A 72,089-nucleotide genomic window follows, 5' to 3' on the forward strand; every position below is an offset into this window, starting at 1 on the left:
TTAGAGAATTAATAATGAATGGACGTACTGCACTGTCATCTATCTACATTCACAATCTAGTATATGGTGCTCGCAAAGTAGTAGAGGGGTGGTTTAGCGTTGATATAGAAATTGGAAAGCATGTTGCCGTGTCATTGGTTGGCCTTGAAATTATGGAAGAAACTGGTAAAATTGCTGAAACTGATCGCATTATCAACTGTGGTGCTTATTACAGTACATCGAAGGTGTGTTTTCCATCCCATCCGTCCACTAGTATGCTGTTGATTGCCACATAATGGTTGACAGACATCACTTGTTTGACATGGAGAGTCTTGGTGGAAGCGACACCCTCCAGGGAGGGCCTGCACCGAAACAGTGACCGCATACGTGACTGAAGTATAGGGTATCAATCGAAATGGGACACCTAGGTATCTGCTACCACATAACTATGAAAGATAACTTTGAATGTTCAGGACATCAATGAGGGATCAATCAAAATGGGACACCTAGATATCTGCTACCATGTCACTGCGAAAGACGACTTTAAATGCAGAGGTCATCAATCACATTCGAGCAGCTGTTTGGAAATGCCCCACAATGCCGCAAAAGACTTACAGTTTCCCTACGTCGCGATGTCTTCCACATTTTTTTTTTTTTTTTTTTTTTTTTTTTTTTTTTTTGTGAATAAGAAACACAGCCCCTAGCTTTCTATTTCAATCATCCTGTGTATTGTGGAAGCAGCAGCAGCATAATTTACACCCAGCGAAGTTCAGTTTTCTGAGAGAGCCAATGGATCAAAATGTGTTAATGTTGGTTTAGCACCTGACACAGACCTTGAAGTCGTGGTGGAAAAACAAAATGATGGCGGTGTATGTAGCTGTAATCATACACTACTTGGATGTGGCACAGCAGAAAAAAGCAGTGTATCAAACAACAACACAGGGACTCTCTCTTGCGACTGATAGTCTGTGGGATATGGTCCTCCTACAGCACACGTGATGAAACTTTACACTGGTCCGTGGAATGGACTTTGATCACTGGCCACCTGCTCCAATCAACCAATACCTGAATATTTAATAGGATCGCCACATATGCTTGATGTCAGCAAGCAGACAGTATTTGTTTTCGAAATATGTATTGGAAGAGAGGTACATGGTAATATCTTATCGAGTTGTCTATTAGATGATGTTTGCAGAGTTTTTATAGTTCGTAGTTTATCTCTGTTGTACAGTACAAAATAACGATAATTGAAGGATGTTTGGGTGACAGACATGAATGCATCCAAAGGGATGCAGACCTCTTTTAGACTGCAGTACCTGTATGTAGTTTGGAGATGCATCACAATGCTGTAGCAAAATCCTGTTCTTTCTTCCAGTTCCTATGTGATGTGGGGTCTTTCTACTTTCCCAATAAGAAACGCCACTATAACTGCTCATACTGTCTTTTTCTACTACCTCGCGTTGCAGTAGAAAGCTTCATTTTGCGCTGGCCTTACACATCGTACACAGTTGGCTGATCTACGACAAGATGTTCCAATTTCCACTGAGTGGTCAAAACATGGTGTGGTCGCATTTACTCAGCGCGAACTGTTTCTGCATGGGCTGTAGAAGGTGGTAAATATAGCTCTTTCCCAGCATCTGTTCAGTTCCGACAAAAACTGGAGTGATCATATGCACAAAGCTGCAGGGAGGGTGGGGCAGAGACTGAGGAACAGTTACAAGATGCAGAGGGACTGTCTAAAAACCGCCATTCGTTTTGCTGTAGCAGATAGGTTTGAAAAAGGTGACTCTTTTTGGGATATGAGTGTATCACGAATATGATTACCAGTGGCTGTAATCATTAAAAGACATCTCCATAGGATCCAACGCAAGTATGAGGTTGAATGGATAGACTTGATTCCAAATCACAGACAGCATTTCTTCCAGTAAGCTTCAGCAGTATTTCAGGATCGCTCCCAATTAAATATTTGCTTTGGAAGGAAGGCATCTCTCGGGTGTGCTGCTATCCGACAGGTTGGTTCACGCATACAGACCACTTGAGATGGCAGCCGGCAGCCGACAGTGGTGCGGCGAGCCCACTGGCGTTTCCAAAATCCCTTCGGTGCGTCCCGACTCCATGCAGCCTGCACACATCGTGAGACACGAGAAAGTTTTCAGATATATTTAAGCTTTGTGTGACAGTGTAAATACATGTTTCCTTATGCGATCAGAATGAAAAAGCATCGCAGCTGTATAAATATTCCATACATCACCTCTTATTCTGTAAATTATATCAATAAACAATATTCCACACATTGTCTAAATTATTTAAACAATATTCCATACATTGCAATCTATTTCCTGCCAAATTCTTTACATAAATAAATAAATTATATTCTGTACACAGTCTCATATCCTATAAATTGTTTAAATAAACAATATTTCACACATTGTCTAAATTGTTTCAACAATATATTCCATAGAGTGCAATCGATTCCCCTACAAATGACCAATCATCTGAGTCTTTTTCCTTCAATTTGCAAGTGGGTGGGGGATGGGGAGGGCTGGGGCTGGGGGCGGTGGGGTTTCCCAGATGGGGAGGGCTTCATTAATTGATAAATTTAATTAACTAGCCAATCAAATTGATATCAAAAGCTTGTTTGTATGAGCGAGGGGGAGTTCCCTGAAGGACGGAGGGGGAGAGGAGAGGGAGGGAAAGGAGGAGGGGGTGGAGAATGGGTTGCGGGTTTCTTGGAAAAGCACCTAACCAAGCAATAGGTTAAGGACCTCTCAATCAAAAAGACAGATTATCCCCAGGGGGTCTAATACTTTTAGCAGACAATAGATTAAGGACCTGTAAATCCGAAGAAACAATAGGTTTGTCCTTGAATGTATACTTGCCCCTGATGTAGGTAACCCACAGCGTTTGCTGATGCCCTTGTTGTCCCACTTATTGTGTCCAGTACCATGGTGGCATTGTCCTTGTCTGCCTGTATCATTGCTAAATGAGGGTTGTTCTTCAGCTCCACGATAGCATGGCTTTCCTCCCTGCTGATGTTTTGTTTGGGTGGCTGTGCCTGAGTCAGGACTTGTACCGTTTCTTGTCGGATCTTCTCCACTTCAGCTTGTGGCAGATGAAGTACCGAGGTCTCATCAGATTCAATGATATCCTCTTTCGGGACTTGTTGTGGTGCAATTCCCAAATTCACCCCTTAGCCAGAATTTGAGTGGTTGCGTCACTTAAGGTGTGGCTGGGGAGGCTCAAAAATGGCTCTGAGCACTATGGGACTCAACTGCTGTGGTCATTAGTCCCCTAGAACTTAGAACTACTTAAACCTAACTAACCTAAGGACATCACACACATCCATGCCCGAGGCAGGATTCGAACCTGCGACCGTAGCAGTCGCACGGTTCCGGACTGCGCGCCTAGAACCGCGAGACCACCGCGGCCGGCAGGCTGGGGAGGTTTACCACTGCCCATCATGTGTCCAACATCGGTTCTTCTTCCATCGATTTCGGCTGTAGTTTGGGGAACTTCCTCATCTGACGGACAGTGATATTGTCTCTCGATCTTGTGGTTTGTTGAAAGGTTGACCTGTCGACCTTCTCCCAGTCTTCCATCTACAGCTTCCTTGTCAGGAAGAGGTACGATTCACCCAGTTTCCTGTTGTTGTTGTCGAGGCTAATACAAATGTACTGGCTCCTCTCATTTTTTTTAAAAAAAGAAAAGCACTTGCAAACAGATATTCTTACCTTCTTCTATTTTATATGGGCCGTCAGCTGTAAGAATTTGGCACTACATTAGAGAATCTATTTATAGGGTGATCGACACCCAAGATAATCAAATCGACACAAGCACTGCTGAAACAATCTAGAATGAACTGCAACAGGGCCAAAAGACTCATCCCACAAGTTCCACCGTTACGTAGGATGTATGGGGTACCAAAGATCCACAAAAAGGATATTCTTTTGAGACCCATTGCGGATAGTATTAATTCACCGTCCTACAGACTAGCAAAAGGACTTGCACCGAAGCTACGACGTCTGGTGAGCCACACAGATTCGTATGTCAAGGACTCCACACATTTTGTGACACTCTTAAAAGAAAAGTGCGTCTTAGCTACGGATATGATGCTCAGTTTTGAAGTGAAGTCTCTATTCACGAATGTACCAGTGTCAGACACGATCATCATCTTAGAGGAACGTGTGGCAACTGACATTTACAATCTAATGCGCCACTGTTTAACGACCACCTATATGAGGTGGAAAGGGAAATTTTATGAACAGACGGACGATGTAGCTATGGGTTCCCCTCTCTCGCCTGTTGCAGCAGACATCTTCATGGAGGCATTTGAAGAAACAGCTCTCCACTCCTCACCATTACGGCCTAATTGCTGGCTCCGATATGTTGATGATACCTTCGTCAGCTGGCCATATGGACAGAAAGAACTACTGAAGTTCCACCAATATCTCAATCAACAGCATAGCAAAATACAGTTTATTATGGAGAATAAAAAGAATGGGGTGCTGCCTTTCCTCGACGGTAAGTCTACGGGAGGCCTGATGGTAAACTTGGCCACAGAGTATACAGAAAACCTACCAGCACGGGCAGGTATCACCACGCCTCCTCCCGCTATCATCCTGTGCAAGAAAAGTCCGCCCTTCACATTTTAACCAGGAGGGCCCACAGGATCAGCTATGACGAACACCTGAAGGCGGAACTGCGAAACCTCAGATCCATTTTTGGAGCCAATGGTTATGGCAATAATATGACAGATAAAATTATGTCGACAAAGGGTGACGGCAACAAGGAAGAGCAGAAGGAAGCACAGAACATAGCTCAATTACCATATGTACAAGGGGTCACTGAACGTGTCGGCAATATTCTCTGCCGAGCCAGCATCAAGACAATCTTTCGGAGAAATAACAAAATAAAGGATGTTCTAGGCTCAACTAAAGGTGTGATGGACAAGTTAAAAATCGCAGAAGTCTACGAAATCGGTCACGAATGTGGACCGGTGTGTGTAGTCGAGGCTGATCATCAAACGAATTGCAGAGCACGCAAGATATATCCGTCTAGGACAACGCACCAGGTTAGCGGTGGCGGAACACCTAGATGAGTGCGATAAAGAAATAATATTCCGTGAAGCCCGAGTACTGGTGAAACAGCCATTCACATTGAGGAGGAGATTAGAGAGGTGACAGATATTGCCAAGCGACCCGCCACATGAATAGAGAGGACGAGTATAGGCTTCCGGCGTCCTGGCTGCCAGCAGTGATAACGCTACGGGAGGACAGCGCGCGCAAAATAAATCACACAGGTGCGCGGGAGACCGCGGTGGTCGTACGTACACAGAGCGCAGGCACGCCGCAGCCCGAATCTGGCAACGGCGCTACGTCACAGCTACCGCCCGTTTCTAATTCACCTGTTTCCACCAATGGTAAGAAATAATGTAAACATCAATCAAGCACGAATTTATCCGCCAATGACAAGGAATAATATAAAGACCAATAAAGAACGACCTCCTCCTACCCTCAAATACTCTATCAAAGTACGTAAACAGCTCCCTCCGTTACTATATAAGATCTAAAGTCTGTCACTCAGCCGTCAGCTCACCACGAAGTTCTGACGAAGGCCACTTGCAATAGTGGCCGAAACGTCGGACAGTTTTGTATATCGGCAATGCGGTCAATAGCATAGAAGAATTTTATTGACATTGATAACAACCGCAGAAGCCTACCCTCACATTTGCCTACACTACACTTGTCCGCCTCTTTTGGAGTGCTGTTGCGCGGTGTGGGATCCTTACCAGATACGTTTAACGGAATACATCTAGAAAGTTCAAAGAAGAGCAGCAGGTTTTGTATTAACGAGAAATAGGGGAGTGAGCGTCACAGACACGATACAGGATTTGGGGTGGACTTCATTAAAACAAAGGCGTTTTTCATTGTGGCGGAATGTTCTCATGAAATTTCAGTCGCCAGCATTCTCCCCCGAATGCGAAAATATTTTGTTGAAGCCGCTCTACAAAGGGAGAAGTGATCATCATAGTAAAATAATGGAAAACAAACCTCGCACGGATAGATATAGATGTTTGTTTTTTTTCCGCGAGCTGTTTGAGATTGGAATTATAGAGAATTATTGTGAAGGTGGTTCGATAAATCCTTTCCCAGACACTTAAGTGTGATTTGCAGAGTATCCATGTAGAGGTAGATGTAGATGATCCACATCCATATTTCCTGCGAAAATTGTCGACAACGTTATAAGTGATGTGTTGATATAAATAGTTTCATATATTCATTGGTGAATACAGATAATCTGCTACAGTTGTGTGACAACTTTCGTTTTTTAATCATAATGAAGTGTAAACTTTGCAAAAAGAAGCCTTATTTATTTTCCTGCCAAACCAATTACATGCATTTTTAATTCTACATGCGCTGTTTCTAGAGTAACTGTACTAATACTGCATTTCTTTACTGAGGTATAGAGGGTATTTGGTATTCTGTAATTGTAGCTGGAAGATATACATAGAATGGATATTGGACCATTAATGAATCAACAAAGACAGTACAATTAATTGGAATATGACAACAGAAGACTTCATGATTTATCCACCATTAACTACACGTTTCTCTTGCTGAACTGATGTCAAAAGAAACGCTGTAATTACTTTGGCAGAAAAAGAGACACGGCAATTTGTTGCAAAGTATACATTTCAGTCTGATTAAAAAACCAAAGATATGACGTATTCACTCGTATGTAGCTTATAAATGTGTTTCCATTTCTTTGCTAGAGTGTGGATTGTTGATGGTGGCGACGGAGTGATGCAAGGGGAGTCTACTACATGACTTTTACCACTATTATTTGAAACAGCAACCAGTCACATTGCTTCCATTCACGGCACAATGCAGCAAGTAAACCAGATGCAACATTAGTGTTACAGTACGGTGGAACTAAATACCGCTGACATTACAAAAGCTATCCTTAGGTACTGGCGTTGTATTAACACATTCACGGTGCCGCATCGTTGAAGTCATCACTACCGAGTAACAACCAACCTTCGAATGACTCCTCACTCACACACCTTACTCCCGTAAAATTATGTGCGACAACGAAACTCGACAATTATGCTAGACAAGTGCACGACATTTTGACGTCACTTCCCAGGAATCTTTGGGTGAAACTAACTTTTCTCCCTGAATCTACAGTATTCGTTGCGTCGTTTTAAACCACATATACACAAATGCCACAGAGGCTGATTGCAGAGAAGTGCATGCACATGTTGAATCTGTGGCTAAGCGATAGAGCTTATTAAAGAAAGCGCCAGATTGCATGATTTTTCTATATTTAAATCGCTATCTCTGTTAACTAAATTCTTCACCAAACGAAGTTTAGCCATTTATTTCACCACCGACTCCCAAAAATATGAAATCTACCCATAGAGTGACGAGAACTATCTGCAAGGTGAGCTTCTACTCTTAAGGGGAGTTTTCGAAGCAAATGGATGTTCTCCACAACAGATACGTATCATTAAAATGTGCCATAGTTAGCCATCTCCACAAGAAGGGTGACGCCATGAAAGTCAGTAATTATCGCTCACGTCACTCCTTACACCATTTCCTAACATTTTTAAGATTGTAATGTGCTCCAGGGTGATACAGGTTCACAGGTTTATGACGTGTACCTTGACTTCCGAAGGACATTCTCTACAGTTCCGCACTGTCGCCTAATGAACAAAATACGAGCGTACGGAATATCAGACCAACAGTGTGATTGGATTGAAAAGTTCCTGCAAACATAACACAGCATATCGTTAAGAATGGTGAGAAGTTTTCAGATGTAAAAGTAGCTTCGGGAGTGCCCCAGGGGAGTTTTATACGAACATTACTTTTCACGATATATATAAATGACGTAGTAGATGACGCCGGAACTTCCATGAGGGTTTTCGAGGATGATACAGCGAAATGCGGGAAGACCTGCAGAAGATCGACGCTTGATGCAGGGAGTGGCAATTAACCCTCAAAACAAGCAAATGTTAAGTATTGCGATTACATAGACAAAAAATTCTTTATTTTACGATTACATAATTGCAGAGCAATCACTGGAAGCAGTTATTTCCATAGAATACCTACGAGTATGCCTGCAGAGCGATTTGAAATGGAACGACCAAATAAAATTAATCGCTGGTAAGGCAGATGCCAGACTGTAACTCATTGGAAGACTCCTCAGGAAAATGCGGTCCCTCAGAAAAGGATGAGGCTTACAAAACATTAGTTCGATCAGTACTTGAATACTCCTCGTCAGTATGGGATCCGTAACAGATAGGACTGATAGAGGAAATAGGGAAGAGCCAAAGAAGAGCGGCATGTTTCGTTACAGGTTCATTTAGTAGGAACCAAAGCGTCACAGAGGTGATCAACCGACTCTATTGGCAGACACTGCAAGAGATGCGTTCTGAATTACGGCGTGGTTCAAAAAAATGGTTCAAATGGCTCTGAACACTATGGGACTTAACTTCTGAGGTCATCAGTCCCCTAGAACTTAGAACTACTTAAACCTAACTAACCTAAGGACATCAGACACATCCATGCTCGAAGCAGGATTCGAACCTGCGACCGTAGCGGTCGTGCGGTTCCAGACTGTAGAGCCTAGAACCGCTCGGACGGTGTGGTTCATTGTTAAAGTTCCGAGAGCGTAGGTCCCTAGAAGAGTCAACAAATATATTGCTTCCTCCCATGTATATCTCGCGAAGGGATCATAATTAGAGACATTCGAGCCCACACGGAGGCTTACTGGCAATAGGTCTTCCCCCTAGCGATTCGCAACTCGAATAGGAATGTGAGTAAGTGACTGTGGAACACAAAGTACTGCGCGCCAGCGCACTATAGATGTAGATGTAGGTGTCGTGAGGTTCTGGATGGTATCGACATGGATTTGGAGCCACGCCAGCTCCAGTGTTGTGGCCAGCTGCGCAAGATTTCCCGGTTGACGATCCATGGCGCGAACAGCCCATTGAGGTAGTCTCACAGATTCTCGACTGGCCTTAAATCCGGGAAATTTGGTGGTTAGGGGAGCATGAGATAATCATCCTGGTGCTCTTCGAACCATGCCTGTACGCTGCGAACTGTGTGACACTTTGCGCTGTCCTGCTGGTAGATGCCATCGTCCTGAGGAGAAACAATCTGCATGTAGTGGTGGATATGGTGCTCAAGGACAAATGCATTCTTCTCTTGATCCATTGTGCGTTCCAAAATGACGAGATCACCCAGGGAATACCACGAAAACATTCTCCAGACCATAAAGCTCTCTTCTCCAGCCTGGACCCTGTACTTTCAGACGCGTCACGCTGTGCACGCCAAGGGCCATCTGTCCGCTGGAGGATAAAACGTGATTCATCTGAAAAGGCCACCTGTCGCCACTCAGTGGACTTGTTGATGCGGTACTGGCATGCAAATTCCAGCCTCCGTCGCTGATGACGAGCAGTCAGCATGGATGCATGAACAAGGTGCCTGCTGTGGGAGTCCATGCGCAGCAACGTTCGCTGAACGGTCGTTGAGGGGTCACCGTTGACAGTCCCATGGTTCATCTGGGCGGTAAGCTGCTCAACAGTTGCACGTCTGTTCGTCCATACACATTTCCGCAGCCGTAGTTCACCCTGTCATATATGGCCCGTAGTGAACCACAGTGCCTCAGGGCCGGTTTTGGACACCGCCATTTTACCATGCACGGTATATTTTAACCACAGTGGCACGCAAGCAGTTCACAAACTTAGCCGTTTCGGAAATGCTTCCACTCTTGGCCCGAAAACAAATGCCGTTGGACATCAGATAAATCGCTCCGTTTCTGCATTACGACAACGACTGACAGTTTTCTGCATCCCCTGGACACGCTTTATGTGCCCTAGACTGCTAGTGCTGCTACCTGCCGTCTCTGAATGGTTACTGCACATTGATGTGACTGGACCGTGTAAAATCTTTAAACAGAATGCAGGAAGTTACCGTAGGCTGTTTGAGTAAAGCAAAAAGAGATACACATCAACTGCACGAGGGGAAACTACAATGGGAATCCCACAGGTTTCGATAGTTGAACTATTACTTGTCTTGCTGTTTCAGTGGTCTGCGACTTCTTTTTTAATGAGAACCGGCAAAATTAGTGCTGTTGGTAGGTACAATCTATATCTATACTCAGCAAACCACTGTGAAGTACACTGCATAGCTTACGTCTCATTGTACCATTTCTTATAGTTTTTCCCATTCCACTCACATATGGAACCGTTTAAATGCCTCCGTGCGTGCTGTAAGTAATCTAATCTTGTCCTTATGATCACTATGGGAGCGATACGTAGGGGTTTGCAGTATATTGCCAGAATCATCATTTAAAGCAGGTGCTTGCAACTTTGTAAGTAGGCTTTCTCGGGATACTTTATCGCTATCCTCAGGAGTCCGCCAGTTCAGTTTCTTCAGCATCTCTGTGACACTCTCCCACAATCAAACAAATCTGTGATTATTCGTTCTGCCCTTCTTTGCATACGCCCCTGCAAGTCTCTAGAGGAACGGAGGGTTCCAAATGATTGGAAAAGAGCACAGGTAGTCCCAGTCTTCAAGAAGGGTCGTCGAGCAGATGCGCAAAACTATAGACCTATATCTCTGACGCTGATCTGTTGTAGAATTTTAGAACATGTTTTTTGCTCGAGTATCATGTCGTTTTTGGAAACCCAGAATCTACTGTGTAGGAATCAACATGGATTCCGGAAACAGCGATCGTGTGAGACCCAACTCGATTTATTTGTTCATGAGACCCAGAAAATATTAGATACTGGCTCCCAGGTAGATGCTATTTTTCTTGACTTCCGGAAGGCGTTCGATACAGTTCCGCACTGTCGCCTGATAAACAAAGTAAGAGCCTACGGAATATCAGACCAGCTGTGTGGCTGGATTGAAGAGTTTTTAGCAAACAGAACACAGCATGTTGTTATCAATGGAGAGACGTCTACAGACGTTAAAGTAACCTCTGGCGTGCCACAGGGGACTGTTATGGGACCATTGCTTTTCACAATATATATAAATGACCTAGTAGATAGTGTCGGAAGTTCCATGCGGCTTTTCGCGGATGATGCTGTAGTATACAGAGAAGTTGCAGCATTAGAAAATTGTAGCGAAATGCAGGAAGATCTGCAGCGGATAGGCACTTGGTGCAGGGAGTGGCAACTGTCCCTTAACATAGACAAATGTAATGTATTGCGAATACATAGAAAGAAGGATCCTTTATTGTATGATTATATGATAGCAGAACAAACACTGGTAGCAGTTACTTCTGTAAAATATCTGGGAGTATGCGTGCGGAACGATTTGAAGTGGAATGATCATATAAAATTAATTGTTGGTAAGGCGGGTACCAGGTTGAGATTCATTGGGAGAGTGCTTAGAAAATGTAGTCCATCAACAAAGGAGGTGGCTTACAAAACACTCGTTCGACCTATACTTGAGTATTGCTCATCAGTGTGGGATCCGTACCAGATCGGGTTGACGGAGGAGATAGAGAAGATCCAAAGAAGAGCGGCGCGTTTCGTCACAGGGTTATTTGGTAACCGTGATAGCGTTACGGAGATGTTTAATAAACTCAAGTGGCAGACTCTGCAAGAGAGGCGCTCTGCATCGCGGTGTAGCTTGCTCGCCAGGTTTCGAGAGGGTGCGTTTCTGGATGAGGTATCGAATGTATTGCTTCCCCCTACTTATACCTCCCGAGGAGATCACGAATGTAAAACTTAGAGAGATTAGAGCGCGCACGGAGGCTTTCAGACAGTCGTTCTTCCCGCGAACCATACGCGACTGGAACAGAAAAGGGAGGTAATGACAGTGGCACGTAAAGTACCCTCCGCCACACACCGTTGGGTGGCTTGCGGAGTATCTCTTCTTCCAAGATAACTTGCTGTGTCCTCTCCATCAAAAAATTCTCAATCCAGTTATAAATTTCGCTTGATACCGTGTACGACAGTACTTTTGATAAGTACTGAGTAAAAATGATTTTCGGAAATCAAGAAATACTCCACGTAAGTAACTGACTTTGAAACGTCCCCTTTCAATAATAGTACACTACTGTGCTTAACCTGACACACAATATTTTTAGTGCAATGCAATCTGACTTTCAATAATCTCTACAAGAGAATGGCCCTGACTAACATTAACCTGTACTTTTCACAAATCACTTACCTCACAAAAATCTTGGTTACTCCCACTACTGCAATACAGTTAGCGCCACTACTGCTAGCTAAATAAAAGATTCAAACTATGGAAGGCACTAACTACTGATAGGGATAGTTAGCAAATGAAAGATATTAATAGAGAACAAACAATGTATTTACCTTGATATATATATATATATATATATATATATATATATATATATATATATATATATATATATATATATATATATAGCAGTACATGACAAATTTCAAAACTCCGCCATCTCTCTCCCCACATCCACCACTGTTGGCGGCTCACCTCCAACTGCGCAACGCTACGCGCTGTTCGCAGCCAGCTGCCTAACACTACAATGGCGAGTATTACAACAATGCAAAGCAGCCACAGACTGCACACAGCACAGCCAGTGATTTTCTATACAGAGGTGGCGTTACCAATAAAAAAACCTAAACAGCCTACTTACATAGCCCCCATGCTCCCCACAAAAAATTTTACAAATTGGTTTGGGCAGTGGCCAATACAGATTTGAAAAAATTTTTCATAATCGTAATTACAATAACAAAGAAATCAAATGCACACACTTATTGATACAATGTTGGTCAAAAGCTAAAATTTTCTTACAGTCCATAAAGACAGTCCTGATCATTCATCACATTGCAGTGTTTTTCTCAAAGTCTGAGCAGTAAAAGAAAATGCACACGGAAGTAGTGGATTTCCATGCAGTCTTGAAGAAGTATCGTTGTCCTTCAAACGGAAAGACAGTGCTGACTCTCGACATGCAGACAGGTAATGGGCCACAACAGAGCAAACCCACAGCGGAGTCAGCCGAAGTTTTGAAGAGTATTGGTGGGTAGGTCATCACAGAGCAGACCCACTGTAGTCCTGGTAGAGATTACGGTACTGGTGGGCCACCAGAGGTGCAGACCCACTGCAGTCCTTGTAGAAATAATGGTACTGGTGAGTCAGCAAAGACGCAGACCCACTGTAGTCCTTGTAGAGATAATGGTACTGGTGAGTCAGCAAAGACGCAGACCCACTGTAGTCCGTGTAGAGATAATGGTACTGGTGGGCCACCAGAGGTGCAGACCCACTGCAGTCCTTGTAGAGATGGCCAGCAGCCATCTGTTGTGACTGTGCAGGTGCACAATCACCATTGAAGAGTATTGCAGATAATGTAGCAAGTCCATAACCACCACTTGTGCACTCACAAAGTTTTTGGAATTGTCCTTAGAACCAGCAATGCTGTTAACCAGTCCCTTGCTGAATTATTAACACACGTGCAAACACTAACAGTCCCTACTTCTCACATATTGTCCATATACTATGACCAACAGAAATGTGTGCAGTGAAATGTAACTTACAAGTTACTTAATTTGATGACCTGGTGTCAATTACAATTTTATAACAGAAGAATACAATTACGAAGGTACAAAATACATCATTAAAGAACATAACAATACAGATAACATTTGTAGTACAGGTTTTACAATAGAATAGAAATAAACATATACATCAGTGTTACAAAAATAATGACATAAGTACATACATAAAGATCAGAATAAATTTTGAAACATCAACTTCACACATGAGAATTAAAACAAAACAGAATAAATTATGTCTAAGCATATTTACAAGTTAAATAACATATTATTAAAACCAATTATATTTGAGGATAACAGTATTCCTCATCGTAGTGAATAGTATTAGAAAAAAAATTCTATGAAACTACACAGAGACAGGAAGAAAACAAATACACAAGGGTACACAAACACATAGGGGGATAACACAATGGAAAGGACAGGGTTCGTTTTCAGTGTAACTTTTGGTACTGCAGTATTTTGCGAACAAAACCTATTTTGTTCTTGGAGATCTCCCTTCGTTCATCATTATTCCCAAAAAGTCCTATCTATACCTGCTTTCTGTATTCGATTCATATTTCTTTCAAAATAGTTATTTCTCAGTGCACAATACTCATTTTTGCCAAATCTGTTTCATATAACCTCCAAAGCATTCTTTCCCTATTCTCCATAGTTAGGTTCTTATATAGTCTACCCCCTCTTAAGCTAACTTAAATCTACTGAGCTCAGATATTAAACTAAGGGACGAGGCAATGCAGCAGCATAAAACGGTTAACACAAACAACAATGATAAAAAATAGAAAAGGCAAAGCAAGCAGCATAAATTAGCAAAGCAAATGCAATATTACAACTAATCTAAGGCAATGAGCAGCAAACAAGAAAAATAAATCTGGCTTAGCAGAGTAACACAAATTAAAATTCAGTAGCACTATGCCTGGCAAACATCATAACTTATACCTAAACATGACAAAGTTCAAGCAGAAAAAGTATTACACTAAAAATGGCCATGTCTAATACCTATGTCACATCTTAACACTAGAGTGATGCATCACAATTTATTCTACAAAAGAAATTAACAAGTACTTGAAAAGAAAACTATGATTGCAGTTCCTGTGAAGGTAAATGTCTTTTTGTGCTCCCTCATTTTTTTAAAAAAAATTATTACTTACTCGATCTGTAGACAGAAAATATTTATATTAGTACATCTATAAAATTTTATTTTAACCAATGCTGCAGTGCAGCTAGAAACTAGATATCAAATGAAATAAGCAATTACGCAAACCAAAGCATAAAAATATCATTCAATAGTCATGTGACATTTCATAAGTTAGTAGACATTCTCTCAACTCTCGTAGAAAGACGCTTGTCATAATCAGGTGTGCAGATGTAAAAATATTTCTCGTCATTTCATTAGGCATTTCTGTAAATATCATACATTAAGAGCTCCACAGTGTCAACATATGTTTTCAAGTTCGACCGTGTCGTTTTTGCGATGCTCTCTACAAAGGAACGTCAATAGCGAGGATAATGGCCTCTCTTTCTTTTTTTTTTTTTCTACCTGTGCCGCTGGAAGGCACACGCTAATGGCTTTTTTCTCTGGCGGCTGTCGCCCATCTGGGTGCCCACGACGTATTACGTGCAGGTGGTCACTTAACTTTCTTACGGAAATATTTACGACAGCAGTTTCCGCTACAGTGGCAGTCTTATATAAAAATATTTCACAGGTCAAAAATTAGCGTTGCAAATCTGTAGAAACAAAATCCTATAAATATAAGTGTCCAAAAAAATATTCGTCAGCATTGTGATACAGTCACACATTTACACACATTTCATAACCTTGAAGTACGATTCTTGGTTTCCAACAACCTTTTCCACAAGTCAGAGTCCCTAATCACTTTTCATTACTCCTTACCTTATTACACATATACATATTCGTCGACACGTCAATCTTGCGATGACACTTCACTGTTTCATCGTAATAAATACATAGCATAATCAAATTCCCCATATAGCATCAAATTGTTCATCATAAACATACCTCAACAGCATAATACACATCGTCGTCGTAAAAATAACATCATAATACCTCAGTCAACTCTCAAAATCGTCGTAGCTTCCTCCAATAATTTCAAAACCTAAAAAAATTCTCTGCTTATGTCCAAAAGTGTCATCCGCCTCAAACGCACTTCAAAAATCATGATCCCATACCAAATACATAATTCAAAGTTCTCATAGTATCACAATGGTTCCAAAAAAATATGAACAGTTCACAAAGTACTGACAAAATGCAATTTCATACGTGTGAAGTTATTCAACTGTGTAATTACGTAAACATCTGTCACTAATGTAGTAAAAAAAAAATGTTTATCTCTCAGTTACATGATCAGATAGCTGTGTAATTTGTGTGTTAGAGAAATATGGTACCGATGTGTAAAGTTGTATAAGCAAATACCATATTAGCTAGGGTTCCTTGTGGTTGCCACACACATGGTACACAAAGTAAGCGTGTACCCCCCTGAGGATTAATGTAATTATACCCTCAGGTGTTACAGATTACAGCAATGGAATGAAATATATCACGGAAAACTTTGTATCATTTTACTTCAAAAATCTTGAAAAATAAATGGTTTAAGTACAAAATTAATCACTCAAATGCGTGTCCTGTAGCGCTAAATGTGCGTCTTGCTGTAAGATAATTCTATGGAAGTCTCGTAGTTATCGTCCTCCGAAAGCTAATTTCTGCAGAAGTCAATGTACTTACCTCATGATACACAAAAGTGAAATGCTTTGCGTATAGATATCTTAGTTATTACGCTTATTGCCGTGATGAGGAAAGTACTGTGCTGTAACATATTGTTGTGCTACGGAAAAGACAGTCTCATTGTAGCTATACCACAAAAGTTACTACTAAAACCTAAGTTACTACTAAAACCTGTTTCACTTTTCAGAAGAATTCAGAAAAACTGTGCAGATATAAAACAGATACACCGCAAAAGCAACATTGTAAATTGTCACTCATTAGTAGCGTCGTGATAAAATCGTGTAGCTGTCACATAAACTAACCACTATGTCATCTGGTATCTCACTGAAAGTACTTTAAATCCAGAATGTATTTTCAACTAAACCAAAATGTTGCATTAAAATCTCATTAGCAGTACCAGTATGTGTCCTAAGTATGTAAGCCTGATAGTCGTTACGTAATCGTGCAGCTAACAAGCAAGAATGTACAAATACAACACTGTATCGTCTGTTCACTATAACAATACATTCGTAATTTCTGTTTAAAAATGTTCCCTAGGTTCTTGACTGGATATTTAACTTTAAATATTGTTGCATGGTAACAGTTTCTAAGTCTAACAAAGCATACTAGTAATGTAAAGTGAAAAATTTTATAGCAAAGACTAAGTTAAAAAGCAGATTATTTTTCAATAAACGGTTTTACATGTGAAATGTGGTGTAAACCTTTACTCTTCCAAGTACGCCGACTTTCAACTGAAAAGCAATTGTCATGTTTTATACGTCGGTAAGGAATGCTAAATCTTTTCTCAAGGTTAGCATCTGTGTTATTTTTCTCGGAGCCAGCGGGAGCACGCGGCTGCCTGGTGTACGAGTCATTGTCTGTCTCTTTGTTGCGCGCGCCGTTATTGGGATTAGGAGACCTAACTTCTACAAATTCGCCTTGCCGAGAGGGCCCAGCCGTGCGAGAATCCCGCCAGTTCTGATGAAATTGACGTCTGTCGTTACGAATATATCGTCTGTCGTCATGTCGGTAGATGCCATAGTTTCTTTCTTGTCGGTCATGTGGTGGAGAATTTCTCCCTGAATCGTAACTGCGCGCTGAACTGTTGCGTCTGAAGTTATTCTGTCTCCCCTGATAATAATAGTTCTGGTTACCATATTGTCTGTTTCTCTGATTGTCTCTGTGATAGTCATTACCGCGGGGAGGTGATCTTTCCCTGTAATTATTACTACTCTGCCAACGGTTGTTATACGGGTGGTGTCTGTTTCGGTCACGATTTGTGTTGTGAGAATAGCCTTGTCGCGTCCAGTTATTATTTCTTTCATCGCGGAATTGCGACGGATGTGATCTGTAATTGTTGTGCTCGTGCGTTCCGCGATTGTCAGTGTCAATTTCCAGTTCTTGTAAGAGTCCTTGAAATGCTTCAATGTCGTCTTTGCAACGTCCTGCCAAAATAATATGTCGTAAATGTTCAGGCAGTTTGATTAAGCAAATGCGGATGAGTTCTGAGGGGCTGTATGGGTTTGAAAGATACTGATTCTTGTGTAACATGTCTTCAAAATATTTCACAAGACTGGAAAATTCAGATTGTTCGAAATGTTTCATCATTATGATGCTATGTTTTACTCGGTCTTGTGTAGCTTGAGACCAATATGCTGAGAGGAAGGCATGATAAAATTCTCCTTCGCTGTGGCAATCGTGAATGACCGATCGCATTCTTACAGCTGGTTCATTCTCTAAATAGCCACACATAAACTCTAATCTGTGTTCTAATGACCAGTTGGGAGGAAAACAATGAGAGAATTGATGGAGCCACGCTTGTGGATGAATGTCGTTGCCAGAATTCTTAAATGTTTTAAATTTGCGTGTAGTAATAAACAGCTTATAGTCAAAATCATCGTGTCGGCGAGTAGCATATCGGTCATTGTTACGTCGTGTCGGCGGTTCCATCTCAAAATCCAATGCGCCTTGCCAATTTCTTTCATAATTTCCGAAATGTCCTGTGTTATTATTTTGTGGTTGTTCCGTATTTCTATGTCCCTCTTCCCGTACTGGAGCGCGAGTGTCCTCTGAAATATGTAATTCTTGTATTACCTGCGTCAACTGATCTTGTACTTCCCGGATTTCTCTTTTGTACTGTGTATTGATTTGATTTTGATTTTGTTTGAATTTTCTAATTTGTTCATACTCTTCTGTGTCAGTGAAGGCTACAGGTCTTGTGTCATTCAGATCATCATCTACCTTTGTAGATAAGTTAGTGACCTGATCCGAAAGTTCGGCTACTTTCTCCGATAGTGAACACATTTCCTCAGTGTGTTTTTCTGAACCAAGTTTCAAAGTGTCCATTTGTGTTGAAATCGAATCTACTGTGTCCTTCAAGTTTTCCTGAGTTTTTGCAAGTTGCGTAACCGAATCGGTAGATGCAACTGAGTCAAATTTAGCTTGCAAGGTCTCATGATTTTCATGCACAATAGTTTGCAGTTCTTTTATGGCTGCTTCGTGATTCTGTAATGCATTTTCATGCCGCGAAAAAATAGGTTGAAAATGCTCACAAATTTGAGTTTTTACGTCATTACAGACTTTTTGACATTTTAATTCGATGTTATGTAACTCAGTAGTTAAATCTTCACGTGTTTGTTCAAGCGTGGTGTCTAACTTTTGAAGATTTTGTCCCATTTGTTTCTGATTTTGTTCAAGCGTTGTGTCTAACTTTTGAAGATTTTGTCCCATTGCGTCTAACTGTTGCTGTGTTTGACTCTGATTTTGTTTCATTTGTTTCTGATTTTGTTCAATTATGTCTAATTTTTCAAGCTTTTGTTCCATTTGTTGCATTAATTGTAATAACAATGCACTGGTGTCTGAAACACGTTCCTCAGTGCTTTCCGGCAGTGAAGTTGCACCGGCAACATTCACATTTTGACAAGCAGAAAATGTGTCTTGACTTATTTGAGAAAATGGTGAGGACCCAAATCCTGAATCCACAGCATTTGCGAGATTGTTTCCTGTCATTTCGGATTCCTGAGGCGAGCTGTCGCCGACCGATCGATCGATAATGCTTCCCTGTTCTCTAATTGTTTCGCTGTCTACACCATTGTTTGCCGCCCGCTCCATTTCCCTATGCACAATTACCAAATTACTACTTTGAACATCAGTTAATTCATTACTCGGTGACGCTAACACACTGCTTTCGTTTTCACTGTCATTTCGCAGTTTACTTTGGAGCCTAGTATTACGTTTTTCACACGCCATTATTGTCACAGTAGTTCACACGACAACACAGAAAAACACAATTTGAAGAGCAAAAATAAGAGAACACATTAACATAACACTGAAAATAATATCTAGTTAATTGCAGCTGCGAAATACTTGGTGCAAATCTACATGCGTGCCACACCTGTTTTACTGTACAACAATGAAAGACTGCAACTACAAAGGAGATTCTCTCTACAATTACGCGCTAGCAATAAACAAAATCTACACTAATTACACAAACTACAAGAAAAAAAATCAGAAGATTCCAGTGAGGTATCCTAGGCTAAGGGTCGACATATGAAACGTCCCCTTTCATCAATTTTACACGACTGTGCTTAACCTGACACACAATATTTTTAGTGCAATGCAATCTGACTTTCAATAATCTCTACAAGAGAATGGCCCTGACTAACATTAACCTGTACTTTTCACAAATCACTTACCTCACAAAAATCTTGGTTACTCTCACTACTGCAATACAGTTAGCGCCACTACTGCTAGCTAAATAAAAGATTCAAACTATGGAAGGCACTAACTACTGATAGGGATAGTTAGCAAATGAAAGATATTAATAGAGAACAAACAATGTATTTACCTTGATATATATATATATATATATATATATATATATATATATATATATATATATATATATATATATATATATAGCAGTACATGACGAATTTCAAAACTCCGCCATCTCTCTCCCCACATCCACCACTGTTGGCGGCTCACCTCCAACTGCGCAACGCTACGCGCTGTTCGCAGCCAGCTGCCTAACACTACAATGGCGAGTATTACAACAATGCAAAGCAGCCACAGACTGCACACAGCACAGCCAGTGATTTTCTATACAGAGGTGGCGTTACCAATAAAAAAAACCTAAACAGCCTACTTACAACTTGATCTAAAGCTCTCAGTACGTCATCTGAGAAAAGTGCGAGTTGGGTTTCACATGACCTTTGTTTTCGGAATCCACGGTGGTTGGCATGTAGAAGCTCATTTTGTTCGAGATACGTCATTATGTTTGAGATCACAAGATGTTCTAAGATTCTACAACAAATCGTTGATGATACATCTCTTACATAAAGAGTAAATTGTTCTAGGCCATTCTGCTGCACGATTTCACCATGGTATTTATATTTACTGACTCTGTTATACTTGTTTGTGTTTCCAAATATTCTGGCGCATTTTTAAAAATTTTTCAAGAGTTACCTTTATCAGTTGTAATTCTGAGACCAGTTCTATTGTCTATTCTTTCCAGGAGATTTTTTAAAGTGACTGTTCCTGTTATATTTTTTGGAAGCATTGGAAGTTCGTCTGCAAAATGTGGGTAGTTCACTTTAATTCAATCTTATCTCCTTCGTAGACTTATTGGTTAAATTTTGTGACTTTTTTTGGCTCCAAATTCAAGGTCCTCTATTCTAAAACACAGTTGAAAAGTGAAGGTGATAAGCTGACCCGTTGTTTTAAATCATATTTCATTTCAGATGGCTAAGAGGTCCCGTAAATATCACGTTAGATATCGTCTTTGCTGTATTTAATGGAATATGTTTTCTAATTTTGCTTCAACAACTAATCGTCTAATGACTTCATCTATTGATTTTCTGTCTATGAATCAGTTTAGTTTTATTTCAAGTATTCTGTTTGACATACTGCGCTGAACTGTCCACAGTTTATGGTCTACTGGTTAGCACTGCTGTCCCAAGATCACGGGGTCCTGTGTTTGATTTCCGGCTGGGTCAGAGATTTTCTTTGGTCGGAGACTGGGTGTCTGTGTTGTGCTCATCGTTTCATCTCATCTTCATCAACGCTCAAGTCACCGAGGTGATATAAAATAGAAAGACTTGCACCAGGTGGCTGAACAACTCCAGATGGGATCTTCTCGACAATAATGTCATGTCATTTCATTTTATTCATTTTAAGTTAAAAATCTGTTCTTAAAAGCATCTTCCCTTTAAAAAACCAACATGATATTCTTTCAGTTTTTTTCTTTGTGTTTCTCAACTGTGTTCAAGATAATTTTTCATAATATTTTGTATTTCACTGGTAGAAGTGACAAAAATTTGTAACTGTCAACATTTGGTTTGTGTACCATTTTATACATTTTATACTGTTCTGTATTCTTTTCCAAATGTTCTCAAATACCAAGTGTAGATCATTTATAATTTTCAGTTATGGCGATTTCAATACTTCTGCTGTCACTGAATATTCACCATTTACTTTATTAGCTTCGATGGGTTCACAAGTTTCTAGCTCTGATGATGGAAAATCTTCGTCAAGGTTTTCTGGCATTGTTGATGATTCTAAACTAATCGTTGGAACTAGCCAGTTTACGAGTCTATCAAAAATTTTCATTTTCAAAAACTTCATAATTGTCCTTTTTATTTAATCCTATTTTTTCAACTTTCAAATTTGCAAAAGGTATGTGGCACCTAATACCTTTCACATATTTTGGTAAAAATTTGTAGTAACATTTCTTGTGCAGTTTTCTTGTATTTCTATAAGCTGAGACTGTTGAGAAGTTCTTTTGATTTTCCAGGTTATTTTTGATGCTTCTTTTCTTGGTTGTTTGAACTGATGTAGGTCTTTTTCAGGCATCCAGTTTCTCCATATTCAACTCTTTTTTCTAGTATTTCATCACACTCCTTGTTGCAACACGTCTTTTTTTTATTCGTGGCCAATCCTAATGTTTGCTCTGGTGCTTTATTAATTTATTCTACGAGTTTGTGCCAATCACTTTTTTAGTTGTTTCGACCCAGCCAGATAGTCATGTGTGTATTTCAAATGTTGGCTTACACATTATGAGCTAATCCTCATAGTAAGAACTTAGGTGCTCAATTGTCCATGGACAGACTAGTTCTTTAACAAAAATTACTAATTATTTGCCAAAACCTGTAAAATAAATATACATACTTAATCCGGTGCTGGTCTACCTCACAGTACAGAGGATAAGAGAGATCTCCCTCTCTCCCTGTCTGCAGCCATGGTTAATGCCTCTCACCGACAGGTTCCTCTCCTGCATTACCTCTTATTTTCCATTTTCCCATGTCTTTCTTGGGTTTCCTCATCATTTTTTCCCTTAAACCCTAACACTTATGTAACACATCCAAATTCGAAGCTATTCATGGCACGTTAGAGCTAGTTCAGATCCATTCATACACACATCGTGGGGCCAGAGAAGCTGTGGGGCTGTGTTTAACCAACACAGGCAGCCTTTGACGTGAGTCTTTATTTGCAAAATCGACTTCCTGTTACTAGGAAATGAAATGATGAAATGATCGTATGGCATTGTTGGCCGGGAGGCCCCTTGCGGGGAAGTTCGGCCGCCATATCGCAAGTCCTTTTTAGTTGACGCCACTTCGGCGACTTGCACGTCAATGATGATGAAATGATGATGATGAACACACAACACCCAGTCAACATGAGGTAGAGAAAATCTCTGACCCCGCCGGCAATCGAACCCGGGACCCCGTGCGCAGGAAGCGAGAACGCTACCGAAAGACCACGAGCTGCGGACTGTTACCAGGATATTATGGCTCTACAGCAGGGCTTAACAACTGGCCGGTTTTGAGCGCGAGTACTCACGCCTGCTCAGGCACGTGCTCGCGAGCAGGTGCAAGGTCGCCGAGTAGGGCGGGAGGGGAGGGAGGGGAAATGCGTGCGCACGTTTGAACAGGGCCGCAGCGTGCCTATTGAATTCGCGCCGACTGTGTAACGTTTAAAGTACTACGATCAGCTATAATAGTCACTTCGCAGGTTACGAATCATGTCAAGTCGCCGTTGTGTAACCCCAACCATGCTTTCGCAGTTCAACCCCCATTGGGAGGAATTGTATCTCTTTACAGTAAAAGATGGTGTTGCAAAATGTTTAGTACGTCACAAAACGCTGAATTCTTTTAGGAAATTTAATTATCAGCGATATTATATGTCGTACCACGCGAAAGACTACGGAAGTGGAAAATGTGATGGACCAGATCGTGCACAAGAAGTTATTAAACTTAAAAGGAAGCTATCCGAAGAAGATCTGGACGACGAAGAAAAATCAACTGAGGCAGCTCTCAGAGTGAGTTACAAAATCGCTTTGCTTTTAGCAAAATCCCTGCGCCCCTTCACTGATGGCGATTTAATAAAAGAATGTTTGGTAGTTGCAGCGGAACATTTGCGTCCATCTCAAGTTGAACAGTTTCGGATTGTGCCATTATCTAACATGACCATTATGCGTCGCATACAGGACATGGCAGACGACGTCCAGAGCCAGCTTGCAAATATCTGTAAAGATTTTATGGCGTATTCTCTAGCTCTGGACGAAAGTGTTGATATCACTGGAACAGCGCAGCTTGCCATATTTATTAGAGGTGTTAATAGAGATCTTCAGGTGAGGGAGGAGCTCCTCGATGTAGTAGCCATGAAGAACACTACAACCGGAGGTGATATTTTAAGTAGTGTTGAAGAAAGTGTTGAAAATATAGGATTGTCAAAATGGTTCAAATGGTTCAAATGGCTCTGAGCACTATGGGACTCAACTGCTGAGGTCATAAGTCCCCTAGAACTTAGAGCTACTTAAACCTAACTAACCTAAGGACAACACACACATCCATGCCCGAGGCAGGATTCGAACCTGCGACCGTAGCGGTCGCGCGGTTCCAGACTGTAGCGTCAGAACCGCTCATATAGGATTGTCGTGGAATTCTTTAGTTTCAGTGTCTACAGACGGTGCACCAGCGATGACAGGGAACAAATCAGGTTTCATTGCGCTGTTGAAGGAGAAAATGAAAAAAAACTGACCGTGCCGAATGAAATAAGGGGCGTTCACTGTGTGATCCACCAGGAAAACTTATGTGCAAAGAGTATCACTCTAAAAAATGTGATGAGTGTTGTTGTTCGTACAACCAATTATACAAGGAAGCATGGGCTACAACACAGGCAATTTAAAAGCTTTCTTGAGGATGTAGAAAGCCAGTATGGTAGCCTGCCTTATTACAGCGAGGTCCGCTGTCTTAGTCATGGCGAGTTATTAAATCGATTTTTCCCTATTACATGAGATAAATATGTTCATGGGAATAAATAATGTGTGTGTTCCTGAATTGAAAGAGCCTTCATGGAAATGTGATCTCGCGTTCTTAGCAGATTTAACTAGCCATCTGAATGCTTTGAACATTTCACTGCAAGGTAAAGATCTGCTAATTACTCATTTCATAGATCGAATACGAGCTTTTAAAATGAAATTGACACTTTGGGTGGGTCAGCTGGAAACAGGAAATCTAGCTCATTTTCCTAAATTATCATCCATGCAAGATGTTCACAAAGACTGTGAACGTTATTCACATAGTTTAGTTGCCGTTAAGGAAGAATTTGATCAACGCTTTCAAGATCTGACAGCACTAGACAGTGATTTTGATCTGTTCTCCTCTCCATATTCAGCGAATATTGAAGAGATTCGTCCTGAGCTGCAACTAGAACTTATTGACCTGCAGTGTGACAGAGAATACAGAGACAAATTTCAGAACAAGAAAAACATTTTGGAATTCTGCAGACACTACCCTCATGATAGATTTCCTCGTTTGCACAAACTGGCGGCTACAATAATATCAATGTTCGGTTCCACGTATGTTTGTGAACAACTGTTCTCTGGAATGAAATGTAACAGGACGCGCCTGAGAAACGCATTGTCTGATCGAAATTTAAAGTGCACGCTGCCCCTACAGTGCACAAGAACAATTACTCCGAACATAGACGCAATTGTAAAGGGCAGAAAGTACAAGATAACCGAGAACCCCACACTTCAGTGACACCTTTTATTGTGTAACAGTTCACAAATTAATACGAATGTAGAGGCATACACTAAGCTAATAAAATTATGTGGCACGTGTACATTCTCCGTTATTTGTTTCATTTGTCGCAGTAATAATTGGTGAGTGATATCCCTGCAGGTGGCCGCGGATTTACATTGCCTGGCGGCAGCTGTTGTGTGCCCCACGTGACTCTCCCCACTCTCCGCTCTGGTCCGGTAGTGGGGGTAGCGTGCTTGCGCTGCTCCGTGCTCGCGCCTGGCTGCTCGCAGCTTGCTCCGCGAGCATGTATGTTGTGAAGCCCTGCTCTACAGGCACGAATATCTTGTAATCTCACTTGCATAACACAATAAAACAAGCTTTGTCTTCACAGACAAACAATACACGCCAGTTCGTACAAGAAGGCTGTCACCTGACTGCTCATCGTCCAAGCATAAGACTCTTCCATTTCTAGTTTGCTACGGAGTAGCCTGCTTTTGCCACATTTCTTTTATACCACTTGCTACTATATCTTTTCAGGAGGCTGCTGCACGGTTCCTTGTTTGAACAGAAACTAAAATTCAGTGTTTCAACGCATTTCATAAGCAGAATTAGCACTATAATGTACGTGGTGTGCTTTTTAAGTAAACACAGTTTCGAAAAAAAAAATTAAGTAAGTAAACTCTCCTTAGCAATTTCATTTTTGCATGAAGGTCCGTAATTTAATCCACTTTTCTACAAAATTCTCACCAATATTCAGGCACTTACCTTATCGTACTAGTTTTGAATACCATCTTCGTAGATATCTACTGTCTGAACATAAATTTCGATCATTTAAACTTTATGTTACTATTGCATAAAGCACATTTCTTGACACTTGGGGAAACTCATCACATGAATTCGGAAACGTAAAGCTTCCGTTCTCTTTTTCTTTTTCATCAACTTTCTGCACCAGATCGGCAGTAATGACTAAAGGTCGTCCACTTCGTTCCTCATTATGCACATTAGTACTGGCATCTTCAAAAGCTCTCACCCATTTCCGAACCCCACTACTCATCGCTCATAAGTGTCGAGAAATGTGCTTTATGCAATTGTTACTGAACGTTTAAATTATCGAAAGCTATCCTCAGGCGACAGATTTCTACAAGGATGGTATTGAACTTTTGTTGTATGATACGATAGTTGCCTCAATATTGGTGGGAGTTAGGCGGAAAGTAATTAAAGTACAGGCTTTCATGTAAAAATGATATTGCCAAGAAAAATCTACATGCTTTATTTTTATTTCAAAATGATAATTACTTATAAAAACATGCCTCGTAGTTGTCTTTCGTAATGTTAAGTCATTTTATTGTGTCGCATGTATATTAAATAAGGCACAGCCCAGAGACCACGATCCACGGAATCCGTGGATCGCAATTAACCTACTTTAGTGTAATGCTGCATGCATTTGTTCTGGCTTTTCGCCATTTTCACTGTCGTGGTGGGTCATTCTGTTTTCAGAAGTCTTGGCCATCATTTGCGGTATTCTCTTTTTACATTGTGGATGAGGCCTTAGAAAAGGCCAGTCTCTTTTAGCTAGCACGTTGGGGGTACAAATGACTAATTCTTTTCATTTAAACCATACTATCCCAGAATATATCTGCGAAATATCCCATGATCCGTCAACAAACAAGTTATTGCATTTTCAGAAAATTTGGATAATTTATTCAAGAGGAAAAGCTTCACAAATTTAACAGGTACATACTGTGTTCGTTTACCTCTGGTTCTTATGCAAGCAGTTATTCGGATTGGCGTGGTTGACAGAGTTGTTGTTGGATGTGCTCCTGAGGGAAATCGTGATAGCCACTGCGAAGCGGAATAAGTACTCGAATAAGGACCAGAGCTGGACCAAAGTGTTAGTGACCTGCTCAATTTGTAAAGCTCTTTCTCTTGAACAAATTATTCTGTTTTTCTAAAGTTGTTATCATTTCTTTGTTTATACATGTACAACACATCTACCTCCTTCCTTCCTTTTATTTTTTTACTTTTAGAGTGTAAGTTGACGGGATTTCACTGTATTTTTTACTGTAACTAGTGTACATTAAAGAATTCGTTAACTTTTTATTTCCACATTCATTCCACGTGTGATAAGTACTTCTAAGCCTATAAAAGATGTTATGGAGAGTTTTGAGACGATGACACGAATAATGGCCCATAGTAGTATTCTTGTGAAGGCCTATGCACATAATATTGCAGTGAGCCATTCTACTTCACCGAGATGACATGTCAGTTTACAGTTTTTCATTGCATTAGCTTTCTATTTCTTTAATCCAACATTTAATGTGTTAATGTTACCAAAAAATTTAAGTGCTGTATTTGTAAGTTACGAAACAAACGTTCAGTCTGATAGCAACCCAGCAGTGTCGAACAAATACAATAACATTCACACCCCAGTTATGAACTATTAACATTTACCGTGTATCATCAACAGGTTCCCTGACTGTATGGCTAGAGAGAATCAGTTTAAATACCTGTTTCCTATTTCTGGAATCTGATTACATGTAAGTCTGATGAATTTTCTGTAAAAGTTACCTCTACAAATAGTATTCTTAGGATTCTTTCATAAGCTCGATGATTAAAAACACCACAGATGTGCACTAACTGGCATTTTGCCTACATCGTTAATAATTATCAATAGGACAGCCTCGAACTATGCACAGTTAATGCAATCATCTACTTCATAACATAATATAATATATGACATGACGTAAAACTGTCCTCCTCCTTTCTCTCCTCCACTACCCTTTATTTTATTATTTGTTAGATATGCACTTATGGTATCTTACTAGCATCTTCATATCAGTTTCATACTTTCATGTAATAACAGCATGAGTGTTTTCTAATCATCTCATTCTTTGAATTTGAGCCAGATGTTTCCTCAGTGGTATACTATAATGACCATTCAAATTGCATAAATTAGTAATTTCATATATCATTGTTACTTTTACAACAACAATATCAACAGTTTCATTAGAGAAACTGTCGACTTTTTAGATGTATATAGGACCCCCTCCCCACACTCTTTCTCTTTGTTTTACTTTCGAGTTATGACTTCTTCAGAATGCTATCCTTACACATATATAGGAATGAGTAGCTGAATGGGCACATTAATAGCTTAGCAATGTGAAAGTATTACAACTACAGTGAAACAGAATTAGTGTTCTTTTTCATAGCTTTTACGCATATCTTATTATCATTATCTTTATCTGATTGCAACTCCACGAATACCACTTCATATCATCCCACTAAAATAATATTTTATATATTCTGAGTACAAGGTAAGCAACTGGTATTACCTTCACAGGGTGTAAGTAGAATGTATCTCTTTCTTCTCTGGTTTTTCATTTTTTTCTACAGAAGTCACCAAACTATATAAATATATACTGGCAATATTATGATAGGGATAGATTGCTACTCACCAAATAGTAGAGACATTGAGTCGCAGATAGGCACAAGAAAAAGATGGTCAAACAAGTAAGCTTTTGGTCAGAGAGGCCTTAATCTGAATTAGAAACACACACACACACACACACACACACACACACACACACACACACACGACCACAGTCTCTGGCTTCTGAGGTCAGAGGATGTGGTCGTGTGAGTTGCGTTTGTGTGTTGTCTAACTAGGATCAAGGTCTTTCTGGCCGAAAGCTTGCTTATTTGACCATCTTTTCTTGTGCCTATCTGTGACTCAGCATCTCAGCTACTTGGTAAGGAGCAGTCTATCCTTTTCATGACATAAGATTGTTGACCTCTGTAGAAAAAAATGAAAAAACCAATGAAGTACATTCTGCTTACATATTTTGAAGGTAATACCTCTTCCTTACTCAGACACACACATACAGGCACATATATATTTGTCAGTGTATGTGTGTGTGTGTGTGTGTGTGTGTGTGTGTGTGTGTGTGTGTGTGTGTGTGTGTGTGTGTGCAGGTTGACTTTTCAGTATGTATGGAAATGTTTGCACGCAGAAAGTACAGGTAATTTGCTGATGAGAATTCCTAGTCCAATTTTGTTTAATCAATAATCAGTATGAAGGTAAGTTTCAGCATAAAGGTATTTTGTTTCTAGGAACAACCTTCAGAAAGTGACTGTAGCCCCAACAGGCAGCCATACTCAGTAATTATAAGGACAAACAATAGTATGGGTACATTGTTTAGTTATATTTTCTTACAAGTTGTTGTGTGTGAATTACAGTAAAATAATGAAAGCTCCATGAATATTTATACATGTGAAAGATGTTACGTAACTTTTCGATGCCTATTATCTGTCATTTTTTTCTATTTTCAGCATTCAACAAAAATCAACCTAAATATGTATTTTTTTTGTATCCCATATTTTTCAGTTTTCGTTATCTGCATCTGGATCATGTATGAGAGAGACAGAGCTCAACTGAATAAAAATAAAATTTAGATGTATTATACATTCCTTCCACAATCAGTCTATAAAACACTAAAGTTCATTTCACTGAGTCACATTATTTTGGCATTGTTGGTTTCAATATTTATTACCACTCTTCTTACATTAAACACACATAATTAAAAATATATCTGAAGCACACAGTAAAGCACAGACTACTTATCCATCATAAAACATGAAAGACTAGTAACATTTTGGGTAGATCAATTTAGTTAGACAAAATAAATTTCCAAAAATAGATTTGTTTTTAACAATATTTAAATGAACTAAAAGCAGGGCAGTCATATAGGTCCATCTGGCAAATCTGTCCTTTAATATCAAAGCCACTGCATTCAGTACCTGAAATTAAAAAGAAAGAACCTGCATAAGACATCATAAAAACTAAAACGCAAATCCACAACATAAAGAATGAACTCAGGAGTGTTCAGAAACAAACAGCATATAAAGGAAAAACACTCAAGTAGCCTTTTCTTAAAGTATTTTGTTTGTTTACTTATACAAAAATGGTTCAAATGGCTCTGAGCGCTATGGGACTCAACATCTTAGGTCATAAGTCCCCTAGAACTTAGAACTACTTAAACCTAACTAACCTAAGGACATCACACACACCCATGCCCGAGGCAGGATTCGAACCTGCGACCGTAGTAGTCCCGCGGTTCCGGACTGCAGCGCCAGAACCGCTAGACCACCGCGGCCGGCTTACTTATACAGAGCCAAGACTTAAACACAACTATAGAGTACTACAATTTTGTGGTAGCAATGCTGATTTTAATGAGGAAATACACATCCATGGCCAAAGCAGGATTCGAACCTGCGACCGTAGCAGCAGCGTGGTTCAGGACTGAAGCGCCTAGAACCGCTCGGCCACCGCGACCGGCTGTAAAAAAAAGATGTATGCATTTCTGGAACAAAATTAGGTTGTTGTTGTTTGTGCACTACCGCACTAGTGTTCTGTAAAATGTGACAAAATTGGTTATTTCATTATCTTTGGCTTCGATGAGGAAATTAAATGCACTTTGCTTCTGGAGAATGTCAAGGAAACCACGGGAGACCTAATATCAACAGAGAATTATTCGGGAATAAATGGTACAAGGGTAAGATTGATTGTCATTTCTGCTTGAGTCATCCTCTATTTACACCAAATATGGGCAACCTTTGGTTACCCGTGGGCTTGATTCACATACTGAAGCTCTCGGGCCGCCTTGTCACGTAACACAGTAGCAGAGCTCCTAGCGCATATTGTCAAAACTATAGCTCCCATGACGCTAATGTTTACGGGGTAATGCATCGATATGAATGCCACACTTTTCGCGACACGCCACATCACAGCTTATGTCTTGATAAAATTTTGGACACTTTACCTTCAAGACAAGAAGAAGATGACTTGCCTACAGAGTTTTCGTAATCTGTCTTGAAACATTTATCTGTGTAATATATAAAGGGGAAAGATTGTTATGTTCTTGGACGATTTACTTCCATTTTCTACATTCAGATGAAACAATTAAGAAAATTAATGAAAATTAATGGCCTAACAAACGAAATATATCGTGGTGAACAAACTATAATTTCTATCGTGAATAATTTACAGTGGCAATACCTGCCTTGGAGATAGTACCACCAGACGTCACTAGATCGCGGGACGAGCGAGAGCTCGAGAATTTGACAGAAACATGATTGCAGACTCTTATTTACTGACATCACTTAAAACTTCCGGGCTAACAGGCCGTGGTCGATGTATAAAACTTTCTCGTAACGTTTCCTCTCCGATTGCAGGAGACTTCTTCAAATACATCGACCACGGCGTATTAGCCGGGAAGTGTTAAGTGATGCCATTACCAACCATGAAAGTTTGCACTGTATGGTCTCATTTACTGATTAGATGCCATTGTCACATATTCAGCGGAACAATGCTAATCGTGAAGAACCTATTGTCGAACGTAATAAATGGTACCAACATCACTGGGTATGTGGCAGGCGAAGACGTAATCATTCCTTGCATTCCGTTGATACCCAGTGATTTAAATATGCCCTTCGATTTAAATCGACTGCAGTCTTGCATGCGGCTTGCATTCTTTATGCCTGTCAACAAGGCACAGTGCCATTCACCTTGTGTGGCAGATATTAAACATCCAGGGCAACGCCGGTTACTGCAACTAGTGTAATATGAAGTAGAGTAGTAGCTCCAATTTTAACTCAGTCAGTTGCTCTCTGAACTCAATAAACAGTTTTTGAACTGCTGATGTTTCAAGTTGAAAACAGGCTTCAGTAATCCCGTTTTACTGTATAATTAGGGAAACTCCGGAATTCGAATTATTCCTAAATTATTTCGTTCTGAAGTTACCATTTTTGAAAGACTATTTGTGCACATTATACTCCTTGGAATACGAAACAGAGGTAACAGCAATGGAACTACTTGTTTTCTAGCAAATACCAAGAAAAGTGATTTTGTTCTCAACTGTACTTCGGCAGCTGCAGAATATTTCCAAAATGATAAAAAGTCAGCCGTCAGCTGCACAAAAAAATCTTCATTTGGTTCACTTTACGGGTTTTGACAGTTTAAACTGTCATCTTCAGAAGTAAAATAAGCTCAGATCATTGGTAAGCCAGCGTCAAAATAAGAATTAGGCGGTAGTGTACTTTGCTACAGAGTCAATAAAACAGAGTGACATCTCTAAAAGTATATGATACCTGCGATGAGTAGCAAACAATTAAATGTCAAATTTCGCATCGTACATAGTATGTGCGAGAAAAGTCCGCCATCAAACTTTGAACATAAACCGAAGATGATAGTTTAAACTGTCGACACTGGAAAGTGAACCAAATAAAGGTTTCCTTCTGCCGCTGAAGACTGACTGTTTATCTTTGTTGACCCAAGAAAAGTTTTAGTATGAACACTTCCGACGGAATGTTAAGCTACATGAAAATTTTACACATTTTACGAAGCATATGCTCTGATGAGCTTTGAGTATTTCAAACGTCGTGTATGACGAAACGGAGAGTTGCGGCTGTTTGCTTAGCTGTAGCTTACATTTACATCCACGGCAGAGCTGCAGCAGGTCCACCTTCAGCTCCATCAACGGCTTGTGCTGCACCTACAATGACAAAAAATCATACATACTCTTATAATAGATAAGTCTGTCGATCTGCACTTAATACACAACCACAGTCAACAAATTTGAAGTAGTCTTTGCCGCAACAGATTTAGAACATAACAACACGAAAAAGTAACCTAACTCCATAGAAAGGAATTTTTCAGACTGCCATTCTGATTATCTTTTATCAGACTACTCTTAATTTCCATTGCACATATGAATCGGAAAACTGGAAAGTTTCTTAATCTGCGCCACAGCCATTGTAGCCGAGAACCATTTTAGCAAATATCTCCAACTGCATTTATAACAGATGATTTTCAGGACCTACAAACAACCATCGCTTGCATTTGGTAGATGTATAATGACCTACACAGAATGCAAGCTGTATTGGAATAGCTGTTACCAGTCACATGTCTTTGAATAGCTTAACTTTTTTTTCCAAACGTGAATGTTTTCGGCGCTGCCGTGCTCATTTTCTAGGGATTTACAATAATGTGGATCTTTTTATTGTGAATGGTGCTTAGAACGGTTCCGGTATGATCTGCTGTACTTTAATATCATTTGTGTATTAACAGGTTAATTGAGCACGTGCTATAAACACCTTTCGTGCGAAAGGAGCACTCTGTAATCCGTAGGTGATGAACTGATTAAAGAAATAAGGTCCTTCTAACACATGTAACTGGTTGCTGTCAGGCCAATACAAACTGTAACTCAGTAGAGTCCAGGAGTTTCTTCGTCAACGATGGACAAAGTGTAGTAACACATGAAATCATTTGGTGTGAAAAAATACTACGTGCTGACAGCTTGCCTGATTTGACAGAGACCACCACAGTCAACAGCTACAAACAGACAAAATTACACACTTCATTCTGCAGATGCAGAAACTGACTAACAAATGCACGTTTGCTAAAGGATAATGTAAGAGACTGCTTTCACATGTAGGGGAAAGAGTTGTACCTTAAGGAAAGTGTTTCTAGGAATACAGGATGTTCTTTGGTCGGTATTTCAGTTTAGCGACTGATTTTAGAATCACATGAAGGAATGCGCACTACAGACAGCCATAAGCGGTTTCTGCCATTTTCTACAGTTTTTGTTGTTGATAGACATGAGGTTGTGTTATGCCCTGCGTTTGTAAATATTTCGCGTTCAGCCTACGTTTGTAAATATTTCACGTTCGACACGTTTAAGTGTTCAGTAATAGATTAAAGCTACTTGAGATTTATTGCTAATTCTTCAGGCACAGAATTTTACGATGAGTAAAATGCTATATATCCTTATAAGTATTTATATAACATGTGAACGGTTAAGCCAGATTTCGTCGGTCGTGCACCGTCTTGTACCTTGAAACATGTGATAGTTGCAAATGAACTGAGTTTCTTTAATCTATTAACAATTTTTCTCGCCTAGAAAATAGAAATTTGTGTTAGTTTCCGATAACTTCTATTTCAAAATGTATTTAACTTGTAACTAGTTTTTAATGAAACTTCTGCTTAATTTGATTTCACTTGCTGATTAGTGATGTGTAGGAGAGTAGTAATGTAAATGTAGACTATTACATATAGTATTAACAGCTATGCTTTTATATTTCACTGGAATATTTGTTCCTCGGTTCATCACCTTAGAACATGTTTTCACGTTTGGGAAAACCTTAATTTTCCGGGGTAATTTTCTTAATTTCAGACAAAGACTGCGTACCTTCATTTAAACATGGAATAAGAAAAGATATTAAATTTCTCTTACAGGGCTCGCAGAGGCAAAAGTTGAAAAGTGTGCCAAGGTACAACACTCTCTCTTGCATGCTTCCGTGGTAAATTTCTATGGAAGTAAAAGTTTGGGCACTATACATATTATTAATTACAGACCCGAGCAGTCTATGACCTTAAACATAACGCTTAACGGAAATGACGTGAGAAGACAAATATTACCGGGAAGTTAGATGAATGAGGCTAAACTTTATAAAGGATCGGCCACGCAATGCAATTATTTGTATGAAAATAGTAGCTGTTCTCGAAAGAACAGATATCATTGATGACCGTGCAACTTCTCTAGGATAAATGATAATTAATTGAAATTTGTGGTACAGAATAAAACTGGCAATGCATCTCTGTGTCAAGCTGAGTCATCCAGTAGAAAGATGTTACGTGCTTGCCAATGAATATCTGTTAACTCTATATATACACCGACGGAAAAAATCGCAACACCAAGAAGTAGTTGTACAACATAACCGAAAGTTGGTAAACGTCTTTGTACAGACCAGGCTGCAGACGGCCACGTGGCACTACCGAGAGGGAAGACCATCGTGTTCGGCACATGGCTCTCGCGCATCGTACTGCACCTGCAGCAGCTATTTGAGCAGCACTTGGCACCACAGTGACACAATGAACTGTTACAAACCGATTATTTCAAGGACAGCTCAGAGCCAGACGCTCTGTAGTGTGCATTCCACTGAGCTCAAACAACCACCATTTGCAACTTCAGTGGTGTCAAGCGCGAGCTCATTGGAGGGCAGTGTGTAGGTCTGTTGTGTTTTCTGACGAAAGCCGTTTTGCCACAGTGACAATGATTGGTGTGTGTAGGTTAGAAGGACGCCAGTTGAGGGTCTGCAACCAACCTTTCTGCGTGTTAGACACACTGGACCTACACCTGGAGTTATGGTCTGCGGCGCGATTTAGCATGACAGCAGGAGCACTCTCGTGGTTATCCAATCGACTGCAAATCTGTAGGTCAATATGGTGATTCCACTTGTGCCGTCATTCATGAACAGCATTCCATGGGGTGTCTTCCAGCAGGATAACGCTCACCCACATAACCGCTGTTGTAGCCAACCTACCCTACAGAAAGTTGTCATGTTGTCTTGACCTTCGCGATCACCAGATCCAATCGACGACAACTCCAGCATCATCCACAAACAGCGTTACCTGTCCCTGTATTGACCGACCAAGTGCAACAGGCATGGAACTCCATCCCACAAACTGACATCCGGCACGTTTGCATGCTTGCATTCAGCATTCTGGAGGCTACACCAGTTATTAATGTACCAGCATTTCACATTTGCAATGGCTTATCTCGCGCGTATATTAACTTGTGATCTTACAATTTTAATCACTTTAATATGTTACCTACACGAACGTATTCCCGAAATGTCATTATTCTACTTTAATTATCTTTTGCTGTTGTAACTTTTTTGAGTGTATATATGCCGCTAACATACGAATCAATACTGTTTTGGGAACTGTTTCTCCTTTACATCGTAACATTTCTATTATTTCTATATAAAAAACCTATATAGCATATTTGCATCTTCACTGATGAACTATTATTAATGCTTTTGTGTGAAATACAAAACTTGGCTGTGGTGACAAATTGATACAAATTAGTCACGTCATATGGACGGGCGTTTCTTTTATTGATGCATACAGATCTCATGCACTATCTGTTTTGAAATATTATTAACTTTTCCGTATGAAATGTACAATCTGCGATGTGGTGACAGAGTGAATGACAAAGCCAACGAATGTGTACAGTATGTGAAATTTACATAATTGTGGCAGAATGATCTGTAGTGTAGCACGAGGTGTGGGTTAGGTTGGAAGGTGATAGTTTGGTTGTGAGTTGGTGAAGCTAAGAAATGTAGAAGTGAAATCAAGGTTGTGGTGACACTGATCTCTAACTTAATTGAGTTCTAGATTGATTGGAAGGTGAAAGTATAAATGTGTAATCTGTAGCGGACCCTAAGCACTAGATTAGACTGGAAGGAGAAAGTTCGGTTCTGAATTCTGGAACACAATGAATATGAAACTGGAATCTGGGTTGTGACAGACTGCCACGTAAAGTAGCCAGAGATATAGGTTAGTTTGGAGGACGATAGGGTGGTTATGAGTTGGCGAACACAACATTTAGGTTGTGGTGAAAGACTAATCTACAGATTAGCCCTTGTACAAGGGAGCTTTGAAAGGTGCTAGTTTGGCTATGATTTAGTGAAGTCAACGATTTTGAACGTGAAATCTAGATTGTGGTGACGGACTGGTCTGTAGTGTAGACAACGGTCTAAGTTAGTTTGGAAGGTGACAGTTTGGTTGTGAATTGGTGCAGTCAACATCTATGAAAATATTATCTCATTTGTGATAACAAACTGATTTGTAGCCTAGCCCAAGGTCTTGAGTAGGGCGGAAGGTGGCAGTTGGGTAGTGAGTCGGCGAAGGCAACGAATGTGAAAATTAAATCTAGGTTGTGGTGAATGACTGATCTGTAGAGTAGTTCGAGTTCTAGGTTAGGTTGGAAGGGGACTCTTTGCTTAAAAGATGAAGTCATTGTCGTACCAGACTGAGCTGTAGCGTAGTCTGGGGTTTATTTGAATTTGGAACATGGAAGTGCGTCCATAATTCTGCAGTATATACTCTGACGAACCAAAATTTTTGACCACTTTGCTTATCCCAGCACGCTTCCAGGCCAATCCAAACTTTCACATGTCTTGGTGTCAATAACCCTTAAACTCGCACATTTCGTGATTCCAGCACAGAGAAAGACAAATATTTTACCGTCAGTTTAGCCTGTTGAGGCGTGGATACATAATTGATGGTTAATTGGTTTTTCAGTGTTGTAGGGTTGCCTTAAGGGGCTAAAATGACAATAAGATATTCGTCTCTCCCTGAGCGGGAATCACGAAATGCGCGAGCAAAGAGTGGTGGACTCCAGGACGTATGGATGTTTGGGTCGGTCCTGGAAGCATGCTCGGATAGCTGTAGTGGTTAAGGCGACCGCTCGCGATGAGCGGGAAATCTAGTTTCATGACGTGGTCCAGCACGAACTTTCATTTGTCACAAACAGCTAATGTCAGTCTGGATTCGCAAAATGCGTTTCCATTTTGTAGTGTTTATCACAGCTATAAGCCTCAGAACGGTGTTCCGTCAGATATGCTTGCATGTATGACGGTATAATATTTCTCTCTTCCTGTACGGGAATCACACAGTGTGAAAGCGTAAGGGTTGAGGATTCCATGACATGTGGAAGCTTAGATCAGTGCTGAAAGCATGTTCGGGTAAGCGAAATGGTTAAGGTGACCTCTCACAATAAGTGGGAAAACAGGATTCGAGTCCCCGTCCGGCACAATTTTTTATTTATCACAAACAGCTGAATTCACAAAATGTGAATCCATTACGTAGTTTTTATGTTTGATTTAGAATGATCTGTGATTACTTTACTTTAATTTAGGTATTCGCTAATCATGCTGAAAACATACAACGAATTATAATGAATCAACAGCCTCCAAACAATAACTGGCTATGAAATTATATCATATTAAATTTCTGTCCCATCACTTCAGTACAATCTGGACTGATACTATGAAAATAACACCAGTAATAGATCCGAACAGTCCTACATGCTCTTATCTTTTATCATTTCCCCTTATACAGTGCGTGTATCGAACATTATTAAATTAGTGTGTTCTTACTGTTTCTTTACAATGCTGTTAATGTTTTACTTGCAGTGACAATTTCTAGATGTTATTTTATGATTAGAACTTTGACACTGCAGCACCAAAATGGAATGAACACTTTTGTTGGTTGGTTTATTTGGGGGAGGGATCCAGACAGCGATGTCATCTGTCCCATCGGATTAGGGAAGGATGAGGAAAGAAGTCGGACGTGCCCCTTCAGAGGAACCATCCCGGCATTTTTCCTGGAGCGATTTAGGGAAATCACGGAAAACTTAAATCAGGATGGCCGGACGCGGATTTGAACCGTCCTCCTCCAGAATGCAAGTCCAGTGTGCTAACCATTGCGCCACCTCGATCGGTAACGCTTTTGTATAGATACATATACAGCCGAATATATGATAATCTATGAGTGTAGTCTCGAGCACAGCAGTGTGTGGCATACTTCCACTATTTAAAATCTATTTCATCTACATTATCAATAGATGATTCTGCTTTCAGCTTTAAAAGTAAGTTCGATGTGTTGGTCACAGTTTTGATGCAGCAATATGTGACCTAAAGTGAACCAAGTGCAATGTAACTAGTGACTACGTTTCCAATGCGGAACCTATGACTGGGTTACTTACTTTCGAAACATTGGAATAACTATGACGAATGCTTGAAACATAACTAGTCCATTGTCAAGTATCGGTGTGAGACAATAAGACGAGACATTATCAACTGTTTTAAAGGAACAGTTTCGCCCAAACAGCTCGAGAAAGTTTTAGGTCCATTGTGCACATCATGAACACATCCACACCGGAAAGTAAACTGTATACAGCGATCGCAAGGTAGGAAACGTTGTTAGCAGTCGTCGGTGTAGGCAAGCCCATTACACACCAACTGACACAAAATTCGGATTCAAATTTAAATGCTCCGCCGGTCGCGACGCAATTTCTGCCACGTCACTGTGAGGAACGCTTAAAGTTCAAATGGCTCTGAGCACTATGGGACTCAACTGCTGTGGTCATAAGTCCCCTAGAACTTAGAACTACTTAAACCTAACTAACCTAAGGACATCACACACATCCATGCCCGAGGCAGGATTCGAACCTGCGACCGTAGCGGTCGTGCGGTTCCAGACTGTAGAGCCTTTAACCGCTCGGCCACTCCGGCCGGCGAACGCTTAAAGTCCTACCAACGAGTAGTTGTGCGAATTCTGCCACTGTTTAATATACACTGTAGTCTTTTTATTTTTTCATAAAAATACTCATCAACAGCACGAGAAAAAAACGAATGATTTACGTTACAAGGCGTTTCAAAGGAGAACTAATACGAAAGTTGTGAAAGGTGTCCAAAGGAAAGCTGCACTAATATTAAAAAGACGTTACATGAAAGGAGAGCTACTAGACGAGCTATGAGAGAGAATCAGAACTATCTGGACATCCTACAGATCGTGTTTACAAACGCGATAGAGGACAATGCATTTACAAACTGCGCTTGTCCATAATCTAAGAGTTGCTTAGACAACAAAGTTTCCTGTAGACCTTACCTTGACCTGGTAGCGCAGCCATTTCTTCTACAGCTGCTAGCTGCGGGCCTACTGGAAACAAGAGGAAAAAACCATATTTTGGAACTAGCACGGATTACGTGAAAATTATATTGCATATAAGAAGCTATATTATTTATGTCTTACGAAACTCTAAACACAATGAAAGAGTCTGCAGACCATACCTTGTTGTCCTGGTGCAGCCGCGTTGGGTTGTACAATTACTTGTTGCTGGGCAGCTAGAAAAAGAAAAACATCTTTTGGAACTAGAATAGATAGGTAAATCACGGCATCTCACACAGGAAATTGCTATTTCTAGAATTTAAAACTGTAGGCAACAAAATTCTCTGCACACGTTACCTTGCGCTCCATGATCATCATTGCCGGCCTGTGGAGTTACTTGTCGCCGTGGTGCTAGAAAGAGAAAAAAACTATTACATATACTGATGCAGACTTACTAAAAAATGTGCAAAACTATGGCTCTTAATGTGTATGTGAGGTATCTTAACAAAATTGTAAGATACGCAGCAGGGAACAATGTTCAGGTCAATATGTGTAGACGGCCATTCCTAGTACTTCTATGGGTGTAGTTATTAATCCGTTTCGAATAACAGCACATATTATAAATTATTCACGTGTTACTGTAGCATCCGTGTCCAGATAGCTTACGCAGCGGTACTTGATTCGGGGATAATCTGCTAGAATCTTGGTGACAGAGCTTGTTGTCACACTTAGCATTGGCACAGCAATGGAGATCACTTTGTCTCATAATGTTCCTAATCACCAGACTTTCTCCCAATATCCTGGAATAAATTCTAAATTTCTCAACACTGCGGCCCCATGGCCCCATCCCCCATCTGTGCGACTGTAGTGTAGGCTATGTGTTTTCATGCTCTTCCTTTAATCTTATGATCATCCACGACATTACACTCCAACATTCCACAGTCACCCACACCTAAGAGTCGTATTTGAGACACATTATTGAAGCGTAACTAAAAAAACCTGCTCAATGAATATGAATGAAGAAAGCATTTCTGATTCCCTAGACTTAGCTTATGTCCCACGCCATAAACATAAACAATATCTTTGGTGCAGCGCAGAAGACATAAACACTCTTGGGAACGGTAATGGGACATTGTCATCCCGGTATATAACCCAGTGACTGTACTATACAATTCAACGGATGTACCAGCTAATGTGAAAACATCTCAAAGTATCCGACAGCATCAGGAGTGCCAATCCTTAAAAATGATGCTCGGAACAGATCGCAGAATCAAATCGACTTTGTAAGGGTCATCATCGTAACATGTAAGGAAAGCTTCTTTGACAACACATTCTTTAGTGACTAAATATGGATGCACAGCATCCTGAAGCATCTGAGATTATGTTCCAAAAACATTTCAGTGATTACAACTGGACGGATAGTGGGCATGATGCCAACGGAGAATACTGATTATCACTGACAAACACGAATTTTGCGAAATGTGTTCATCCTCAACAGTAATCATTGCTTCAGGGAAGATTTAATCACGGAAAATATTCTCTTCTTCAATACATTCTAATAATACAACACACAATCTCTAGCTGCTAAAAATAGCTGTTTTCTGTCTGAAGTTGCATCGTTTTTTAGCAAAGAGACAAAATTCCGCTTTCTCCACACCTCACACTTCACTGCCGAAGCTTAATTCAACACGGACATCTTACATAGACTTTATCGATACCTAGAGAGTGGAAACACTGTGTCTGACATCATTGGAACCTCAGATAAAAGAAACATGGCTTAAACAACATAGTGGCGTGTTAGAGCTTGATTGGTAGTGATGTAACTAAACTCACCAGACAAGGAAATACACATCCAAGTGCGCACGCGCAGCTGAAGCATGAGGTCTTTACAGATGACTGCCTCTACGTAAGTACTGTATAAGGCAGTAGCGATCAGTGAGCTACTAATGTTACAAGCGAACATTGTACGTAAACGTGAGTAAATGTAGGGATGTGGCAAAATGGCAAGAAGTGGCAATCGGGTTCGGCAGTGCCCATGTCCATACAGTGTGCGAAGTTGTTGGATTTGTTGGTGTCTCGCGGCGGACTGTTTAACGTATGTACAAGCAGTGGTGGAACACATGTGGCCACGAAACACGACGTCAGAATTGTGGTCGGAAAAAGATCCTGACTGGGCGGGACCGGAGACGCGTTTCACAGCTTGTGAATCAAAATCGCATCCAAGCCCGACAGGAACTGCTGCAGGTGGTGAACGAAGGTACATCCCAATGCGTTAGCGAGAGAACATTGCGACGGGAACTGCATGCAATGAACATTTGGAGTCGGTCACCTCACAGGAGGGTATTGCTCCTACTGGCACATAAAGACGACAACAGCAAAATTCATAGGGCTAGAAAACTATGTGACTGGTTTTCTGAGCACTTCTCCGCTCTATTACACCTCGATTGGCCTACAAGATCACCTGACGTGAATCCCATATAAAATATGTGAGACATGTAGGAACAGCGGGTAAAACGCCAGCACTAGCATCCCCGCGATTTGGTGGAACTGTGTGATCTTTTAAAGCCTTAGCGGGTGGCTTAACCTGGATGCGACGTACCTGCACAACCTTGTGGACTCACTTCCTAAGCAGCGAATCCAAACCAGGGGCAGAATTAAACGGTAGTAAATGATGCTTGTAATGATGTCTCTAGGGGTGCCTAATTGTTTTTCTGGTGAGCTTATGATATACCCAATGCACAGGCTGGACCTATTTCCAGCAGCGTAGCAGCACCCGGAAACTGTGTCCTAGGAACGCTGACCAATCACTGAGAGCGTGTTTGTTTACATCGGGGTTAAACGGCGAATAGAGTCTGTGGAAGTTTTAAAACGTTCGTCAAACTGATAGCAACAAGGGAATTGCAGTACTTTGCGTAATTGAGATTGTGTTTTTTGAAAATTTGTGATAAGGTGTTATGGGACCAAGCTGCTGAGGTCATCGGTCCCTAAGCTTACACACTAGTTAATCTAACTTAAACTAACTTACTCTAAGGATAACACACACGCCCATGCCCGAGGGAGGACTCGAACCTCCGACGGAGGGAGCCGCGCGGACCGTGACAAGATGCCCTAGACTGCGCGGCTACCCCGAGCGGCGAGATTGTGTTGCTTCCCTAGTTCATATGAAGTGATACTTCGGGGTAAGTTTATTATTTATATTTTGGAAGATTGAGATTCTACTAAATAATTGCGTTAATTTAATCATGCTAACGGTACATGTCATTAAATGCAACTTTCTTACCACCCATTCAGTATTAAGGTTATGGGGTCATCATTTAAATAAACCATAAATATTTTTAAATGCAGTAAAATAACGGTAATGTCCCATAAGATAGACCCATTGGGTATAAAGCACTTTAAGCGTGGAAATGTTACTTCAGAAACCCAAACTGTGTTTTAGAGAAGTTACGGAAGTAGTTGAAGACACCCCAGAAGAACAGGAAATTCTGAGGTCTGATGCTATAAAAATTTTCGGGACTTTTTGAGAGAGCCACTGAAATTTGGCAACAGCTGGACATCTCAATCTTGGTTTCCCGGGTCGTTAAGATCCAAAAGAAAAGATCAAACTACTTTATGCGTGGTCTTGATCAGTACTACTGAGGAGCGGTCTTTATTCCATTTTTAGATTGTTTTATAACAGAGTTAAAGTTTTCAGAACATAAGAAACTGCCATCTGGATTTTCTTCTCTGTTCCAGATTTCGACCAGTGAAGTACTCTTCAGTTGTGAAGTACGAAAAGAAGCCAAGGCTCTGATAGAATTCCGCATTGAAGATAGGGAATGCGGGGTTGAAGACGTTCTTGCTGAATTAGATTTATCGCGAAGGAAATCTGTTAAAGAAGACTCTAGACCTTCATCTGCCATGACATCACTGCAGTTAAGCAACAAAGACATGATTCAAAATATCAGCAACCTTCTGAAGATATTGGTCGCACTTCCTGTAACTACATCTACAGCAGAGAGGAGGTCATTTTCACTTTAAAGAGAATCAAGACATACCTGTGAAATTCAACAGGACAGGCGAGTCTTGAAGTTTATTGTCACACATTAAGTCACATAACAGTTATTAGATTATCGTTTATTAAAATTTACACGTTCTAAAAATAAATAATTTATGCTGCTGTATCAGTTGAAGTAAGTTAATAATTGTGTTTTATCCTTTCAGAGAACACTAAATGGATTAGCCCTCTTGTCCATTCTTCGTTCAGTATCTATTACACCACTGGAAGGAGATAACCTCGCAAAGAGAAAGAAGGAACTGAATATGTCATTATAGAGAAGATGCTTGTTATTTCCCGGTGTCGATGTTAAGTGCTTTCTTTCAAGATCGACTGTAATGAGAAAGAAATAATTTTAAGTGGAGGGTTGCGTAACATGCAGTTTATAGGCGTTAAATACTCACGTTACGCGTCAACATCAATACGCATCGCAGTTTTTCTACTACAGTGCTTTCATCTACATTCGTTTGTATCTTTGACGGCTCAATTCCATGACTTCTGAACGACCGCCGAACGACTGTCGTGTCCTGCGCGCCGCCGGAGAAATACACACGCTCGCCGCAACTATTGACAGAGCGAGCGTGGTCTCCCCTGTCGAGCTATCAGCAAGAAAAAAACATCGTCTATCATCATACCGGCGACCCATGGGTTGAGTGTGTCATGTGCCTCAACATGGCAACGAGCTGCACTTACCAACAAGATTTGGGTTGGTTTCAGCTCAGATTGGCGTGTATGAAATGGCACACTAAGCACTTGAGTGTCGGAGGCACATGGTTACGAACGTTCTATAAACTTCGCTACTGACAAGTTTAAAGGTAGCTGTGTTGTTTATTTCCACAAATGTTTTCTATTCATTACTGACATTATGAAGTTTCATGTTAACGTACGTTACCATTTAAATGGCAGTAGAAGTGTTTTTCTTTTTAAAACCCATTTGTGGTAACTGGAATCATCCTTGTTCCTAATGTTGTGAGTATTGAGTATTTTTGGAGGCCCTATTTTAACTACACTGTGTTTCCTTAACCTCTGGCGATTACTATTTGATATTGTTTTCCTTTTTAAAGCATCTAACTGGATTTGAAATAATGATGCACGCTATATAATTGTTTTAAAAAGACAAGTGTATATGCCGCCACAAAGCTGAGACTTTAAGGATTTTTTTAATTTTGGAATTTCAAACTGGCTAGTGTGATAATTAATTTTGACAGATTCTGTATAAGTAGTTTTCTTCTGTATTTTCTTTTGGTGGACGTGTTTTGAGGTCTCTCTTTTGGTGGACGTGTTTTGAGGTCTCTATATGCGGTGTATTGTATTATATGGTTAAGTGGGGGGAGGGCCGGGAAGGGGGTGAGTCTTGATTTTGACTCGTCGGTTAAGATGTTATATGGTTTATAAAAATGTTTCCTGAATGTTGTTACACACCGCTCAACCTGGCAGCACCACTCCTATCGCCAAAATATCAGAATTTTCAGTAGATACAACCTGTGCTCCAATTACAAAGGGCGAAACAGTTTAGACAGTTCACTTGCTAATCTTTTACGATACTGATCTGAATGGACATCTTGTCCTTGAACAGAATCGCCCCCCCCCCCCGCCCCCCCCCCCCGAAGAAAGAAACAATTATCTACGATCATGATACAGTAACCAGTCGTATTCCAAGTACATTTTGTCACCCTAATATTCTCCAAGTAAAGAGACAAATAGTGAAGAAAGGGAGTAGCTAACACTGTAATCGTTACCCACGTAATATAATGCACTCGAAGTATCTTAAGAAACATCAGAAGCAACGAAGTCATTTACCCGAAACATATAATCCCCAATCATTAACTTCAACGTTCGTTCACGTGAATGTGCAGTCCTTTGTTCTGCACTTGTGAAATAACAAAAGATAGTGAATTTTTGTAAACTGCGAGCGTTACAACATTTGAAATTAAAAATATGCCGCCGCCGAAATGGAAGAGTTCTTTAAATAGTGACCTACAAAAGGTGAAAAAAAATTCTGACTCATATATTCGGATCAACGAGTGTGCATCTACTTTCAACTTAAGCCATTGTGAGGTGAGGGGGGAGGGGGGCTAGCGCTGATTGGATATATCACAACATATAATCCGCGAAAAACATAAAAGAATGGTGGGGTGCGGTGCGAGCAAGTGCTTCTTCTAGCACTTTTTTTTCAGCTGTTGAAGGAGCGTTCGCTTACCATACTGTCCAGCACAAACAATCCTTCAGACCAGCGGACTGTACTGCTAAACTTATACCTTATCCATTGTACTATTGACCCAAAATTTACTTCTGGCCGTAGCAAAACCGAGACAGTTATATTAAACGTTTTAACCTCATTTGCCACTTCTCAACTCGAAACTGGTTTACACAAAGCTAATATTATTTCAGTAATGATGGATGCATCAAACCGTAAGGTCGTAAAAATGTTTCCATTGTTTGTTACAGTAGCCACTGAGAAGCGCATCTACAGCGCACCGGGCCGAACGGCGCTGCGCGGCGCTACTGCAGAGAAGTTGCTCCTTTGCCGCAGCTTTAATCTGCTGCTGCTGCCGCGTCTCCGTGTTTCTGGTTCAGTCATGGAGTGATGAGCAGGGTGCCTCTCTTTTATTTCTCTTAGCGAATAAGAAAATGAAAAGGAGGTAATTTAATAGTAGCTATTTCCCGAAGGAAAAGTTATTAAATACTTACTAAAAAGATTGGCAAATGGCTCTATGGGACTTAACATCTGAGGTCATCAGTCCCCTAGACTTAGAACTAGTTAAACCTAACTAACCTAAGGATATCACACTCTTCCATGCCCGAGGCAGGATTCGAGCCTGTAGGCAAACATAACAACGTCGTATCAAATGCAACAAAGCTAATTAGGATGTCAGGTAGCAACAACGTCACACAAGGTCACACAACGCTGTGGGCCTGATCTCCAGCAAATACCTAAATGGCATTAAATGAGTGATTTATTGATGTGTTTAAGAGTTCATTTGTACACTGTGATTACGTGACAACCACGCCGGGCACCCACGATTTGGATTGCATTGAGGATTGTGTATTCAGTGCCACATGAAGAATAATAGCGTGTGACGACATTAATAGGCGACCAGTCATGAGTTAACCGTTATTACTTTGTCAAACGAAGGAAGTGACTGCCTCATTCGTGCTGTTTAGACAAAAGATACAACAAAGTATGTACCGATTGTTGCTACCTGACATCCGGGTTGAATGGCACAAACAAGTCTCGGTGTGTGAATTTTTCAAAATACGATATCTCGTAAACGACTCGCACTAGAATCCGGCAACAAACACCACCGACATTCTAATTTACCCTACTTATTAGTCTTTTAATGACAATAGCCATTGTTACATTTAAAAAGTGTATGTTTGCACAAAAATAAACTTTCTAAGCGTTATTGCATTCTGTTAATTGGCTAACAACACGAGCCCCTTACTACCCACACATTCCAGCCGGCCGGAGTGGCCGTGCGGTTCTGGGCGCTACAGTCTGGAACCGAGCGACCGCTACGGTCGCAGGTTCGAATACTGCCTCGGGCATGGATGTGTGTGATGTCCTTAGGTTAGTTAGGTTTAATTAGTTCGAAGTTCTAGGCGACTGATGACCTCAGAAGTTGGGTCGCATAGTGCTCAGAGCCATTTGAACCATTTGAACCAACATATTCTGTGAAAACCGCACTTCAATAGCAGTCACCTAAGAGTTGCACCGTAAATATTGCGGAAATGGAAAGTGTTTTTGGTGTGATATAGCTATATTCGTATGCATCGAAGAATTTAAAACACATGATGGAGTCGGTTGTGGATATTATTGTCTTGCGTTGCGGATAGCGTAAAATTTTTCATTACCGCACGTAAGTCTTGTTTATACTGCAGAAGTAGCCGTAATGAAAGAAGTAATTATGTTTGGAGCAGGAAGAGAGAACAAAATATTTATTCTAATCGACTCTAGAAGTACTCTGGAGCAATTAGAGCACTCGAAGTGAAAATCTGATAATTACTGTATTTATGACGTGGAGGAATTAATAATGACAGTTAACAAATAAAAAGATCGTTCATCTAATGTGGTTAAAGGGGCACTCCGGTATTCGCCGCAAAAAAGTGGCAGATGGTCTTGCAATAGACAACATCAAAGAAGGCGATCGACTATTTGCACAGCTTCTATTTTCCTACTTTCTCCATTTTTCAAGAAACGAGGCATGGGAGCAATGGGAACAAAGTGCCAAATATAGCAGCAGAGGAAGGGGTTTTCGTTCGCTTCAGTCAAAGACACTATTCCAGCAAATCCGTTGTACAGCCAGAAGAATCTTCCGCGGAGACACGTGATATCACTTATTCGAAAAAGGTTGGGACCCACATGGTTCCCTGCACACCTCTAGGGGACTGGAGTGATAGACGTTCGCCGGCCTTGGTGGCCGAGCGGTTCTAGGTGCTTCAGTCCGGAACCGCGCGACTGCTACGGTCGCAGGTTCGAATCCTGCCTCGGGCATGGATGTGTGTGATGTCCTTAGGTTAGTTAGGTTTAGGTAGTTCTAAGTCTAGGGGACTGATGACCTCCGATGTTAAGCCCATAGTGCTCAGAGCCATTTGAACCATTTTGGTAGACGTTCCTGCTTGCAGCGATCGTCCAAGAGACGACAAAGATCTTAACCACGTCACTTTGAGATGCTCTAAATATGCCCCACATCAAAATAAACTGTATGGAATCACTGCAAAAATGTTCACTTGATAGTAAATATTAAAGCACTAATGAGTGATAACAACGTTAGCTGCAAAAAGTGGATATAAGTCTCTCACGTATTTCTATAAAACAGTGGTAAACTTCAGATTTAGCTGTCTTCACTAACCTTAATAAGCCATTCTAATGGCTGTGTTGATTACAGCAAAAACCCGATAAAATTAAATTAAAAAAGCTGGAGAAGAATGAGAGACATGATTGGCCATTTTAACAAACCATTCTATCATGGGCTATCACAAAAAGAGAAAATAAGTTATATTAAGGATCCCACATGGAATAAGCAAACAGAGGACGGTTATGATTCTTATACTGCAAATAATGCAAAAATGCTTTAAAGATTTTTTATGACCTTCATGCTTGTGTTGAAAATAATGTACTGTACACATATGCAAGTTACAAACCTGTAACGTACTTAACACGTCAGGTAAAAACAAGCAGAAACGTGTTATGGAAAAATCAGTATGGCATTAGTTGTAATAAATATTTACATCAACGCAAGGAAAAAATAAAGATAACCTACTAACACTGCAGTAACAGTGGCGATATTTTTTTGGGTGCAAACTGTTTTTCCATAACATGGAGGAAATCTGCAACCATATTTTTAATAGTTATCGCAATAAGTGCTACCGAAAATGGCTAATGAAACTAAATGCATGAAGGGAAGTTAATGTACAGATGCACGATACTGAGAAGCTTTATTATTTGTATAGGTAAGATTCAGATAAAATGTAAATGGATATAACTGGGCGAATTTGTAGTTAGGAACCAATAAAGCAAACAAGAGGGAGCGAAGACGAATTTTTTGGTAGGAGCACTTTCTGTGACAATTAGAGTTTTAATGCGAATACTGTAGATTGTAGCAATGGAAAAAATTCGCTGCTTTCAGTTGCAGTGCACTGGATCTCTTTCTCTCCATTTTCTCTTTTTCTGCCTTTTATATCCCACTTTGCACTACCAATTCTTAATATGAAACATGTACTTTTACTTTAAATAACAGATGCAAGCCACAGATCGATGGGTTTTTCATGTAATTAAAGGTATAAATTAAGGAAATAGGTTGATAAACACAATGAAAAAAGAGAATTCTGCAAAAATATAAGTCGAACGTGGTGTTTCGAGGAACATGTTTCTTCACGTTTGCATAAACTATCAAGTAGCAGCGGAGTAAATGATGATGGTGATGTTGGGATTGTGAGGCGCTTAACTGCGCATTCATCAGCGCCCGTACAAAGTCCCAACTTTTTCACAGTCCAATTTTTTTCGCAGTCCAATCCCGCCACTGTCACGAATGGTGAGGATGATGATGAAGACTACACAAACACCCAGCCCCCGGGCAGAGAAAATCCCCAACCCGGCCGGGAGTCGAACCCGGGACCCCGCAGGTTCGAATCCTGCCTCGGGCATGGATGTGTGTGATGTCCTTAGGTTAGTTAGGTTTAATTAGTTCTAAGTTCTAGGCGACTGATGATCTCAGAAGTTAAGTCGCATAGTGCTCAGAGCCATTTGAACCGGGACCCCGTGATCCAGAGGTTGAAACGCTAGTCACTAGACCACGAGCTGCGGACACGGAGTAGATGAGAAACACATATGAAATAAACTTTATATGTTTGTAATTCTTACCTAATTTCGATACTTCAATAACTCTTACACGGTAGTAGTGGATTATTTTCAGTACAGTAAGTGTGAAAACGCACGTAATGCCTGCAACACATTCAGCTCTCGGAACTGTGGATTGAATACGGACAAAGCACATTCAGTTCGCTATAGTTTACGATTTAGGATGCTATAGCTCTAGCCTCTACAACAACTGTGTGATCGTTCACGTTACTCCTTAGAGTTTGTCCAACAATTAAAATATCCACAAGCCTTCACATCTTAACGAAGATGGTTACGATGGTTTTGTCTCCTGATCACGCGACAGGCAGTTCATTAGCACCTGAATTGTTTATCTGCTTTTTTCCTGTGACTGATGGTTGTTAAATATGTAATGATACAGATGCGCGCTGTTCAATATGCAAGTGCTTAAGTAGTACAATTATGAGAATTAAGACTTTGTGAAAGATATATATAAAAAGCACTGAGTAAAGTGGCACATTTGTTAATACCTTGGACTCTAATTCGGAGGGACGGTGGTTCCGATCTCCGTCCGATCGTCCAGATATGGGTTTTTCGTGGTTTCCCTAAATCACTTAGGGCAAATGTTGGGATAATTCCTTTGAAAAGGACACGTGCGATTTCCTTCCAACATCCCTCACAAATCAGAGGCTGATCCACGATCAAACGAAAAGCAAAAAGGATAAGGAAACAAACCTTAAACGTAATAACCGGTAACAGAAGCACTGAAACAGCCTAGCTAATTGTTTGAACAGAGACCACACAACACACAAAATCCTATTTTTTTCTATTGCTTATTTTCAGAAAAGAAAACATAGTGAATTAAAATGTCGAGCGCCGATACTGGTACGCCACGAACCTCACTCACTGAGGTGGCCTCCCGCAAAAGGATACAATCGTGAGTCAAAGGACAACCCCGTCAATGTGAAATTCCAAATATTATATCTGTAGAATACTCACCAAGAATGTTGCAAAAACGGGTGAGAACTCGCCAGTAGCGAACACGTGTCAAGCGGTCTTTCTTCTCTAGCCACCAACGTGGGCTATCCGACAGCCTGTCTGTGTGAAGCTTCGACAGCTGCGACTCTTGCTCTTGTTCTGAATGCGCACTTTCTGGAGGCTTCTGAGCAGTTTCTGGCCGCTCAGGAAGTACGTTCTCGTTCTGTGGCGCTTCATATGCTGGAGGAGGTTCTTCAGGCTCCGGACTGCTCTGTGTATCAAATTCCTGATACTCCGATACCCGCTGCTGTTTGGCAGTACCCAGCTGTGGCAACAGTTGGCGTCGAGCTCCTCTTGGTCGCTGCTGTTTGGAAGTACCAGGTTGTGGTGACATTTGGCGTCGAGCTCCTCTTGGTTGCTCTTGTTTGGAAGTACCAGGCTGTGGCGACATTTGGCGTCGAGCTCCACTTCGTTGCTGTTGTCTTGAAGTACCAGGTTGTGGCGACATTTGGCGTCGAGCTCCTCTTGGTTGCTGTTGTCTGGAAGTACTAGGTTGTGGCGACAGATGGCGTCGAGCTCCTCTTGGTTGCTGTTGTTTGGAAGTACCAGGTTGTGGCGACATTTGGCGTCGAGCTCCTCTTGGTTGCTCTTGTTTGGAAGTACCTGGTTGTGGCGACATTTGGCGACGAGCTCCTCTTGGTTGCTTTTGTTCGGAAGTACCAGGTTGTGGCGACAGATGGCGTCGAGCTCCTCTTGGTTGCTGTTGTTTGGAAGTACCAGGTTGTGGCGACATTTGGCGTCGAGCTCCTCTTGGTTGCTGTTGTTTCGAAGTACCTGGTTGTGGCGACATTTGGCGTCGAGCTCCTCTTGGGTGTTGCTGTTTAGCAGTACCCAGTTGTGGCGACATTTGGCGTCGAGCTCCTCTTGGTTGCTGTTGTCTGGAAGTACCAGGTTGTGGCGACAGATGGCGTCGAGCTCCTCTTGGTTGCTGTTGTTTGGAAGTACCAGGTTGTGGCGACATTTGGCGTCGAGCTCCTCTTGGTTGCTGTTGTTTCGAAGTACCTGGTTGTGGCGACATTTGGCGTCGAGCTCCTCTTGGGTGTTGCTGTTTAGCAGTACCCAGTTGTGGCGACATTTGGCGTCGAGCTCCTCTTAGTTGCTGTTGTTTAGAAGTACCAGGTTGCGGCGACAGATGGCGTCGAGCTCCTCTTGGTTGCTGTTGTTTGGAAGTACCAGGTTGTGGCGACATTTGGCGTCGAGCTCCTCTTGGTTGCTGTTGTTTCGAAGTACCCGGTTGTGGCGACATTTGGCGTCGAACTTCTCTTGGGTGCTGCTGTTTAGAAATGTTGGGCGGCGGTGACGGTTCGCGAGATTCCAGTCGATTTGGCGATAGCTCTCTGTCAGAGTCGTCAGTGCCGCTATCTACCACCTCGGCTTCGGACTTGCCGCAGATACTCCCACCGCAAGACTGATCGCGCAACGCTTGCCTCCGGAAAGGAGGCGCTCCAGTGCTGCCAACCTCGTCGCTACTGCCAGCAGCGCGTCCGTCTTACAGCACGCGGCGCTGCGTACTTACAGAAACGGTGAACCCGTGAAGCGTTTTGCACAAAATGTAGTTGACGCTCTCGGCCACAAATAAGTTTACTACGAGTTAACTTTATGTAATATATTCTACCTTTTTCGTGGGATTAAACGCGGTAAATCATAATTTAAGTGAAGGGACAGGCGTTCGTGTGCATAAATTGGATCCTGTAACACGAGGAACAGTATGATGCTGCGAAAGAAGTTTCTGTTCCTGTGCCTTGCAATAATTTCATGCCGCTTTTGCATAATGGGCCTGGTCATTTGAAGAAAATTAAGCATATTGCTCTTGCGAAATAGGTCTCCTTCATATACGGTGGCCAACTTTATCTCATCCTTCTTTGGTATTTGATATGAGGAATGTTTTCATACTGTATAGAAGCCGAAGAACATGCAAATCACTTCATTAATTCCATCGCTTCAGTTTACGGGGGTTATTAGCGCGTATCCTAAAAATAGCTTTCGCTACTTCTCCCTCTCTCCCTATCTCTCTCCGTCTCCTTCTTGCTAACACTAGTTCTCAGATAGCTTTGACACGCGAAAGACGCTGGTAATATATTTCAGTCAATATCAATAGTCACAACATACTAATAAAATAATGACTGATGGAGCAAAGGAGAAAATAAGGTTTGCAGCTTTGTTAACTAATGAGATCGAAATGACATCAACTAAAAGGTATTCCGTCTTTTGACGGAGAATAATACTTGCCTATAAGATATACTCAGTAATATAATTATTTTACAGGAATGAAAACAAATACGAAGCAAATTCGCGTTTCAATTTGGGAATGTTTTATTCATCTCTGCGCGGACTGATGGCAAACTACACAAGAAATATGTCTCTCCGAGGTTCTGCCTCTATTCTATCAACGCAGCATGCCATATTTCGACAGGAAAATGTTCAGAGACATGTAATGAGAAATGTATAGGTATCGCAACGAAATGAACAACGCCGTAGACAAAGCGTCAAAAATACGAAACAAAGTGAGCACATTAACAAGTACACGCACTAGACAACATTTAGGAAGAGTGAAACCTACTCATATTTATAAGAATATATACATCAACGCGAAACTTAGTAACCTAGAGGACGAAATAATTATACACAACGTCCTCCGATGCATAACAAGAATAGGGCATGCAAATGGGAAATCAGTCACTGTCCCCACAAGGCATCAGACTCACTAATAATGAAGACAATCTGTCCACAGATTTTAAAGAATTATGTGACCGGCGACGTCAAGTCCGCACAAAAATATCGGAACCTCTGGATCTACACAACGTGTCCAGAGACCTTGTAAACGCCCATGGGCGATGGGCGACATGAATTGCAGTCCCTACTCCCAACACCCCCCCCCCCCCCCCCGCCCTTTTCTAGAGTGCTACAGTACTACATAAGAACACACATCCTATGATGGGTCTTAAAAATTCTGCCGATTAATGCAATGGAAAGTTCCTTTGTAATGGCTGAATTTACAAAAAGAACAGAAGAAATGTGAGCTGAGCTGTTGTGTATCCAGGAGCCATACCTAAAAAAATGCGAAACTCAAATCCCCCCCCAGACTTCAGTTACATTCTGGGAACAGCAAATGCGAAAACAATTAGTTATAAATAGAGGTATAACGATCAACAAAATCTCGGATACGGGTAGCGAACATTCAGCTTCTGTTGCATTTCGACGCCGAAACAGGGAATCGATTCCCACCAGCATATAAACACAATACCCTGATCACATAGAATCATACACTGAAAAAAATTAGGAAGCTGTCAACTTAGCTCACGGCAAAAACCTGTTGATAACAGCAGACATAAACGCAGAAAAGTGAACTCTGGTTTAGAAAACACACGATAATAGGTGCTAGAGGAGGAGGAGGATATTAGTGTTTAACGTCCCGTCGACAACGAGGTCATTAGAGACGGAGCGCAAGCTCGGGTGAGGGAAGGATGGGGAAGGAAATCGGCCGTGCCCTTTCAAAGGAAACATCCCGGCATTTGCCTGAAGCGATTTAGGGAAATCACGGAAAACCTAGATCAGGATGGCCGGAGACGGGATTGAACCGTCGTCCTCCCGAATGCGAGTCCAGTGTGCTAACCACTGCGCCACCTCGCTCGGTAATAATAGGTGCTAGAACTTGACCTGTTAGTGGCGAATAGTCCGTTACAACCAGAGACATTACCACAAGTAAAGGTTCAATCTGGAGTTTGTGCTCGCTCGAATTGCATGGTGCATGTAGTCACAGGAAAGTTCGGCAGCTGTCTACTCTTGCCCGATCGCCGCCCATTCACCTTCTGCAGCATTACGTCGTTTGAATCTGAGGTGAAGGAGCGTGTCAGAAGGAAGCTTAATCTGAAAGAATATATCCTGAGTGAAAGTAGATGCTCGCAGCAATGTTTGGGAGAGATTTTCATTGGTTACTAATAAGGATGGAAATCGTGTTGGTTACATGTACTGTGGTAGGTTCTCTGCTCTCATCTCTTAGACATTACCTACGCCGTATCTGAAGACACATGTCTGCAGAATTATGAAGCACTACCGGCTTAATTGAAAGACTCTGTAACTAAAAAGTGCATAGAAATTTTGTGCTAGGTACATTCGTCCAGTTACTTTAAAATTTGGTGGAGGATTTCGCTCTTTATGTCAGAAACTTGGAAATGTCGGTTCCGAATTTGAACAGGCGGATGTCTCCAACATTCTGCCTCATAATACGATGATGGCACGAAATATTGAAACACAAGCCAATGAAATACGGGCTAGTATGACGCCAAGCATTGTCCACGCCATGCACAATTCGTCGATCTACATTGGACACTTAAGGACATGGTATTGGCAACAACTCACTTTTCTGAGAAGAAAAAATCTGGGAAATTTATTAAGAACGATACTGAGGAAACATTATTTAATTTAGGAGTAAATCCCCAGCACCTCAATAAGAATTCGTTTGCCACCGACCGAGGCGCTAATGTATGCAAGGCACAGAAATAAATTCCGCATTATGCATGTATTGCTCATCTTTTGAATATGGTCCTAAAACACGTTTTCGATGACGATTATTTGAAAAATGAGCTAGCAGCGGTTTATTTATTCTGCCTAGACACTGCTCATTACATGAAGAAGACAGGTGATGTGAATACGTCACAGACGAGCTTGAAGTATGAAACGGAGACTAGGTGGAATAACTCATTTGCAATACTACAGTCTGTAGGTATCCAATGCGACAAAAACATTGAGGTACTTGCTGAGAAGGACGTACCTGAAAAATTTAGTGGTTACAATAACGAAACTGCGAAAGAATTCGTGACTCTTTGGAGGCCTCAAGGATGCAACAGAAATGCTCGAGGGCGAGAAATTTCCTACAGTTCAGTTTGTTTTCCTATGGGTTCATAAACTGAAAAGTCAATGCTACGCAGGGCACAACGATACGGAGATAGGTTTCATTAAATTACTGTAGATCCACTTTTTGTCGTTTGATCACACGCTGCGTGTTTAGAAAATACAAACTGTATTTAATGTAGTTGCAAAACACCAGCTTCAGCGTCAGTGGTACTTGACAGTACAGTGCGAATGCCGCATTATTTTACGTTAACTGTATTTACTATGTACGCTGAAAGAGCTTGTCTCCCTCTCATGGAGGACAAAGTAGAAATTCAGACGTTGCACAGAATAGTAACATTTCTGTGGCTACCCTTCCGACTACTGTAAATTATGTTAGTTGGTAATAGAGACGAGACTTTGAATGCTGTGCGTGAAATTTGTGACGAAATATCAGTGCCAAGTAAACAAGAATAAAATTGTAACTTGACAGTAATATGCCATTCTGTTTTTATCTCCTTCATCCCCTGAAGTATTATACCAGTTGACCATTGCGAAATCTGAATGAGTCCAGCTTGTCTTGAGTTTCGGGATGTACCGTTACAGTTATTTTGGAATATGTTTATCACCCATTCTTTGTATATATCCTTTCTATTCTTTGCTGTATTCCCTAATCTTTACAATTAAGTTCTAAATTCCTACATTATTCCGCAGGGTCTCACTTTTAATCTCTCTTCTGGTCTGATCTCTAAACTTTCATCTCGGCTGTTGGAGTCTGCTAATGTGCTCTAGAGTTCACAGTCCAGTTTTCACTTCGACATAGTCCACAGGAAACTGCCATACTTAACAAATTAGCATTGGTCCATTCGCACTTTTTCCTTGAGAGTTCTTTTGATCGTATCAAACATCATATTAAATGTCTAAACCTTTTTTTGCAATATCCACTTCACCGGGCTATATCCGCATCACAAGAATCTGAAGACGCTAAGTTGTTCAATAGTTTTGTTTTCCAATATGAATATACATCTTAAAGGTTGTAAGCCTTGGCATGTCATGGACTTCGTTTTATTTGTCGAGGTACTCAAAATATGTTGCTTTGCTATTCTGTGTAATTGATACAACGCTCTCTGTAAGTTATCTTCGTCATCGGAAAATATAAAGTTTTCATAAAATTTCTTTCTTTGAAGCTGTCTTCAAATTTTTATAATTCGTTGTGTCCATTCCCTCACAACGTCGTCTAAACTTAAAATGCATCGGAGAAATACACTCCAATCTCAGCCCTTTATTGTTTCCTTGGGCGATATTACCAAGCTAGCATTAAATTTATGTGCGTTCCGGTATATATGTACTTCGTATAACTTCGATGAGATTTAGTGGTATTCCTATTCTTCCATAACATTCCGTAGTTTTCCTTTCTACATGATGCAAAAAGCTTTCCTATAGCCAGTAAAGACTACGCAGGTTAGTAAATCGCATTCTCTTCTTTTTTCTATCACTCGTTTTAATCAGAAAGTGTTATCCTAGCAGGACCTTCCTTTCCGAAAAGCAATTTGTTGTTTGAGTAATATACTGTCATTGTATTTCTGTTATCGTCACATATGTAGCATATGCCGTAGTTAAGAGACTTACATATCTAATTTCTAAAGTACCTTATTGATCTTCTTTTGAAAATGGGTATTGCTATTGCTTTCCACCATTACAATGGAAATTTTCTGACTGCAAACATTTATTTACAAAATCTAAAGCTTATACTTAAGTTCTTTTCGTAGGTATTTAGGAAGTTCCATATTTAGATTATCCATTCCAGGAGCTCTTCGGATTTTGCAACTCTGTAAGGCGTCTTCAAGTTCCTTAAAGTCAACTGTATCGATTTCCGGAAGACAGCAGCTGATTTCTTTTACTTCCAATTTCTCCTCTTCCTCCGGCCACCGACTTTTAGAGAACAGTTTTTCATTTTGTATCAATTAAATAATCTGTTATTGATCTACATCCGCGAGATGCCCAGGTAAATTTGCGAAGCTCTCTATGTTCGAAAAAGTTATTTTCTATTCACAGTGAATTTATGTTCACGAAGTGTCGTAACATTTATCCATTCTCATTAACTGCTGGTTCTCTATTTATTCCGATTAGGACTTTACTGGACTATTTTCCTATTCTAGGATTCATATCTTCTCCTTTGACAATATAGTCTTTCTTATTTACAGAATCAAAGAAATTTGGCAGGCTCTTGTGAAATTTATCAAATACACTCTTTCTTCTTCCCGGGTATATACTGATATAATGCTCATATAGCCTATAGCTATTTTAAGTTTACTTATTACAATTCTTCCATTTACCCAACTGTAAGATGTTACCCTGCTCATTCTGTTTTTGTGATACTTGCAATATATTTATTTAGGGGCGTCTGGAGAATGTCATCCACGCTTACCAGCCAAAAAAATTAAGTCCATGTTTACGGAGTGGCTGGACTGTCGGCCAGCTGATGCTGAATCCACGGATGAGGTTGATCTATATTTAACGCGAATGGATAGTGGTGATGACGACGATCCGCTTGACTGGTGAAAACGTAACAATAGCCTTTATCCAAAGCTAGCTATTTCAGTGAAAAGAGTGTTTTGCGTACCAGCGTCAAATGAAGCTAGTGAAAGAAATTTCAGTGCTGCAGAGAATGTTACCTCAGACGGACGAAGCAGACTTGATGAGAAACGAGTCGATGATATTCAAACAATTCATTGCAATTAAAATTATAACAAAGAATAGTTAGGAGACAATTTGTTTTTTAGATTTCTAATTTTTATGTGGTAACTTTCATACATATAAATTTGAACCAATAAACAGATGATGTTATAAAAAGAGCAAAGGTGTCTTTGTCACTCCGAGATCGTCCATCGTTACAAAAGTTGGTAGGTCCTCAGTTTTTCTTTCAAACTTTTAACTGTTTCCAAAGCTTGCTATGTCCAAAGCAAGCTGTCTTCTCTCTTCGGCGTCATAATGATGTTGCGATTAGACGCTATCATGCATGAGCATACGTCTGCAGCATAACTACACTGATCTTGAGGTAGCTCCATCAGCTGGGGTGGGGGTTGGGGGTGGTGGTGGGGGTGGGGGGGGGGGGGACACCAGCCTGCAGACACACAGAGCTACAGAGCTACCGCAACGTTCGTAGCAGCAAAGCGGCGAGCTTACCAGACGGTCCTCCCACCCCCAAAATCACTGGCGCCTCGTCCGAGCACAGCCTGCCCGCTCTGAGCATTCATACTCGAAAACGCAATAGCGGGGCGTGGCGCGCTCGAGAGACTTCAATCACAACAGAGCCGGTGCAGCTACCAACAAAGACATCTCAATAATAAATAGGAAAGTCGTAAACAAAATCTCCTAGTGGGCAGTTCAAATGGTTCAAATGGCTCTGAGCACTATGGGACTTAACATCTGAGGTCATCAGTCCCCTAGAACTTAGAGCTACTTAAACCTAACTAACCTAAGGACATCACACACATCCATGCCCGAGGCAGGATTCGAACCTGCGACCATAGCAGTCGCGCGGTTCCGGACTGAAGCGCTTAGAACCGCTCGGCCACCGCGGCCGGTAGTGGGCAGTCCACTCTGAATAGACCAGCAGTGATAACAACAGAATTACATTAACGATTAACGGTAGAAGCAATACCGAGCGAAACCTAATTACGGTAGAAAGATTTATCTTTAAGAAAGCAAACTGTAACAAGTAGGGCGAAATAGTATTCAATGTCAACCAAATATCAGGCCGTGTAGGTCTAAGGGCTCAAGTATTACAAGAAATAATACCAAAAGCGCAACTGTATCCTGAAAACTGCCATTACATCATTAAAGAATAGGCCTTGAACTCTTGACCTGACGGACAAAAGCGAGGTAGATGGGGCTACCAGAGGTCCTCCACTGCGACCACCAAAGCAGCCCGACTGACTCAAAACAGAAATCTTACGTCACAGTACAGAGAATTGCCTGATCACCACGAACAGGCCGATATGTGGCATAAACCGAAAAAAAACTGACAAACTAAATCAAAACTCCATTCGTTCAACCTAGACGTGGATCCATGATTTCTCTTAGGGGTGAGCAAGTTTTGCATCCACTGCCTATCTCCCAAAAAAGTAATTCATAACAACAATATTCACAACATTTTAGTTTATTATATGTACAATACTTGCACTTGAATTATAATCAGATTGTTAACTTTCAAATACGAGGGTTATTCGGAATGTAAGGAACGACCGGTCGCGAAATGAAAACCACAGTGAAAATCCGATGTAGTTATGCACAGGTGTGTTGGGCAGTGTCTCTAGTATGCCTGTCGATCGCGTTACGTCGTTCTTTTTAGTTCTGAGCGCACAGGGAGCACATAAAGATACCTAGGACAGTAGTGTCTCCCGCCAAGTACGAGGGCCTGGTGAGAAATTTCTCCTGAAGCTAGGCAGCCAACATTACATAACTGTCGTGCGTTTTCTTCTTCAAGACAATTCTCAGCCGCATTCTGCAGGGTCAATGAAGATGCTCATGCATCATTTTCAATTTGAAATGTTTGATTACCCACAATACAGCCCGTAATTGTCTTCCTCTGAGTTTCATCTCTCTCCATATGAACCGCTGGCTACGGAGACAACATTTTGGCACAGACAACGAGCGGTAGGCCAGCGTAGAGAATTGGCGGAAAGCACTGGCGGCTGCCTTCTATAACGAGGGTATTGGAAAGTTGGTACAACGCTACGACAAACGACTAAGTCGCTTCGGCGGGGTAAGTAGCTGGAAGCTGTAGCTAACTGTTGCAAATAAAACAGTTTTGATTTTCACTGTGGTTTCCATTTCGCGACCTATCGTTCCTTACTTACCGAAAAGCCCTCGTACTATCAAATGAAAACTCAGAAATATAGAGAAAAAATTTAATATGAAGTAAGTAACTCCATTCTACTTCTACGGCCGGTTTTTTCAAATCTTGTAATTACTTTTTCGATGTCAACGGGGATATGCTGATGCATGCACATAAGAGCAAGACCGAGAACGCAGTTTTCAGTCATGGTTGCTCTTTAATATGTCTTAAGACGCCGCAACGGCGACAATAGTCTCTCGGCGGCTGCATTTGTCACTGGAAGCGTTGCAGGAATCTGTACGAGCTCATAAATTATAGGAAATGCATCCTTGCCGCACCTACCCAATATACCTAGACTAATTATGGGAATCTCTTTTTTCCATTCTTTTTGTTGAATCAATTTCTCTTGCCGCCTGCAACATTTCAGCTTTTATCAGAACGGAAGCAGTACCCTAAACGACATCATGAAACAATCGGAATTGGTCGAGCAGGGACTCCGTAACTCTGACGTTTCCACTTCGAGAGTTTTTAACAAAATTCCCTAGGATAAATATGATAGCTGAAAGACGTACGAGGAATGTTGAGATCGACGCACAGTTGATTGGCTAGATTTTCCGCACGCTGCCAGACGTTGTTAGAACTAGCGTCCACATTTTCCCCCGACGACCGGCAAGAATAGAAATCGTGTTATTGACTTGTATAGCACTCTCATTAAGATCGAGCGACATCTTCTGCAGTAATTTTCTCAGAGACTGCATTAGAGACTGTACACACAATAGTGATACCATGAACTGTGTGCTGCATAACGTAGGGTACCAAGCTTGCGCTCAGGGTAAATATTCGTATTACTTCCTGCTTGTATCCGGTTAAAATATGCTCAACTAAATGTTGGCACTTTACAAAATATTTCGAAATATATGCCGAATTCTCTCGCGTCAGGGTAAATTTTAACACGCTCGTCCAAGCATTCTCGAAAGAGGAGATTTGTCTACCTCCTCTAGCAATGTTTGTTTCTCATATCCTTTTACATTCTATGTATTTTTGCTCTGCTGTGACAACATAGTACGAAAAAAAGAGATGAATTTCAGTATATCCATTGTGGATGACGACCTGCGTCTGTGATTTAAACTGGCGTTTATTTGGTAATAAATATGCAGCCAGTCGCTTTTTACGCTTTATTCAACGATGAACATGTTTTCGAGCCACTGCAGGCTCATCTTCAGATGGAGGTGTTACAGAAACATTATCTTGTGGACCAAGTGTAGCTAGATGCAGTGCTGGTGATGTGGCGGAAATTTAGTAATCGGTGACGAAACATTTACGAATCCGAAAGTTTTAGGTGCTTACAGTGCACTGTCTTGTAGTATTCACATCAGATTGCTTCTTATAACGTGCATTATTACGCTATGCACACAAATAAACACAGTATGCAGCTACACTTGGCTTTACACTAGCTTACAGCATGTAAACATTTGATGTTTTTACAAAGAATACGGATATGACAGATACTGCACTTTTACTACATAATAGTCTTTAGCAAGAGATGCATTGTCTTATGATACAAATATTACTAATACAGGTTTTACATTTCAGTAAATGTTGCTTGCTGCATGCAAAAGGTAAACAGCTAGAGGTGAATATTTAATACATAATTACAAACTTTTTGTAAGTTACAGAATACCATAGTCGTTACACACCAAGAACAATATTTATGCACAGAAGATGAATTACTGTCATTTTGTTGTTTTTTTGGTGTCAGGATATCCTGGAAATTCTGGAAGAAAAGATTTTGCGTTGACTCAGTCTGTTCATTCAGGATTTTTTGGGGTGATTTTAGTTTGTGGATGAAAATTTCTAATTGTCAAGAAGGTCCATCTGTAGTCCTTTCTCAGCAATGTGTAGCATGGAAAGACTGTCATCAACAGAGTGTTCATGATGAGCAACATGTGATGCAAAACTGGAATTACCTAAGTTTTTGAGTCAAAGGGCATCCATATGTTCTTTGCAATGGGTTGCAAAGTTTCTCCATGTTTGGCCTTTGTACAAGAAAAAACAGGAGCATGTGAGTTTGTATATGGCGGAATTTTTATGCCAATCTCTAGTGGATTTATTATTGTGAACATTTTTATTTTGTAGTTTATTGTCAGTGTGGAAGGATATTTTTATGTTGTGTGATCTGAAAAGATTTGCAAGTTTATATGACACTTTGCCAAGAAATGGAAGATTGTGGTTGCTTGAGTTTACTTTGGATTTTCTCGTATAGGGTGTTTATCAAAGAGGCAGTTTAACCATTATTTTGGGCTATAGATTTAAGTATGTTCATTATTTTACATGCATCTTCTTCACTGATAGGCATGTGGAGCATGCGGTTTACTGATGACCTGAAGAAATCAGTTTTATGTTGGTTCAGCTGGCGTGAGGTATTGTTAATGGTAACGTCACTGGTAGTGGGTTTTCTGTATATTTGGAAGGTATGCTTGTTATTGTGAGTGGAGATAGTCATGTCGTAAAAAGCGACTGGTTGCATATTTATTATCAAATAAACGCCAGTTTAAAAGAGACGAAATTTAGGGACTAGCATTACTGCAAAGTGTGACTGGTCGCCGTCCCTTCGCTCTCTCACTGATCGTCTCGTTTCGAAGTGGCTAGCCGACTGGGGTTTGTAGTCAGATAGACTGATTATCGTTAAGTTGCAACTCTGCCAAATTTATGAAAAGATGTAGAGACGTGGGCTACTTTGCTTCGTGCGTGTGTTGCTGGGATGGGGGGCAAAAGATTCTCAGCTCCCCCTCTCTCCTGGCATCACCTACGCAACAGTTTGCTGACCGCCTCATAGAAAACTATATTGGTGACGAAAATGCATCTTTCTGATCTCGTATTTGGGCTGAAGAGTCTACCTGACCTCGTATTTGGGCTGAAGAGTCCTCTGCGCTTTTGAAAAAATGCGTGAGAGAGTTTTCAGTCTAGTTTTAACTCGTTGTTTGAACAAACTCACACTAACATTTACAGGTTAATGGTTCAAATGGCTCTGAGCACTATGGGACTTAACTTCTGAGGTCACCAGTCCCCTAGAACTTAGAACTACTTAAACCTAACTAACCTAAGGACGTCACACACATCCATGCCCGAGGCAGGATTCGAACCTGTGGCCGTAGCAGTCGCGCGGTTCCAGACTGTAGTTTACAGGTTAGTTTCATTAAGCAGATATCCTAAAGTTAAATTAGAAAACATCTCCATCACCAGACAAACAGTCACCTGATACATTGGAGTCCAATTGGACGAAAAGTATAACATCACACACCACAGTCTGACAATCGCACACAGAGCAAGCAATACTATGCACTCTACAGCTAATTACAAACTACCGCTGCATGTGGTGAGGACCTATCACGATGCCATGTTTACGTCCATCGTAGGCTTCGCAGTAAGCGTGGAACAGGCTAATCCTGCGGCATACACAGAGGGATGTGCTGCTCGGACTCACAGGGGCCTTTGGCAGCACGCCAACCAACGCTTTACATGTGATCCTCGGAATCTACCCAAGAGACATTATGGTAACGAGTCATGCAGCCACCTACTGGTTACGTAAAAGGGATTCACAAAAATCCAACAAGTACATGGCAGAACGGGCGTGACAACAGTGGAATGAGCTGAAGAGTCAACCAACTTTTCCCGTTCATTCGAGAATGCCTAGCCGTTGGCCATGTAAACCCCAGGCAGGAAATGGCACATTACCTAACGTGACACGGCCTATATCCAGTTTACCTGTTTCGCTTAGTCAAACAAAGGCGTCAGAACCAGCTGAGATACCTATACACTTGTACAAAGAGTATTCGAAAGAACTTACTCCCTTCTAGCAGCAGTTTATCATAAATTGCTGGAGCAAGAAAGGGTATCAAGCGACGGGAAGAGGCGCAGATCATTCCCGTTTCCAAAAAGGGCCATAGGACAGATACACACAATTATAGACCTATATCACTAACATCAATCTGTCGAAGGATTGTGGAACATGTTTTACGCTCAAGAATTATAGCGTTTTTGGAGAAAAAAGTCTCCACTATAAAAATATCAACATGTATTCCGTAAACAGAGATCTTGCGAAACTCAGCTGTTCCTCTACGAGAGTCATAGCGCTGTATACAGTGGCGCTCAGGTTGATATCGTGTTCCTTGACTTCAGGAACGCATTTAAAACCTTCCCGCACTGCCGTTTAGTGGAAAAAAATACGAGCTTATCTAGTATCTGACCAGATTTGCAACTGGATTCAAGATTTCCCTGCAGACATAGCTTAACACGTCACTCTTAACGGAACAAAATTGACAGATGTAAAGGTAATTTCCGGAGTACTCAAAGGAAGTGTGGTAGGGTAGTATAAAGCGTCGCATGCTCTTTAAGACTGTTCGCAGATGATGCAGGTGTATGTAAGAAGGTAGCAACGCCAGAAGACAGTATCAATTTTCAGAATGAAACTTCCTGGCAGATTAAAACTGTGTGCTGAACCGGGACTCGAACTCCGGACCTTTGCCTTTCGCGGGAAAGTGCTCTACCAACTGAGCTACCCAAGCACGACTCACGCCCTGTCCTCACGGCTTCACTTCTGCCTTCAGAATGACCTGCAGAAGATTGATGAATGGTGCTGGCTCTGGCAGCTGACCCTGAACGTAAATAAATGTAACATATTGCGCATCCATAGGAGAAGAAAGCCACGACTGTGCAACTACATTATTGGTGAGAAACTGCTGGAAGCCATATCTACCGTAAAATATATGGGAGTAACTATCCCGACCGACATTAAACGGAATGACCACATAAAGCAATCAGTAGGGAAAGAAGATGCCAGACTGAGATTCATAGGAAGAATCTTAAGGAAATGCAATTCACCACGACGGAAATGGCATACAAGGCGCTTGTTCGACCGATACCTGAGTACTGTTCATCAATATGGGATCCTTACCAGGTAGAACTGATAGAAGAGAGAGAGAGAGAGCGAGAGAGAGAAGATCAGACGAAGAGCGGCATGACTCGTCACGGGATCGCTTAGTCGGTGCGAGAGCGTTACCGAGATGCCCAACAAACTGCACTGGCAAACGTTACAAGAGAGGCGTTGTGCATCACGGAAGTGAGCACCTTGCGGAAAGGGTTAGACAACATGTTACTTCCTCCCACATACATCTCACGTAATGACCACGATGAGAAAATTGGAGAAATTAGAGCCAATACAGAGGTTATCGACAACCATTGTTCCCACGCGCCATTCGCAAGTAGAACAGGGTAGGAGAGATCAGTTAGTGGTACCAGAAGTACCCTCCGCCACACACCATGAGGTGGCTTGCCGAGTATAGGTTCAATAGGAAAGACAATGTCATTTGTCACTGTGGTCATACGAGAGGTCTCAGGCACATTATTTTTAACTCTGACGCCTATAATGAAATTAGGGAACCGATAGAGACTAACGAACCTCTAAGAAATTAGAAATGGTGGACACCATTTCGTGCATGAAAAAGATCTGTTTGCCAGATTACGGCAATTTCAAAATCCCTCAAGCGCGCCGCTGTCGGCTATAAGTACTGGTAATTTTTCTAACAGAATTATTCTGAGTCTCGCAGCTTATCCAGGACGACGAGGCTGTGCCAGACGAGGGTGCCACACTGACCTGCTAGTAGAGGTCACCGGTTTGAGCCATAGCAGGGCAACAGCTCTACGGACTAATTACCTCCAAGAACTTAATGACACAACGCAGCGCGCCATGCCTGGTCATCTCCACCGGCACGGCCGACTCCAGCCTAGGGGTCAGTGGGCTGCACCCCGTGTACATCAGTCGCCATTGCCAGATGTGCGCCTCAGTGCGGCGGGTAGCCCCCACCATGACACAGCCGGCCGTCGACAGGGCCGTGGCAGATACACCATATTTAGAGTCGAAAACACGCCGCTGACGTGGAAACCAAACAGTCGGCTTGGCCACTAGCGCGGTGGAGTACTGCGTGAGAATCGCGGGGCGTAAGGCAGCCAACCAACCAGAATTCAGCAGCGAGCCGGTCACTGACTCAGATATCAAGCAGTACAATTGCGTAAATGAAAGATTTTGTTACATTTGTAGCAGCCTTTCTCTGGAGTCTCCTGCGCTTTCACCTAGCCACCACCACCTGCTCGCATTGTCGTGACTCATAACTGCCCCGCCCTGCACCGGGAGGCTATATAGTTTGGTGCAGGAATTTGCAGCATTGTCTTCACTCAGCCACGACCTATGGTGTCAACATGGTGCTGTGAGTGATGAACCATTTGGTTATGTTTTGGAGGGTGTAATAGACTTGGAAGCAAGTCGTGACTGTCAACATAATGTAAAGGTTACCTTGTTTGGACCGGTAGAGTCGTTTGACTTATCTGAGTTTCAGGGTGATTGCAGAGAGCATATTTGGTGCCTGTAAGGTGTATACAGTGTGTCTTACTTGAGCATGCTGCGCCATGCACCGAGTCAGTACCTGTAGCATTTTATACATATCGCCAATATGATGATGTTGCTAGGCAGTGTAGAGAGTAAGTGGCTCACTATAAGATGTAAAGATTAATTTATAGTGATCCATGGTAGTTTAAATTTATAGAGTAAGAGTATCACAAAGGCAGTGTCAGAGACGAAAAGTTTGCTGTTTCAGGAAGCAGTACAGATATCGTTGGAAATGGTAGCGCAGCTACATGGGCAGTTGACAGCTAGCATCGAACTGCTAGAGTTGCTTCAGGTACTGCAGGATCACGTGGATCCATCTGCCGCAAGATTAACTGTTCCCCGTTCTGAAAAATAATTCGAGGATGTACGGTCGTTCTTCTAGGACCGTAAGACGTAGGTGGAGTTGGGTGGTTGGACTGATTGTCAGTTTATGTGGGTAGCAAAAATACGGCTTGTTGGGGAAGCAAAACAGAACGTTAGATGTATGGAAGCACTAAAAAAACCAGCAAGCTTTGAACAGTTGGAGAAAGGGATTTTGCAAATATAGAATAGTGCAAGGTATTTTCGGGAGCTGTTGAGCACTGTTGTGAAGAGACATGGGGAAACTGTGGAAAATGTGGACAGGGTATGGAAATGTAACGAACACACACACACACACAAAAGTTAGGCCAAATTCATGCAGAAAATGCAGTTTTGTTGCAAGAAGCTGAACAGCGGTTGCTAGATGCCTTTCTGATGGGAGTACCGTCAGACATCTCAAGAAGGGTGCATACAAGAATGGAATGCGATGGAATGCAAAGAAATTGACGTATCAACAGGGTATGAAATAGACGTCAGATATTTTCTAATTGACGTATCAACAGGGTATGAAATAGATGTCAGATATTTTCTGTGAACATTAAGGATTAGAGGTGTGGACAGAAGGGGCTTTTACAGAGATAGTAGTGCCATCCACAGGGGAGTAGAGAAAATGTGGAAAAGTATCAGCAGCAGAATTTTAGTAATGGACATAGGGGTGGATGAGGGTGTGGTAAGCGGCTGTTAAACACAGGAGTGAACCCAAAGTCCACCTAAAGGCGTTCTCATTAAAATTAGTTGCAACAAATATACATGCAGAGGTTTGAGTGTGCAGTAATAGGTGTTGTAAGACTTAAGGCGCATAAGATTTTGATGGACACATGGGCATATGTGTCAGCTGTCAGTAGAGATTTAGTGGGTTCAAATGGCTCTGAGCACTATGAGACTTAACTTCTGAGGTCATCAGTCCCCTAGAACTTAGAACTACTTAAACCTGACTAACCTAAGGACATCACACACATCCATGCCTGAGGCAGGATTCGAACCTGCGGCCGTAGCGATCGTGCGGTTCCAGACTGTAGTGCCTAGAAGCGCTCGGCCCCTCCGACCAGTGCAGAGACTTAGTGGATCAAAGACAGTGGATCCCGACATACTGTAGGTTACATGGGGTCTGGGATAATGATGTAAGACCATTGGGGTTGGTGGACACAGATTTTCGTTTAGGGTCTGCTCGATTTAAGCAGTATATAGAAGTAGTACCACATGTAAGCGGGTGCTACAGCATTATTCTGGGGTTAGGCATTTTGTATCAACATTGTTTTAAAACTGTGCAGTGTACAGTAGAAATTAATGGAATGACAATCCAGCTAATGGGGCTGTTGCCAATGGTAAAACTATTGTGAGATGCGATTAGCATATTGGACAATCCATATGAACTGCATACAATTGTACTAAGGCTTTATTTGCATGATTGTGTGCCAGTAGGCAGCAGGAAGTCATTTAGTGTGAATGGTGGTTGGCATCCCAATAATCTGACTGAGAACTCCCTTTAATACGAAGGACTTGGGTTTTTAAAGAATTGTGGTGGCACACTATTTCTCCCTTCCTATAGTTGGCGCAGCAATCCACTGGCACTTTATGGGCTTCAACCAATCTGACTTGTGCCCCTGCAACTCCACAGTATCTCCAGCCAGCAAAATTCAGATTCCACCCCTTCTCCTACTTTCTAGGTAGGGGTGTTTCTTGCCTTAGATTAACAAACTCCAAGTGTGGTAGCAACAGCATTTAGCTCAAAGCTAAGTGTCACTGTCCTTCCTTTTATGGCTAGCAACAAAAGTGTTCCCGCCACCCTGAGCACTCTTGTAAGTGAGGACCATTGTTGCAGCGGATTTACCCATTTGGCGTCTCACTCTAACCTGTATAAATGTACTGATGCTTGTGCTAATACATGTCTCTTTGTGACCATTTTCTACTGTGACAACTTACAATAGTATCTATGCAGTGCATGAAGTTATTAAATTCTCTGAAGTTAAATTTCTGCTCTGGAACAGCTGTCCAGAGTGTCTGCAATTACCTCTGGTGACCTAAATGCTGACACTTTACCTGCTCTCTGCATTGTGTTACTGATTTTATGTCTTGGAGTGCCCTCACTGGCTTCCAGCATCGAATAGCACAGACAATATCTGAAGGAAGTGTTTAACAGAATAAGGGCTGTGCATCTGACACTGAGTACAGAAAAGCGCCATTTCACATTAAAAGGGATAGGTTATTCAGGTCATGTAATTAGTAGAAGTAAGGATAGCCTTGACCCCGAGGTTAGTGGAAACTGTATGAAAGTTCCCATTGCCTAAGTCAATTAAGAAGCTGCATAATTTTCTGGGAAGCTCAATTTACTATAGAAAATTCATGATAGGGTTTGCTGGCATAGCATAATCACTCATGCAGTTGCCGAGGAAAGATGGTAAACTCATATGGACAGAAGAGTATCAGCGTGTGTCTGATGAATTAAAGAGAGTTTTGCCTGATTTTAGTACTTTCAGATTTTCAGAAGGATTTTATCCATTCATGTGATGCATCTGATCAGGCTTTGGGGTGTATGTTAAGCCACGAGATTAACAGTGAAGAGCATCCTGTAGTCTTTGGGTCGAGACAGCTGGATCCAGCAAAGAAGAACTATTCAGTGACAAAGGAGGAGATGTTGAGCGTCTTATATGTTGTCACATATTTTAGATGTTATCTTATAGGGAAAAATTTTCAGGTAGTGAACAACCATGCCACTTTGAAGTGGTTGTTGGGACTGAAGGACCCATCTAGCCAGGTGACAAGATGGGCCCTGAGACTTACCGTATTTGACTGTGAAGCAGTACTCAAGACAGGGAATAAGCACAGGAATGGAGACACATTAAGCAGGAAGGGAGTAGAGCTAAAAGTTGTGGGTCATGGTCTTGCAAAGTGGCAGGTAGTGCAGAGAGCTAACAGTGACTATAAACAGTATAGGACACAGTTGCAGTTTAGTACATGTGATGGACTATTGTGCAAGGAAATGAGGCTACAGCCAGAGGTAGTAGAACCACCAGCAGAGTTTAAGGAGGAGATTTTGGAGAAAGCATATGATAACATGTTGTCTGGTCATGGAGGGTACAGAGCAACAAACTGGAAAGCCACTGAGAGGCACTGCTGGAAAGGAAGGAAATTGATGTGGATCAATACATGAGGAGTTTTGCTATTTGGGGAGCAAAATAACTGATGATGGTCGAAGTAGAGAGGATATAAAATGTAGACTGGCAATGGCAAGGAAAGCGTTTCTGAAGAAGAGAAATTTGTTAACATTGAGTATAGATTTAAGTGTCAGGAAGTCATTTCTGAAAGTATTTGTATGGAGTGTAGCCATGTATGGAAGTGAAACATGGACGATAAATAGTTTGGACAAGAAGAGAATAGAAGCTTTCGAAATGTGGTACTACAGAAGAATGCTGAAGATTAGATGGGTAGATCACATAACTAATGAGGAAGTACTGAATAGGATTGGGGAGAAGAGAAGTTTGTGGCACAACTTGACCAGAAGACGGGATCGGTTGGTAGGACATGTTCTGAGGCATCAAGGGATCACCAATTTAGTATTGGAGGGCAGCGTGGAGGGTAAAAATTGAAGAGGGAGACCAAGAGATGAATACACTAAGCAGATTCAGAAGGATGTAGTTTGCAGTAGGCACTGAGAGATGAAGAAGCTTGCACAGGATAGAGTAGCATGGAGAGCTGCATCAAACCAGTCTCAGGACTGAAGACCGCAACAACAACAACAATACATGAGAAATTACATATAGTGTGCACAGAGAGCTGACTTGAATTGTAAAGAAGTACCATTGCAGAGGTTACCAGAAGCATCAAAACTGTTTGAAATGCTTGGGATTGGGGTATTAGTATTGTTCAGTTGTACAGCAGCAGAAACCACTTCGTATTAACAATAATAGTTCACTTTTCTTGGTACATGGAGATGGTTGCTCTGCCAAATCAGCAATCAATGACAGTCGCACAAGCAATTGTTAACAAATTGTAATCTTACCCTCCAACACATCACCAGTAGATTTTCAGTCTCTTCATAAAAATTAACTTCTTTTATTAAGCTTTGAGAGGAGTAAGATTTACAAATAAACTTTTTTACTTATCTTCATTTTCTTGTTGTCGGCTGCAGTTAGTCACGTCTAGGGGTAGATTCTTGTGGCTGAAATTTTTGGCATTGTGGGTTCCACATCACTTGATAACTGTTAAGTAAGTCTGCTGCAAAATTTCTGTTTTGTTTCCTTTTTTATTCTGTCACATTCCTCTATATCACACTGTCTTTACAATTTCCACTTTCATAAAACCAAAAATTGCATTGTTATTGCCTGACATAAAAAAATGTCTGATTTGATCAGAGGCATGCCCACTACTACTCCTTCTGTGGTACTGACAATATTCCAAAGAGTTTACAAAACAAAAAGAGTTTA

The 72,089-nt window shown here is 41.2% G+C and overlaps 1 protein-coding gene across 1 annotated transcript; it reads right to left on the minus strand.

Annotated features, from left to right (window-relative positions):
• Positions 1–32,773: 32,773 nt before the first annotated feature.
• LOC126249264 (uncharacterized) lies at positions 32,774–52,439 on the minus strand. The gene is made up of 5 exons (XM_049950919.1): positions 51,155–52,439; positions 40,158–40,211; positions 39,983–40,036; positions 39,801–39,851; positions 32,774–32,835 (listed from the first exon to the last, which is right to left on the minus strand). Exons 1-5 carry the CDS (start codon positions 52,437–52,439, stop codon positions 32,774–32,776), a joined length of 1,506 nt encoding a protein of 501 aa, XP_049806876.1.
• Positions 52,440–72,089: the final 19,650 nt, after the last annotated feature.

This window comes from Schistocerca nitens, chromosome 3 (genome assembly GCF_023898315.1).
Source record: "Schistocerca nitens isolate TAMUIC-IGC-003100 chromosome 3, iqSchNite1.1, whole genome shotgun sequence".
NCBI lineage: Eukaryota > Metazoa > Arthropoda > Insecta > Orthoptera > Acrididae > Schistocerca > Schistocerca nitens.

Bases quoted from the DNA above. Each gene is read 5' to 3' on its own strand.
- LOC126249264 (XM_049950919.1), bottom strand. From the start codon at position 52,439: ATGTCGCCACAACCGGGTACTTCGAAACAACAGCAACCAAGAGGAGCT. The intron at 40,212-51,154 runs GTGAGTATTCTA...TTCTCTTTCTAG, and splicing joins CCGTTTTTGCAACATTCTTG to CACCACGGCGACAAGTAACT. The intron at 39,852-39,982 runs GTATGGTCTGCA...TCTTGTTTCCAG, and splicing joins GGCTGCACCAGGACAACAAG to TAGGCCCGCAGCTAGCAGCT.